General features: G+C 40.1%; 4 protein-coding genes across 10 annotated transcripts in view; 1 reads left to right on the top strand and 3 right to left on the bottom strand.

The window, feature by feature from the left end:
* Window positions 1-13,615: 13,615 nt before the first annotated feature.
* On the bottom strand, window positions 13,616-50,196 carry LOC128506304 (interferon-induced protein 44-like). Of its 7 annotated transcripts, XM_053476690.1 has the most exons (14): window positions 50,121-50,196; window positions 48,475-48,544; window positions 48,290-48,347; window positions 47,331-47,364; window positions 47,012-47,216; window positions 46,670-46,822; window positions 45,246-45,417; window positions 44,136-44,236; window positions 42,901-43,929; window positions 42,582-42,758; window positions 19,216-19,889; window positions 17,995-18,052; window positions 17,851-17,896; window positions 17,632-17,770 (listed from the first exon to the last, which is right to left on the bottom strand). In XM_053476690.1, the coding sequence occupies exons 2-9, from the start codon at window positions 48,481-48,483 to the stop codon at window positions 43,723-43,725; spliced, it is 939 nt and encodes a 312-aa protein (XP_053332665.1). In that variant the 5' UTR covers window positions 48,484-48,544; window positions 50,121-50,196; the 3' UTR covers window positions 17,632-17,770; window positions 17,851-17,896; window positions 17,995-18,052; window positions 19,216-19,889; window positions 42,582-42,758; window positions 42,901-43,722. The 7 variants fall into 7 exon arrangements, with proteins under 7 accessions (XP_053332666.1, XP_053332665.1, XP_053332663.1 ...); XM_053476688.1 differs by having other exon boundaries at window positions 17,851-18,052; XM_053476686.1 differs by having other exon boundaries at window positions 17,636-18,052; window positions 19,216-19,360; window positions 19,684-19,889.
* LOC128506385 (RING finger protein 175-like) lies at window positions 50,117-52,819 on the bottom strand. The gene is made up of 4 exons (XM_053476802.1): window positions 52,690-52,819; window positions 51,803-51,936; window positions 51,499-51,600; window positions 50,117-50,174 (listed from the first exon to the last, which is right to left on the bottom strand). The coding sequence occupies exons 1-4, from the start codon at window positions 52,789-52,791 to the stop codon at window positions 50,117-50,119; spliced, it is 396 nt and encodes a 131-aa protein (XP_053332777.1). The 5' UTR covers window positions 52,792-52,819.
* A 4,426-nt stretch (window positions 52,820-57,245) lies between these two features.
* On the top strand, window positions 57,246-64,237 carry rnf175 (ring finger protein 175). The gene is made up of 9 exons (XM_053476439.1): window positions 57,246-57,454; window positions 58,639-58,676; window positions 59,024-59,165; window positions 59,284-59,438; window positions 59,518-59,625; window positions 60,623-60,743; window positions 61,485-61,618; window positions 61,821-61,922; window positions 62,363-64,237. Exons 2-9 carry the CDS (start codon window positions 58,654-58,656, stop codon window positions 62,481-62,483), a joined length of 906 nt encoding a protein of 301 aa, XP_053332414.1. The 5' UTR covers window positions 57,246-57,454; window positions 58,639-58,653; the 3' UTR covers window positions 62,484-64,237.
* Window positions 64,238-65,041: 804 nt separating this feature from the next.
* trim2b (tripartite motif containing 2b) overlaps window positions 65,042-71,908 on the bottom strand; it is a 16,479-nt gene continuing 9,612 nt past the window's right edge. The window contains exons 5-12 of the mRNA XM_053477669.1: window positions 70,227-70,407; window positions 69,250-70,012; window positions 68,925-69,025; window positions 68,512-68,679; window positions 67,745-67,913; window positions 67,120-67,190; window positions 66,784-66,924; window positions 65,042-66,699 (exon numbers count right to left, since the gene is read on the bottom strand). Of these exons, the coding sequence (XP_053333644.1) occupies window positions 66,547-66,699; window positions 66,784-66,924; window positions 67,120-67,190; window positions 67,745-67,913; window positions 68,512-68,679; window positions 68,925-69,025; window positions 69,250-70,012; window positions 70,227-70,407 (1,747 nt within the window). The 3' untranslated portion in view covers window positions 65,042-66,546. The remainder of the gene's footprint in view (window positions 66,700-66,783; window positions 66,925-67,119; window positions 67,191-67,744; window positions 67,914-68,511; window positions 68,680-68,924; window positions 69,026-69,249; window positions 70,013-70,226; window positions 70,408-71,908) is intronic.

Below are 71,908 nucleotides of genomic sequence, written 5' to 3' on the forward strand. Positions count from 1 at the left end.
AAGACTAGTATTGAGATGCAGCCTTGGTCTGAAGCTAAACAAGTCATTTGCAATCTTAACTAGTGCAGTTTCTGTACTATGATGGGGCCTGAAACCTGACTGAAATTCTTATAGGATGTTGTTTTCCTGCAAGAATGTGCATATTTGAGCTGATACTACTTTTTCTAATATTTTTGATATGAACGGAAGGTTTGAAATCGGTCTATAATTTGTTATTTCATTCGCGTCCAAATTAGATTTTTTAAGAAGCGGCTTAATAACTGCCAGCTTCAAAGGTTTAGGGACGTGACCTAGATATAATGAAGAATTAATAATGTTTAGAAGTGGCTCTCCAACTGTAAGCATCACTTGTTTTAAAAATCTGGTTGGTATTGGGTCTAACAGGCACGTTGTTGATTTAGCTGAGGTGATAAGTTTATACAGCTCTTCCTGTCCTATACCTGTAAAGCACTGAAAATCTAAATGTGAAGCTCTAGGCTGAACTAGATCATGAGATGCTATTAGAGGTTGAACCTCTGTTATTTTCTTCCTTATGCTATCGATTTTTTCATTAAAGAAGTCCATAAAATCTTCACTACTAAAATGTTGTGGAGTACTCTCTGCAGGCATCTTAGGTTTTGTTAGGCAGGCTACTGTACTAAATAAGAACTTGGGATTGTTTTGGTTTCTTGCTATCAGTTGGCTAAGATGCTCGGTCCTAGCGGTTTTTAGAGCCCGTCTATAGCTGCACATACTGTCTTTAAACGCAATTCGAAAAACTTCTAATTTAGTTTTTCTCCATTTTCGCTCAAGGTTACGAGTTGCTCTCTTTAGGGCGCGAGTATGACTATTGTACCAAGGAGCAAGTGTTTTATCTCTGACTTTTTTGAATCTGATGGGAGCAACAGTGTCTAATGTACTGCTAAAAATAGTACCCATGCTGTTGGTCACTTCGTCTAGATCGTCTGCATTTAGGGGTCTAATAAGAATTTGGGACAGATCCGGTAGATTACTTGTGAATCTGTCTTTAGTAGTCGGATTCATATTTCTAACAAATCGATAACGTGGAGAGACACAGCTAATCTGTTCTACGGGTAGAGTATATATCAGGAGGTGATGATCTGTGATATCATCACTTTGAGTTAAAATCTCTATGTTAGTGACATCTATACCATGAGATATAATTAAATCTAGTGTATGATTACAGCGGTGAGTTGATCTATTTATATTTTGTTTAACCCCAAAGGAATTTAGTAAGTCCATAAATGCGAGGGCTAAAGTGTTCTTAGCATCATCTACATGAATGTTAAAGTCACCTACTATCAACACTTTGTCAGAGTTAACAATTAGGTCCGATAGCAGATGTCCAAATTCTTTAAGAAAATCGGCATATGGCCCTGGGGGTCTGTACACGGTGGCCAGAGTAAAATATAGCACGGGTTTATTATGTATTTCATTAAGTGCAACATTGATGACGAGCACTTCAAATGAGTTAAACCTGGGCCTTATTTTCTGAGTAACAGTGAGTACATCTTTGTAGATAGTGGCGACACCACCACCGCGACCAATTAGACGGGGCTCGTGCTTATAAAAATATCCTGACAGAGTAGACTCATTCAGACCAATATATTCATCTGGTTTAAGCCAGGTTTCAGTGAGGCAGAGTGCGTCAAGGCAATAATCTGATACCATTTCATTAACAATAAGTGCTTTAGGCTTAAGGGATCTAATGTTGAGAAGTCCAAACTTTAGAGGTGGACTTCGATTACTTATTTGGCCTTTTTCTGGTTTAATGGTTACCAGATTGTTTCGGCTGGATTTAACGAATTTATTCTTTTTTCTCACTATTCGGGGAACAGACACAGTTTCTATAGTACAAGCTATGTGTGTGCGTCTATTAGTATGGTGAGTTGTATTGTGGCTAATATCTAAAGAATCTGAGGTATGACTTACCGCAAGTCAGATGGTTCGTAATGTCCTGGAGATGTTGTCAGAGAGGACCGCTGCTCCAGCTCTGCTAGGGTGCAGGCCATCTGTGCGGTAGAGCCTAGGACGCTCCCAGAAAACATTCCAGTTATCAACAAAGGGTAATCTCTGTTGTTGACACCAAGATTGTAACCATTCATTGAAGGCAAATAATCTACTGAACCTCTCGATTCCTCTCTGAAATGTCGAAAGTGGTCCAGATACGACGATCTTTGTCGTGGGTAATGTGCTGCGGACCTTCTCGACCAGGCTCCTGAAGTCCTTCTTTAGGATCTCCGTCTGCCTCAGCCTGATGTCGTTGGTGCCAGCATGAAGAACCACAGCTCGAATGTTCTTTCTCAGGGCCGCAGGCACCTGTGCAGCAACATCAAGAACACGTGCACCAGGTAAACAGCGCGTGTACGCCTTACCTTTAGCTGTGGTAGCACGCACGTGCCGGAAAATGGAGTCTCCGATGACCAGCGCGTCGTGTGCCGTCTCACGGAGAGGAGCGAAGCGGTTTCGGGTTGAGATCTCGAAGACGGGTGGTGGCGGAGGAGGAGAGGTCCTCGCCCGGGGCTTGGCGCGCGTCTTCCGCTGCTGCAGTATCCAGGCCCCGTGGTATCCCGGCGCCGGGGTGAAGGAAAGCTGGGCGGGCTGCGTCCTCGGTGCGTTGGACCTGGGCAGAGAAGCACGCGGAGTAGAGGTTGTCGGAGAATTCTCATGCCAAGAATTTACCTGGGACAGGTAAGCGTCGGTCCGCGACGATTCCAGCGTGGCTTTCCGCTGCTGTAGTCGGGCCAGCTTCACCTGTAGGTCGCGGATCAGCTTCTCCACGGCCTCCATCTCCAAGTCCACTGAGTGCAGCTCCAATGTCTCCTCACCTGCACACAGAGGCAGAGACACAACCGACATGGTGTCTAAAAATAGAAATAACCGGTGTGAAAGAGCGTAAACAAACTTGTGATAGCCGGGCTAACGGGCTAGCGATGCTAATGAAAAGCCGGCTAGAAGCGGTGTGCTGCAAAACAATTAAAACTTATGCGAAATAAACTTATACGAAAACGATATAACACGCGTTTCTTGTGAATATATTATAAGGTAGTATGAAATACTTATCTGTTATATGTTTACTCTTCGTAAGGGGACGAAAAAGTAGAAAAATTGGTCAGTCTGGCTGAGCTCGGAAAAAAGCAGCCACTCTAAAAGAGGCAGGCTGTAGTTAGTGTTACACTTATAAATTACAGTATTCTTCAGTTTTAAATAGACTCTGATACACTCTGTTCGAACGTCACACCACCCGTAATTAAAAAAAAAAAAAAAAGCTTAAAGTGTCCGCTTAACTTCGATAAGCTTGGTTTGTTTACTAACTGTAACTTACTAACAAAATGGGTAATGGTCGTCCCAAACAGTCTTTTACTCCTAATGATTGGATGTATAATTAAGGATTTGGAATTTTATTCAACCTTTTGTGTCACCTATTCGACAGGAGTAGGTTTTAGGAATTAAAATATATTTAAAAATTTTTAAACTGCATGTTTTTACACAGGGACTTTCTTTGTTAATAATATAGACCGTAATTCTACTAAATCTTTTAAAATTTCTCTAGCAGGGACCGGACACTAACCTGCTATACAACTCATGGGAAGGATGGTTGATTCTACTGATGAATCTATTGTCATCCCATCCTACTTGTCTTCTGTACCTCCGAGGTTGTGGTCGACTCATGCTAATGAAGTGGGCACAGTTTGCACTACACCATACACAGCAAGACTTAAAACACTGACACCTGTGTATTGTAAACAATACCCTCTTTCACCAGATAAAGAGGCTGGCATTGAGAAAGTGATTATCATTAATACAACAAGGTGTCCTAGTTTCTACCCAATCTCCATACAATACACCTGTTAATCCTATACAAAAGGCAGGTGGAAAAGGATGGAGATTTACCCAAGATTTGCGCAAAATTAATGATATTGTAATTCCTGCCAGTCCTATTGTTCCAGACGTCCCATCCATCTTGACGTCAATACCTCCAAATCATTCATATTTTACAGTAGTTGATTTGTGTTCTGCCTTTTTCAGTGTCCCTGTCAGTGAGCAGACGCAGCCTATATTCGCTTTCACCTTCAAAAACCAACAACTGACCTGGACTCGTCTTCCTCAAAGGTTATAGACTCTCCAGCTGTGTTCTCCTCTGTTGTAAGAGATGCCATGGCTTCCCTGACCCTGCCTAAGAACGTCCGCCTTCTGTTATACGCGGACGACATCCTCCTCTCAGCTGAAACTGAGGACTTATGTCGCAAACATTCACTGCGCATGCTGACACATCTGGCTGATGTTGGATTCAAGGCTTCACTCACTAAGCTTCAATTTTGCTTACTGCAGGTCTCCTATCTGGGATTCACAATCGGCCAGGGACAAAGAACATTATCTGCTGATCGCATTCAATCTGTTCTCGAGATTCGTCCACCTGCCACGAAGCAAGCAATGATGAGCTTTCTTGGACTTATAAACTATTGTAGGCAGTTCATTCCTGACTGTTCCTACTATGACAAGATATTGCGACAGTCATGCTCCTCCACTCAACCAGACAAAATCACACGGACATCTGAGATGAAGGACTCTTTTTGTTACCTCAAGCAATCTCTAAGTTAAGCTCCGGCATTGGGTCTACCTGATTATGGCAAGCCATTTCACCTGTATGTCTCTGAAGGCGGGGGGGTCGCAGCGGGGGTCTTAGCCCAAGATCACAGTGGGTCTTATCGGCCAGTGGCGTACTTATCTAAAACCCTAGATCCTGTAGCATCAGGACTTCCTGCTTGTCTGCGAGCGGTGGCTGCCTCTGCTCTCATTGTCACGGATGCTAAAAAGATTGTTCTCTCGTACCCCTTAGTATTACACTCTTCTCACCAAGTTATAACGATCCCTAATACTATTCAAACACAGCACATGACAGCTCAACGTCGTTCAGGATACGAAGCTATTCTTTGTGCCACACATAATCTAACTATTAAACCAATATCAACACCCATATTTATGTTGATGGCTCTTGTTCGAGGCCTAATGATAATATGACATATTGCAGCTATTCTATCTGTGAACTGCCCAATATTGTATTAGAAGCTTATTCGTTGCCCTTTCTTTCAGCGCAAGCTGCTGAACTTACCGCTCTTACTCGTGCATGCCCCTTATTTAAAAATCAACCTGTTACTATCTTTACGGATTCACGTTATGCTTATGGTGTCGCACACGATTTCGGAAGGATTTGGGCTTCGCGAGGTTTTAAATCAGCCGATGGAAAGCCTATTTCACATGCTACTCTTGTAACTGATCTTTTACAAGCTATTTTGCTTCCCTCACAATTGGCTATAGTGAAGGTCAAAGGTCATGCATCTGGTGACTCTGAAGAGGTTTTGGGTAACTGTTTAGCTGATGAAGTTGCCAAATGGGCAGCTAAAGAAGCACCTTTGTCCACACAGGTTTGTAGGGATACAGTATTCTCTCTGACGTCCCATGTCTCCGTACCAAGTTTGTCATCTGACATTGACATAGCCTTCTTGCAAACCCATTCATCACCCGAAGATCTACATTTTTGGTCCTCCTGTAAGTGTTCACCTGGCAGCGATATGCTAATTCGGGATGAGACTGGCCGTATAGCTCTTCCAGCATCTGTCCTCCCGTTATTAGTGCGACATTTTCATGGTATTTCACGTCGCAAAACGGGGGGTAATCCGTATGATCGAGGACAGATTCTGCATTCGCAATATCAAAGAGGCTACACTTGTTCTTTTAGATTCCTGTTTGATCTGTGCTCGCGCAAATACACAAGGACAACATGTTAAACATGATGCCTTGCCAATGCCTATTGCACCATTTCAATGTTTACAAATTGACTTTACACACATGCCACCTGTCAGAAATCTTAAATACATGCTTGTAATTGTGGACAGATTTTCTAAATGGGTAGAAGCATTTCCATGCTCAAAAGAAAATGCAACAATAGTAGTTAAAATTCTGGCTAAAGAGATCATTCCTAGATATGGTATTCCAACATCTATTGACAGTGATAATGGCACGCCCTTCGTCTCCAAAGTGACACAAAAATTGTGTAAATTTTTAAGCATTGATTGGAAATTTCACATCCCCTACCATCCCCAAAGCTCTGGTGTGGTAGAAAGGATGAACAGAACAATCAAAGATAGGTTGACCAAAGCCATGATGGATACAGGTAAGAACTGGGTTGACCTGTTACCGTCTGTGCTTTGTGAAATTAGAATGACACCCAATTCTACAACCAAACTTTCACCATTTGAGATTATAATGGGACGACCATTCCCCACCCCCTGGGTAAAAGGTAACCCCGGTGTTTCCCTTACAGGTGATCTGGACGTGATTGTCTGCGATTACACGCAAGCACTCATTGAAAAACTGAACAGTGTTCATGGTAATGTCTCTGCTTCTCTCCCTCTGCCTACAGACAAGCCTACTCATTCTTTCATCCCAGGTGATACAGTGCTGGTGAAAAGTTTGAATCCCAGGAAGGTGGGGGACGCTGCCTACAGTACACCTACAACTGTAATTGCAGTGACTCGCACAGCTGTTCTCACAGATTCACAGCCACAGTGGATTCACGCCAGCCGTGTGAAGAAGGCACCGCAGACGACTCTGACTGCTTGAAATAATCGACCACTACTTCACAAGATCTCCTAGCCCACACCGAGGGGCTAGTGGAGCGACACACGTCCTGAAGACACCTCAAAAGGGGGCTCTCGTCGCTTCTCACCTTTTTCACATACACCTATAGGTTCGACTTTGTATTAGCTCTTTTTCCACATTTTATTTTATCTTGTGCCAACGCCTGATGACCTATGTACTGTTAATTTCATTTCTAATTGTGATTCTAGAAGTGATTTAATCCTGATCTTCTCTATAACTGTTCGATCTTTTCTATCTATTCTCTTTATCATCCTTCTTATCATCCTTCTTATCATCTTTGCTGACTTTACTAATTATGAATCTCTGCTTCTTCACGTTAATATCTCTTGCTATGTTAACTAATTGACATTCACAAATTCTTTTAGAATTTAAGGGGGCAACTGTTAGAATTATTTTATATATAAAGGAGTTATTTCTACTCTCTTGCTCTCTTCCTCATAGATCTGATATTAACGTGTTAAATCTTTCCTGTTGCTATCTTCCTGTCTCCTCTTGCATCTGCTCCTTAAGGTGTGAACGCTCCCACGCTCACCTTCCCATTCTCCCTTTATGTCTCTCTCCCCGTCTCTCTCTCTGCCCCTCTGTCTCCTTTCCCCTCTCCCCCTAACTCGAGCCAACATCTTGTGATCTGTCTCTGGACGGACACCTCTCTATCTTCCTCTCCTTTGATTCTTCAGGATCTCACCAGGACATTTACAGTGGTTCATGTTCTTTGTAGTAACATATGTCTATGGCACAGGCGTTTGGTCAAACATATATAAACCCCATCTTTTGCTGTTAATAAACAGAGACCTTTCTGGCAGACAACGTGTGTGTGTGTGTGTTTGACTGAGTCTCTCCTGGCGCCAGAGAAGCTTACCGAAGCACAGCGGACAGACCGAGCAACTCGCCTCTTCTACTACGTAACTTTAGAAAAACTTTACACTATTTTTAGTACTAGCTAATAAAATACAGAATAATAAGCTAAAATGGTAACCAATTTTAACTACCAAAACCTTGCTGGTGGCCCAGCATATAAATCATGCTGCTCTATGCTGGATGTTTCAGCAGGCATTCTGGTCTTCCATCAGTTATGCTGGTTGTTTAGCTAAACCAGCACCAGACCAGCTTTAACCAGCAAGACCAATGCTGGTGGTAAGGTATTATTAGTGTAGATATGCTGGTCTTCCATCAGTTGTGCTGGTTCACCAGCTAAACCAGCATCAGACCATCACTAACCAGTATTAACCAGCATAGACCAGCATATAAATAATGCCGGTCTGTGCTGGAGTTTTCAGCAGGGTACACATTCACATTTTATACAAACTTCTCGGTTTACAGTAGCACGCAGCGGCCACTCTGGAGCCAAAATGGTGCTACGTTGTTTATGTTTTGTGTGTAGCGCGTTTATTTTTCTATGTGTATGGATATCTTTGCAACTGGTGTCCGTACATACAACAGCCAGACACTTTTCAACCTAAATATCCCGGTTAATGATATCGACGATGAGCTGCGGAAAAAGCTACGCAACCTCGGCTTGCTGCGTGAACCAGGCCTCGAAGCCTTGGCATTGCCTGATGCCGGAGGCCGGAGGAAGGGTCATCGGAAGCGGTGCGCGAGGAAGCAGAAGCGCGGCAAGCGGGCGGGAGTCTGTGCTAGGCTAAAAACAAACCCTAGCCAGCCGGCTCTCCCGTCCATCATCTTATCTAACGTCTGCTCCCTGGACAATAAACTGGACTACATCCGACCACCGCAGGCTACACAGCGTGAGGTTAGAGACTGCTGTGTCTTTGTTTTCACGGAGACATGGCTCAGCGACAGAGTACCGGACGCCGCTATTCAGCTAGATGGGTTAGCCTTGTTTCGCGCCGACAGAAATGCAGCTCTGTGCGGTAAGACTCGCGATGGCGGCTTGTGTGTTTACATCAACACAAAATGGTGCAAGAACTCTGTGCTAGTTTCTAGTTATTGCTCATTGCTAGTGGAGTTTGTGATTGTTAGATGCAGACCTTTTTATTTACCACGAGAATTCACCACTGTTTTCATTATCGGAGTGTACATTCCACCTAGCGCTAATGCTAAGGAAGCGCTATGGGAACTGTATACAAAGATCAGTGAACTGCAAAATACACACCCGGATGGACTGTTTATTGTTGCTGGAGATTTCAACCATGCAAATCTCAAGTCAGTGCTTCCTAGATTCCATCAGTATGTGGACTTTGCAACGAGAGGGAAAAACACGCTGGATCTTGTTTACACAAACATCCCCGGCGCATATCGGGCAGAGCCCCGCCACCACCTCGGCTACTCAGACCACATCTCTGTTATGCTAATTCCAGCATACAGACCACTCGTCAGGCGCTCAAAACCGGTTCTGAAGCAGGTAAAAACCTGGCCAGCAGGAGCCATCTCTGCTCTTTTAGGACTGTTTCGAAAACACTGACTGGAACATGTTTAGGGAGGCTGCAACTTACGGCGACTTCACTGACTTGGAGGAGTACACGTCATCAGTGACCAGCTACATCAACAAGTACACCGATGACGTCACTGTCTCCAAGAGTATCATCTCACGACCCAAACAGAAACTGTGGATTACTGCGGAAGTGCATGCACTTCTAAGGACCAGAGACTCTGCCTTCAAAGCGGGAGACAAGGTGGCCCTCAGAACAGCAAGGGCCAAACTTTCTTGGGCCATCAGAGAGGCGAAGCGCGCACACGCCCAGAGAATGCACAATCACTTCAGGGACAGCGGCGACACACGGCGCATGTGGCAGGGCTTACAAGCCATCACAAACTACAGGACGACATCACCTGCCTGTGACAGTGACGGCTCCCTCCCAGATGCGCTGAACAACTTCTATGCTCGGTTTGACAGACAGAACGACGTGGCGGCCAGAAAGACCACCCCTTCTTCGAACAACCAGGTGCTATGTCTCACTACAGCTGAGGTGAGAAAAACTCTTCGCAGAGTCAACCCACGTAAAGCTGCTGGACCAGACAACATCCCAGGCAGAGTGCTCAGAGAATGTGCTGAACAGCTGGCAGATGTTCTCACCGACATCTTTAACATCTCTCTGAGCAGCGCCGTCGTTCCCACGTGCTTCAAGGCCACCACCATCGTCCCCGTGCCCAAGAAGTCTACTGTGTCCTGTCTCAATGACTACCGTCCCGTTGCACTCATACCCACCATCATGAAGTGCTTTGAGCGGCTCGTCATGAGACAAATCAAGACCCTGCTGCCCTCCTCACTGGACCCACTGCAATTTGCGTATGACGCCATCTCCACTACACTACATCTTGCCCTCACACACTTGGACAAGAAGGACACATATGTTCGAATGCTGTACATAGATTTCAGCTCAGCATTCAACACTATCATCCCCCAACAACTTATTGGAAAGCTAAACCTGTTGGGCCTGAACACCTCCCTCTGCAACTGGATCCTGGACTTTCTGACCGGTAGGCCTCAGTCAGTACGGATCGGAAACTGCACCTCCAGCACCACCACACTGAGCACTGGGGCCCCACAAGGCTGTGTGCTCAGTCCCCTGCTGTTCACACTGCTGACTCACGACTGTGTAGCAACACACAGTTCGAACCACATCATTAAGTTCGCTGATGACACGACCATGGTGGGTCTCATTAGCAAGAACGACGAGTCAGCGTACAGAGAGGAAGTGCAGAGGCTAACGGACTGGTGTAAAGACAACAACCTGTCTCTAAATGTTGACAAGACAAAGGAGATGGTTGTTGACTTTAGGAGGACACGAGGCGACCATTCTCCGCTTAGCATCAACGGCTCCTCTGTGGGAATCGTCGAAAGCACCAAATTCCTGGGTGTCCACCTAGAGAAGGACCTCAGCTGGTCCCTCAACACCAGCTACCTACACAAGAAAGCCCAACAGCGTCTCTTCTTTCTGAGAAGACTGAGAAAGGCCTAGCTTCCACCACCGATCCTGACCACCTTCTATAGAGGAACTATCGAGAGCATTCTGAGCGGCTGCTTCACTGTCTGGTTTGGGAATTGTGCCATATCGGACCGCAAAACCCTACAGCGGATAGTGAGAACAGCGGAGAAGATCATCGGGGTCTTTCTCCCCTCTATTGAGGACATCTACACCACACGCTGCATCCGCAAAGCCACCAGCATTGTGGCTGATCGGACACACCCCTCTCACACACACTTCACACTCCTGCCATCTGGAAAAAGGTACCGAAGCATTCGGGCACACACATCCAGACTGTACAACAGCTTTTTTCCACAAGCCATTCGTCTCCTCAACAAAAAGGGACTGGACTGATAAACACACACACACACACACACACACACACACAGACACACTAACAAAAACATTATCACACAGCTTAACTCAACTACCTCAAAATATTGGGACTGGACTGACTAATCAACACAAGTGCAGACACACTGACCTACACCACCAAACTATCGTACACACCAACCTGTAAATGCTTCACTGTTTATCTTTTGCACAATGATCATTACTGGACTAATTTTTGCACTAATTCCTCAATTCTTGCTGCTGTTTTAAGGAATGTTTATGTTTACCCACTACCTCAACACCATATTTTATGTTCTGTTATGTCGTGGTTGCGCACTGTCACTTTGTTGTTGCTCTTGTTTGCACATTTGCACGTGCACTTTATGTTGTCTGTAAAAATATTTATACTTGGCTAGTTAGTTTTAGTTAATTTATGTTGAAATTTATGTTAGGTCTCTCTGTCCTGTCTCTGCTATCCAGCTAACTAGGCCTCTTGGTTAGCTAGTTTAGTGTCTCTGTTAATTTATGTTGTAAATTTATGTTGCATGTAGCACCTTGGTCCTGGAGGAACGTTGTTTCGTTTTACTGTGTACTAACTGTATACATTAAAAAAAATGAACATGGCTACCTGTTACATGTACTAAAATGTAATATGTGTTTTGTACATAATAATTTCATGTTTCCAAGATGAACATGAATAAATCATGTTGTATTTACATGAAATTCAACAACTTAACATGTATTAGATTTAATAATAAATAGCAATAGCAAAACCGGACTTATTGCGAGAAGAAATCGCGAGAAGAGAACACAGCGTGTTGAGAAGACAAACGTTTGGCGGGCGAGTGGAAAAGGTAAGCAGGAATTAATTCCCGTCTTTCTAAATAGAAACGAAATACTGAACATAAATGTCACCTGCTGTTTAGCGATGTTTAGTCACGTTATTTTGGTTTAAGCTATTTCTTGTATTTTTAATCACACTTAAAATACCGACGGTTATATGCTCGTGCTTAATCTGCGGTTCGGTTCTGGTTTCGGTCTGTTCTCATGAGTTGTGAAGCGAGAGAAACAAAGTATAAATATTGTTCATTTGATAAATTAAGTATCATGAATTTTAATTGAATCTATCTCTGTATTTTTTCACAGGAGTTTGTGAGTGAAAGTGTCCTGTCTGCATCTGACTTCAGGAGTTTCCTGACCAACCGTCTCTAACGGTCATATTTAAAAGCCATAACGGACAGTTATAAAGTACAAAACGGTTCTGTTGGTGTTAATTTTTTTCCTATGATTAATACTTATTTGTGGTGTTTTATGTTTTGTACATCTTTTTAAATTGAGACTTCATTTGTAAGTTGCTGCTGGTGTAAAATAAAAATCTCCGTTTTATCCCGTTTGTCTTATGCTTCCTTCCTTCACAGAATTCTGTTGACCAGGGCTTGAAATTTAAATTTACTTGAGTTGGATCAACTTAATTTACAACTGAGAAATGTGTTGTACCAACGCTATTCATTTATGTTAACAGTATTAAATTATGTTGGACGCAGCTGTAGTAAATAAGTTAAATGAACCTAATAAAATTAATTTGACTGAACCTAAGAACATTAAGTTGGGCCAACAAAATTGCTTAATGCTGAAAGAAAGCCATTAAATCTATAATTTAATTATGTTCATTCGACAAGTTATTTTTTTGAGTGTATGGTTGTAATGACAATAAAGCCTACTTGAACTTGAACTCTTTTTATTGTGCAACAATGTCAATTGTTAAAAGCACTATACAAATAAAATTTAATTAAATTTAATTAATCACACCACGCACCATACTAGGTTCCCCCCGATTCTCCAGCAATGCTCGCTTGGTCTCACCATCTCTCAGGAAGGAAGTCATTCATCCAGATTGTTTTCTGTTTACCCACCAAGGTGGGGAAATGGACCTCCTCTAACAATCACCCTATAAGTAATGTCAGGTTGTTGCCCCCTCCTGTGCTTTATGTCAGTATAGTCATACTTATGTCTGAAGAACCCTTTATTGCTTTACTGTTATGATTTGGAAATTTTTTAGTTTTGACACCCTGACTCATTTGGAGACTGGGTTGGGGGCCTTGGGCATGGGGTGTGGTGGGCTGTGGTGCACTGGATGTTCTGTTACCAAATGGGCTGGCTACACACACACACAGAATTCATGCAAATTTCAATATTAAACTATATTAATTTGTTAAATCAGTTTGGATACCAAGTACCAGTTTTGAGTTTACTTATACTATAATTCTCATCACAAACTGCATCCTTTTTGCTACACTGCTATTGAGACGGTATATCCTAAGTGAAAGTGTGGTGTATTTTGAACAATGGGCTCTGGGAATAGAAACCCTTTGACACACACACACACACACACACACACACACACACACACACACTCCCAAGCTTCCTGTTTTTGGTCAGAAAGGAAAGCTCATGCTGTGGATGGTGGAGTGGCACATTGATAGATTAGAACGGCAACATTTGTTCTAGACCATCAATCTAAAAAAGTCCTCTTAGAGCTAATATGTCCTCAGCATACAGTTGTATTCTCTTAACTTATTGTCCCGCGTCTGGAAATCTGGTTGTTTTGTCCTATTCTTTATAGATGTTAGTTAGTTTATTTCAGTTGACTTAAATATAAACTTTTAACCAGCTATTAACTTCAGAGACAAAAATACACATATCTTTTTAATTTTATTCTTGTTATTTTAGTGTAGTCATCAAAATCTTTGCAATTAAATAAATTCAGTTCACCGTGATATGAAAAAAACATAAACTTATATAAAGCCAAAAATGATCATGACTCTCTTATTACATTGATTTATTGTATGTATTGAAACCAGTAGAAAATAATTGTCATTACACAGGTAAGTGTTAGAGAGAGTAACAAAAAAGAGGAGGCGGTTTGACACCATCTTTCACATGGACAGATAAATATTAATAATAAAGTGAAAAGATTAAACATATTGTTTCTCTGTACATTCCTGTTCATCCTGCGATTTCCTGACACGTTTCATGTTGTTTCTCTGCTGGAGACTAAACTGGACACACTGGGAATTTATTCAGAATGTTGGTTTACATTGTAAACCTGGTCTTCAACATAGTCATTTGCGAAATTAACGATGTTGGTCGCTGCCATGAGAATCAGAATATCTGTGTGTATGTCGTTGGTAATCTGCTCAGAGTAGTTGAGCAGAGGGAAAATGCAGTTCATCGGGACTCCCAGTCTTTGACTGCAAACTTCCATCTGAGAGCAACAGGTACAACATGACTTAATGTTAAAAGTCAAAGTTTCAAATACATTTAAAAAATGTACAAAGTTAATGTTTGACATAGGAATGCATATGTCTGATACAATGTTGATGGTGATCAACATCATAGAGTTGACCACCATCAATATCAATATCATAGAGTAGATAGGGGAGCTACAGATCAGAAGGATGTTGCTGTTATTCTTACCTTTTCTTTAATTTTTTTGCTTTCGTAGATCTTCCTCAGGGTCTTGTTAACCAGAGGGCACGCTTTATCAACCATCGGCAAAATGACAACTTGAGGAATCCCTGTAAAATCACCAGAAACTGTTTCTATTGTTTCAATAAATCTAACTGTTTCTGTGTCTATCTTATGTAGAAATCAGCTTATATTTTCATGGTAATAAATCTTAGAAAAAAAAGATTACTGCAGTGATTACTGTAAGTGATGATGTTTTTCACCTGATATTTGGATGAAAACTTACCCAAGTCACTAGCTTTTTTCCGAACATCTCTCATTTTTTGGATAGCTTCATCAGGAATGAGAGAGATTCTGTCGGCTGGTAGAACACTCACCAGACAGTGCACTCTGTCTTTCAGACCGGGGTTACTGATGTAGTTTGGGTCAGTTTCAGCAATTGGATTAAGAGGATTAAACTGACAAAGAATAAATAGGTAATCAATACATTTAATATAAATAATCACCTTAAGCATTACTATTTATACAAAATCCTATATTTACACATTTTTGTTCTGCTGGTTTGTGTATTATAAGCAATCATTCGATTTTTGAGTACCACATTTATTATTCTTACATGTGTAGAGAATATGGGACATTCTCATTTGACCTGACTGATCTGCATGGTGTGGTGGTCTACTGTACCTCTCATGGTTGCTGAATATCAGTTACAAATAACCAACTTTTATATTTCTTTCATTCTGAATTATCGATCAATATGTAGGCAATGCTAGAACTCATGATAAGGGATTCATGGCCAGCTAATTTCATCAATTGTGAAAATAATGAATTTAATAAAGAAGTCTATAGCTAACATATAACAACGTTGAACAAACACATACAGTACATACCGGGTAAAGGACAGTAAGGAAGAAAGAAAAGAACAAAAGAATGGCAGTATTTCACATCAATTAACCACAACCTAATGAGAATCATCAAAGAATCAAGGTTCACCTTTAAAGGGGCTCAAACTTATACACGCATCTAACGAGTTTTAAAGGATACTTGCATTGGTCTTTATTTCTGAAAAAGAGTCCTGATTTAGTAGACACGAGGGTGTAAATGATGGACCTCAAGGTGTGCACTGGAGGTTTTCCTCTGGTTCCTCGAGAGGGAGGAATAGTCCACAAACTATAAAAACTGTAAAACTGCCAAAGGGTAAACTCTCAAAAGAAGAGATTTTGAGCCCCGAATAGCCTGGGTTAGGGACTTTTGATAGTGCCCTGACACACCCACTGTTTGGGTGGAATGGCCAATCAAAGACATGAATTTTTATGAATTATTTTATTTTATTTTATTTTTATGAGAAACTTTCTTTGTCTTATTTTATGGCCCATTGGAATTTTTTACTGCTGGTCCAGAGGGTTGTTGCAGTTTATTTCAAAATATTGTAGAAAGTATATAATGTCTTTTGTGATCACATGGAATACATCATTGTTTGAGAAATAAGGAGTAGATCATTTTGATACCAAGAAAGGCACCTTTAGGAGATACATTCATACACTCGAATATAAGCCATTAGAGTCTAAATAAGGCAAATAAAAAGTTGTAACTAGTGTAATCGGATAAAGGAGCGTACACACAATGCCTGCATATACAGGATACCTTTATAATAGCATAATCATGGTATAAAATAGAGTTAATGTCCTTATGTGTGTGTGTGATGTGTATTGCAAGTGTGGAGCCAGACCCCTGGTCTGGTTAGACTGTTGGTGGGTGGCACAGAGGTATCCTGCTAGTGTTTGGAATGTGTTTGAAGTTTGATGTAGAGACTTGGGAATTGATCTGTTTAGCCTCCTCGTGATAAGGGTGGGGAACTCACTGGCAATAAACATCCATATAAACGTAGAACGTGGGTCCGGGTCCGTAATATATATGCAAATCTCAAAGCCTTAAAGAGTCTCTTGCGGACATAGAGTCCAAACGATCATTGGTGATCCTAAGCAGACGCTACAACATCCTTAGAAGAGTGTGTAACCCTTTGGAACTATACCCAATGTATTTACTCCCATAAATTCAGTGTGTGGGTTTTGCAGATGTGAAAGACAGCAATCCTTACTAAATGCTCTCGTGCCATGGTACCTGGGTGAACTGTTAGCATTTCTGAAGCATTTTTGGCAGTTTGTGGTAAAAAATAAGAAAAAAAACCCTCAAATATTTCTCTTCTGATAGAATACAAAATTCGCTCAATTAATTAAATGTTGGTCATGAACTTACAGTGTAGCCATCTTTAATATGTCCCTGTAATATTTTGATCATATCTTCAGTCTGCACTCCTTTTGAATCCTCTGGCTCCAGACCCATCATATCAGAAAAGACAAATGGATAGAAAGATCCAGGCTCATTTTTCTTTAGCCTGTGATTTTTAAGCTGGACACAAAATAGAGGTTTACAGAGGTTTATCCTGTGGCAGGGTTTTGTTTAAAAAAAAATTAAACAATATATTTTTTTGTTAAATGTATGTACATTTATATGCAGTGTAATACAATATTTACTGTTAATTTAATGAAAAAAATTCTCAGATACTCGATAAACCTTCAAGTTCAAGTTCAAGTTCAAGTAGGTTCAAGTCGGCTTTATTGTCATTACAACCATATACAGTTAGTACACAGTGCCTCCAGGACCAAGGTGCTACATGCAACATAAATTTACAACATAAATTAACAGAGACACTAAACTAGCTAACCAAGAGGCCTAGTTAACTGGCTAGTAGAGACAGGACAGAGAGACCTAACATAAATTACAACATAAATTAACAAAAACTAACTAGCTAAGTGTAACTATTTTAACAGACAACATAAAGTGCACGTGCAAATGTGCAAACAAGAGCAACAACAAAGTGACAGTGCGCAACCACGACATAACAGAACATAAAATATGGTGTTGAGGTAGTGGGTAAACATAAACATTCCTTAAAACAGCAGCAAGAATTGAGGAATTAGTGCAAAAAAAAAAAGAAAATTTTAAAAATGCTTTTTAAAATTAAAGGCATTACAGATGATATTCTGTTGGTTACCTTTAAAGTGAAACTCTGACTTGGACCAGCTGATGAATCTGCCAGTGCAATTGCGATGTTACGTCCTTGAAGGACAGTGTTGATGGAGTTAACAAAGGTCGATTTTCCTGCTCCAATTGGACCATGAAGCAGAATCTTCAGCTCACTCACTTCTGTAGTTCCTGGCCGGAAATTCTTCACTGTATTCAACATCTGCCTTCTGTTACCTTCACTATTTAACGGGTAAACCAAAGATTCAGGTATTTACAAGATCTACTATTATTATGCTTTGTGCCATTTACAGGATGTTACCTCCATGTCACTGTCCGCCATGGGGCATCAAATTCTGTTGTTTAAAGAAGATGAATTCCAACATTACAAGAAGTTTGCTTTGACAATCAAGTGTTTATTTCTGTAGTAACTTACCAGGATCTGGGGTTGGGACTTCAAAAGAAAATGCCTTCTGAAAAAGCTGCAGCAGCAATATTAACAGTAGCAGCAGAACATAGTAATAACAACAATAACAGCAATAATACAACAATAATAATAATAATAATAATAATTTCCTACCCAATTCATGGTCGCTGGTCTCTGTGAGCTGCACCTTAAATGTGTTGTGGCACTAATTCTATGTAGAGATGTGTACAGAATTAACTTGTTTGGTTATAAACACATACACGTATAAATCACACCTACATTTAATTCAACTCTATTCACCTTTACATTGAATATCAATCATCATAAACTTATTCTCACATCCATCAGGAACAACTTAGTGAAACACAGTGGGACACAGACAGATAGAAACTACTGCAGTTGACACAGTCAGGCTTCCTGTAAGGTGTGTGTTGTTCTTTATTTCCCTACTGTGTATGACTCTTTATCTCTGTTTTCCTGATTATATTGGTCCTTGAATTCAGGGCTAATTTGCATTACTCCACTTGCTTCACTCAATCTCTTTGGATCTGTTTTCTGGATTTGTTTATGCAGTTTTCACTGCGCCTGCCGGTCTGTCTGGCAATATTGAGATAAAGTTATAGATGTAATTGCATTACAGTGCAGGAGTGCCAACTGCAGAGCATTACACACATATTACTTTCTGAAGACTCTAATTTGGTGTTATTTAAATGTAATCATCAATTGTGGAAAAGTATAAACAATGCATTTTATAAAGTAAGGGGAAAACAGGGCAAGTGGTAATCTAATATACTGAGATTTTAAGAGGAAAAGAAATAGGGTGAATAGAGGTAAAGTGGGACAATTTCTGAAAATAGTGGTTAAATATGATGTGCCACACCCCGGAAGTGATGTCATAGCCACAGATTTTTTATTTTTTTTATCACATACTTGCTAATGATAAACTCATTGTTGATTTTTAGTAATAAAAACATATCCATGCAAAGATATAAATTATTAAGCTTAACTGTCCCACTTTACCACTATTCACCCCATATAAAATATAACCACAGACATTCACCCCAGTCAGTTATAAGATGAAAAGACAAGAAAAGGATAAATTGAAGATGACATCAGACAGTTAGCTTTATATTTCATAGATGCATTATTATTATTATTATTATTATTATTATTATTGTTGTTGTTGTTATTATCATCAATAATGTATAGTAAGAATTCAAAAAGTATAACAGGTTAAGAAGTTTCTCTTGTATATTCAAGATGTTGTTTGTCCATCGTTTTATCTTTAACTGCCTTCGACCTTTTTCTATCTTTCTACCTTTCTATCCATCTTTCTACCTTTTTCTGTTTCTATCTTTTTCATTTTCTTCTTACCTTTATTCTGCTCTGGCTGTAGAGCTGTGTGTATCGTTGCTACTCCAACTGTGTGAGACTGCGTCACAGAAAGAGGCTTTAATATAAAACTGGAACTGGGTGTGACTCAGATCTTTTCTTTCACTTTCACAACATTGCTGTAATTCTGTAAAAAAAAATTAAATAAATAAATAAACACAAAATCCAGTGTAATACAGAGATAAGGAGACAGGTTTACCTCTGACTGTCACAGACCATTGTTTATATGAATGATCTTTAATTAATAATGTAAAATCATGATATTAACTAATAATGTGGTAATACTAAACTACATTGCTTTAGCTCCTTTTTCTTTAATTACAATTTAGTCATTGTCGCAAAGCAGCTTTACACAATCAACAGAATCATTTAAGTTTGTACAGAATGTGAATGTGTATAAGTCAAAATGGTCAGATAGTTCCTGATGAGCAAGCCGAGGGCGATGGCTACCATGGAGTCTTGGTAGTTATTGGAGGCTCAGGTAGACTTGTAGGAAATTCCAGTCCTGAACTATTGACCAACTGCAGCCAAGTCAAGTCCTCAGAGAAACAGCTTTCAATATAAGTCGAGGCCAGAACCGTCTTCATGGTAGAGTGAAACCATCCCCAGACACCAGACGCATCCCAAAGAGACACAAGGCATCCATGTGACGAGATCTCCAGGAGTGGGGCACCAGGATGAGTCAGACGGGTCCAGAGGGCAGAGGAGAGGGGAGAGCAGAAGAGGAGAGATAACAGTTAGGTATGGTCACAGTCACATAATGTAAAAGGTGAAAATAAAATTTTTAAGTGTAATGTAGAGTGCAAGCAGAGACAGGACTAAGTATAACAACATAACTAAAAGGGAGAGCCAGAAGGAAATACAGACATGAGCGATCCCAGAGATGTAACAACCAGACAGTAAGTTGTTAAAATATTCCAACCTGGAGGTGATAAAAGCATAAACTAGTTTTTTTGCATTGTTTAGTGACAATATATTCCCTAACTTGGCAATATTTCTAAAGTGAAACAATGCTATTCTGGTGATATTGTCTATTTGTGCTTCAAATGAAAGACTAGAATCTATAATCACACCAAGTTCTTTTACTGTTGCACTTGATGGGAAAAAGTTACAGTGTGATCTAAAATCTTACTTCTAGCTGCATGCAGTCCTATGACTAGAACTTCTGTCTTATCAGGATTAACTAGAAGAAAGTTATTATATCCAGTCTTTTATATTATTTACGCATTGCTCAACTTTAGCAAGCTGTTTTTTTCTCATCTGGTTTTGCTAAGAAGTATAACTGTGTGTCGTCAGCATAACAGTGAAAACTAATACCATGCTTACGGATTATGTTGTCCAAAGGAAGCATGTAAAGGGAAAAAAAACAGTGGACCTAAAACTGAACCCTGTGGAACACCAAACCCCACTAAAGAACATGCAGAATAATCACCATTTAAATCTACATACTGATAACAATTGGTCAATAGGATCTGAGCCAGGAGAGGGCTGTTCTCTTAATTCCTGTCACATTTTCTAATCTTTGAAGGAGAATACTATGATCAATGGTGTCAAAAGCTGCACGAGAGTTTGAGTAACAAAAGCAGAGTGATGCAACCCTGGTCATGGGCCAATAGGATGTCATTTACTACATTAACAAGTGCTGTCTCTGTGCTGTGATGAGGCCTAAATCCTAACTGATACAGTTCATGTATGCTATTTATATTTAGATATGAGCATAGCTGCTCCGCTACTATCTTTTCCAGAATCTTAGAGATAAAGGGGAGGTTTGATATCGGCCTGTAACTGGACAGCTGACAGGGGTCAAGGTCAGGTTTCTTAATTTTCGGTTTAATTACTGCTAATTTAAAAGATTTTGGAACATACCCAATGCTGAGTGAAGAATTAATTATTCTCATCAGGGGTTCTGTTATTGCTGGTACTATCTGTTTAAGAAAATGTGTCGGTACAGGATCTAATATACAGGTTGATGAATTTGCAGAAGATATGAGTGAAATTAGTTCATTCTCTTCAAGGGGAGTAAAGTATTCTAGGTTCTGATCTGACAAGGCTAGTTTAACATCTGCATGAATTACATTGTTTGGTTTCAAAGCCTCAATTATATGCCTAAGATTTACAACTTTATTATTAAAAAAGTTCATGAAGTCCTCACTATTATACAATGTTGTTGTGGAGATTTCTGTAGTGGTCTTATTTCTAGTTAATTTGGCTACGGTATTAAATAAAAATCTAGGATTATTTTTGTTATTTTCTATAAGAGTGGAAAAATATGTTGATCTAGCTACACTAAGAGCTTTTCTATAGTTTAGGATGCTGTCCTCCAATGCTATTTGAAATACTAACAATTTAGTTTGACGCCATTTACGTTTTAATTTTAAAGATTTAAAGAGTAGGGCTGAAGGAGCGAGCCCCCCTTCAGCCCCCTTCCTCTCAGGTTGCCAAACAAACACACAAACTCTTCTCTGTCGCGACTGTTTTTAAAGGTGAGGAGCTGTTTAATTTGGTTTTTTGTTGTTGTTGTTGTTGTTTTACTTTACAGTAGTGATCCCGTTAGTATGCGCTCACGTGAGTGTGCCTAGTGATGTTCCTTGCTAATTTTTAAACGGTTTAAAAACGGTCTCTCCATTAATATGTGTGTGTGTGTGTGTGTGTGTGTGTATTCATCCAGCAGGAAAGAGGATTCCCTACAATTCCCTTGCAAGAGAGAGAAAAACCGTTGGCTCACTTGTGATGACGTGACGCTCGGTGTCAAAACAAGAAGCGCATGCGTGAAACATGATACTCGGTGTTCGTAAACTAAGACAATGCTCGTTTTTCAAGTAAAAAATTATTAAAACTCGTTGCTCGTCTTGCGGAACACTCGTAAACCGCGTTACTCGTATTCCGAGGTTCCACTGTATAACGTTTTGAGAAAATTCATTAGTTCGTTTGAAACTTCTAACCTTCTCAGATGGTTTTTTTTTTGTGTGACAGTGCTTCCTGAACTCGCTTCCGTGAAATTATCGCTAAAACAATGTAATGACCTCCCCTGAGGATATAAAGCTTTATTAAGGGGGTTTGAATAAATCAGATCTACCTCAACAGATAATAAACTATGCTATGTCATAACCAAAGCAAACACCATGATTATGCCTCGTTTCGTTCGGTGTTGCTAGGCAACGGACCACGCGCCTAATCGGGAATGTGGAAATGTGGAAGTGATGTGTGGCCACTTAATGAGAACTAAAGTAAAGATTTTGGTAACTACATGGGGTGTAACATCTGCATAGTGACACTAAAAAGCTGAACAACTTCACTTTTCCGTTATGGTAACATAAGCACCTCCAATACCTGTCGCTGCTGCTGTGGAAATATTACGCTACGGATATTAAATATAGTATTTTTATTGAAACAAAACTAATACCATAAATAAAATATAACGTATTAAAACGTTTATAACATCAAAAATGATTCGATTAATTTACAAGATGTACGGAGATATAGTATTTATTTTATTTATGGGTTTTTTACACATTACAAGCCTATATAATACTAAGGGTTTCTAAATAAAGTTAAAATGTGAATTATTGTGTCCTATTTATATGATGTCGTCCTCGATAATGATTATATTTATATATATACAGTGGTGTAAAAAACTATTTGCCCCCTTACTGATTTTTTATTCTTTTGCATGTTTGTCACACTTAAATGTTTCTGCTCATCAAAAACCGTTAACTATTAGTCAAAGATAACATAATTGAACACAAAATGCAGTTTTTAAATGAAGGTATACGTTATTTAGGAAGAAAAAAACTCCAAATCTACATGGCCCTGTGTGAAAAAGTGATTGGCTCCCTTGTTAAAAAAATTACTTAATTGTGGTTTATCACACCTGAGTTCAATTTCTGTAGTCACCCCCAGGCCTGATTACTGCCACACCTGTTTCAATCAAGAAATCACTTAAATAGGAGCTACCTGACACAGAGAAGTAGACCAAAAGCACCTCAAAAGCTAGACATCATGCCAATATCCAAAGAAATTCAGGAACAAATGAGAACAAAAGTAATTGAAATCTATCAGTCTGGTAAAGGTTATAAAGCCATTTCTAAAGCTTTGGGACTCCAGCGAACCACAGTGAGAGCCATTATCCACAAATGGCAAAAACATGGAACAGTGGTGAACCTTCCCAGGAGTGGCCGGCCGACCAAAATTACCCCAAGAGCGCAGAGACAACTCATCCGAGAGGCAACAAAAGACCCCAGGACAACATCTAAAGAACTGCAGGCCTCACTTGCCTCAATTAAGGTCAGTGTTCACGACTCCACCATAAGAAAGAGACTGGGCAAAAACAGCCTGCATGGCAGATTTCCAAGGCGCAAACCACTTTTAAGCAAAAAGAACATTAAGGCTCATCTCAATTTTGCTAAAAAAACATCTCAATGATTGCCAAGACTTTTGGGAAAATACCTTGTGGACCGACGAGACAAAAGTTGAACTTTTTGGAAGGTGCGTGTCCCGTTACATCTGGCGTAAAAGTAACACAGCATTTCAGTAAAAGAACATCATACCAACAGTAAAATATGGTGGTGGTAGTGTGATGGTCTGGGGTTGTTTTGCTGCTTCAGGACCTGGAAGGCTTGCTGTGATAGATGGAACCATGAATTCTACTGTCTACCAAAAAATCCTGAAGGAGAATGTCCGGCCATCTGTTCGTCAACTCAAGCTGAAGCGATCTTGGGTGCTGCAGCAGGACAATGACCCAAAACACACCAGCCAATCCACCTCTGAATGGCTGAAGAAAAACAAAGTGAAGACTTTGGAGTGGCCTAGTCAAAGTCCTGACCTGAATCCTATTGAGACCTTAAAAAGGCGGTTCATGCTAGAAAACCCTCAAATAAAGCTGAATTACAACAATTTTGCAAAGATGAGTGGGCCAAAATTCCTCCAGAGCGCTGTAAAAGACTCGTTGCAAGTTATCGCAAACGCTTGATTGCAGTTCTTGCTGCTAAGGGTGACCCAACCAGTTATTAGGTTCAGGGGGCAATTACTTTTTCACACAGGGACATGTAGGTTTGGATTTTTTTTCTCCCTAAATAATAAAAACCATCATTTAAAAACTGCATTTTGTGTTTACTTGTGTTATCTTTGACTAATATTTAAATGTGTTTGATGAACAGAAACATTTTGTGTGACCACCATGCAAAAGAATAAGATATCAGGAAGGGGGCAAATAGTTTTTCACACCACTGTGTGTATATATATATATGTGTGTGTGTGTTTCATATATGTGTATGCAAGTGTTTCATGTGTGTGTGCATGAGTGAAGTTTGATTTAAGCGCTATACAGCGCCTCATAGAGTTTCAGGTAAATTTCAGGTAAAAAAAGATCTTTTAAGAGGAGTGTGTATGCACTTTTAATATACAGTAAATAATAAACACTGCCCTTTGCAAAGTGAAAGTGAGTGTTGTTGATCAAAAGGCTGATAAACACCCGCTGTCTGGCGTTTCAACCTTGAACTTGACAGAAACGTGCCTGTCTATGACAGGCCTTACCCCCGACACTGGGAATTTTTTTAATGCGTATTGGTAGTATTCGTACAGGAGGACGCCATCTAAAATAAAAAAAAAGATAAATTCCATCAATGTTTCGTAAATGGCAAGTTTTAGGTTTCAATTACTATGAATAAAATGTATTTCTTATATCACTTCTAGTTTTATTGGATTGTAAAAAAGTTCCCGTTTTTTTGTGTCACTCTGTATATATTCTATTTGCTGAATACAACGCGACCCGAGGTGAAACCCCACAGAACCCCCAGTTACTGTAGTGCCTCTTCTCACCTTTCATTCACGATAGGTGTGAAGTTATTAAACCAGTTTCGCTGGTTTCGATGGGGTTATTGGCTGTATTGGGGGTTTTAAAACAAAAAACAAGACCGAGCTGACATCTCTGCCTAAAATGTATTTCGCCAGCAAAACATAAAATAAATAGAAATTAAAATGTTAGATGGTACCGATTAAATCAGGCTTCATAGTTGGATTGGATACTTTGAGTATAATTCATACATTTACTGAATATATTCAGATTTTGTAAAATAACGAAAACTGATGTCTCCGTTTCCTTCCTCCTTCCATTTGTCCGCATTACCATTCTTTCCTCATTTTAATCTGCGTATTTAAGTAAAATATAGTTTGCATAAAGGTCTAAATATTTCTTTTTATTTATGGACAGGTGTATTATGTTTGATCTGCATTATTGCATTATGTTTCAAGACATGCTTCATTTACCTTAGTTAAATTTACACATTTACACCTTACAGCGTGGACACACTGAAATCTAATGCCACAAAAAGAAAACAAATCATCTGATCAATAAAATATAAAAGCTTAGAGATGACCATTTTCTCATATTTTTGTGTTCATTGGATTAAATTAAAACATACGTATTTTTATTTCTGATTCAACAGGACAATGAGGTCTGCTGGAAGTGCAAGTTGGGGTGGGGGTGGGGGAGCGCACTGCCGTTTCACGCAGTACATGGCCAATTTTACGCATGGCCAATAAGTTTGGTATCAAGTTCTGGGTGACCGCTGATGTTGAAACAAAATACATGTTGAATGCAATTCCCTATCTAGGGAAAGACGACAGTAGGGCGGCTGGTCAGCGGTTATCAGACATTGTTGTAATGTTTATTGTGGAGCCTTTCCTGGGGAAAGGAAGAAATATAACGCTCACGATTTACCGGGCAAAACGAAAGAAAAATGTATGCGTTCTGAGCACAATGCATCAGGCAGTTTCAACTGATAATGGCGAAAAGAAACAATTCCCTACTACAGCAGCACTTAAGTTGGCATTGATGTTATGGATCAAATGGCGAGGCTGTATTCAGTAAAGGGAAGCCCCCGGCGCTGGCCTGTGGCTGTGTTTTACAACCTCCTAGACCTGGCGGCAATTAATGCACATATTCTATATAAACAGAGCATGAATGTGACCATAAGCAGGAGGAGATTTATTCTGGAGTTGGTAAAGGAGCTATGTGCGCACCAGAAAACGGCAAAGGCAGCAGGGGCACAGTATAGTAACCTGTTTATAAAGCAGACACTGTTTTTTTTTTTTTCATTTTGTAATCTTTCTCGTGTTTACCTTGTACTGTACAATGTTTTATGAATTACTGTAAATAAACTACATACCTATGAGATGCGCGCACATACATACAAAAACTCTATGTACACACTACTGCACAGAGTAGCGAACTGTAGCGCTGTAGGGAACTAGTAAACAACGGATCTAAATAAAATAAATACTATATCTCCGTACATCTTGTAAATTAATCGAATCATTTTTGATAACTTATAAACGTTTCAATACGTTATATTTTTTAAATGGTATTAGTTTTTGTTTAAATAAATATTCTATATTTAATATCCGTAGCGTAATATTTCCACAGCAGCAGCGACAGGTATCGGAGGTGCTTATGTTACCATAACAGAAAAGTGAAGTTGTTCAGCTGTTTAGTGTCACTATGCAGATGTTACACCCCATGTAGTTACCGAAATCTTTGCTTTAGTTCTCATTGGGTGGCCACACATCACTTCCACATTTCCACATTCTCGATTAGATGCGTAGTCCGTTGCCTAGCAACACCGAACGAAACGAAGCATAATCATGGTATTTGCTTCGGTTATGACATAGCATAGTTTATTGTCTGCTGTGGCAGATCTGATTCATTTAAAGCCAATAATAAAGCTTTTTATCCTCAGGAGGGGTCATTACATTGTTTTAGCATAGATCTGCTCCATCTAAAGCACTGTCACACAAAAAAAACATCCGACAGTTCAGAAGCTTCAAATAGGATGAACGCATTAATGAATTTTCTCAAAACGTTATAAAATTAAGTAGAGCTAAATCCCTAAATCTCTGTATAAAATATCACAGATTATCAATGCGGGAATGAATGGCGTATTGTCGATATTTCACAGAAGCATATATATATATATAAACTGCATATATGGAATGAAACCTGAGACAGTTACATATACACACTGAATGACGCATAGATAGTATGCACGATCCCTTGAGCAATCTGCTGAGAGAAATGAGAATCGCTGGTTGGAAAAAGCAGAAAACGGCATGACCGGCGCGCAGCTGTCAGCAATTTCACGGAAATAAGAGCAAAATAGCTTTATACTGGCTTTTACTGGTGCAATTTTAAAAAATGTAAGCGTACAGGGTGATTAAGCTCACAGAACTAGGAGAAGTTATGAAAGGAGGGCCCTGGAATTTGATCGAGTGTGAAGTATTATTTTTTACCCATAGCGGTCAAATGACCGCTGCTCGGCGCTTCTAGTGTTAAATATGCTTATACTGTAGATACATAGGTTACATTTTAAAAGTACAATTGCAAATAAATTACAAACTGCATGTAATGTTGTAAAATATGAATAAAACAGTATTAGACACAAATATATAATATGGTAGTATATTGTAAGAGACCACATACTATTACTAAAACAGTAACTAGCCGTTAGCAGATTGAAAGGGTAAGGACCACCAGAGATATTAATTATACCTTTAAATGTGTATTTACATTTGTTATTGTGCTGTACATTACACCATTCAGTCTTTGCCCCGCATATCACATTCACATTGTCCATTACTTTGTTGAATACAAATCCATGTTTACAAAATGACAAAACCAGAGAACGTCCCCAGTGAAGCACAACACATTTATTTAAATTCTCGAATGTTGCTTGTGGGATTTCGCGGCACAGGCAAGACGTATTGCGGCATTTCGCGGGCAAAAACATGCATTTTGTACTCACGGTTTGGGAACAGCATCATATAGGACAGACAAGCTCTACAGAGGGTGGAGCGATCAGCTAAGTGCATCAACCGCACCAAGCCCCTTGACCTGCACTCAATCTACAGCAAGCGGTGCTGGACCAAGGTCAGGAAGATTGTGAAGGACCTCAGCCACTCCAGTAATGGACTGTTCTCTCTGTTGCTTCTGTGAAGGCCAACACAGCTCCTTCCTGCAGGCTATACAGACTCTTAATCATGATACCATATAGGACTTAACACTCTGATCTGCTTTCTCACACAATAACAGTCTCACTGCTCATCATATTGCACATTATACATTACATTTTGATGCACATTTGCACATTTTTCACACCCTGACACCCTTGAACTTTACACATTATTCTGTGCATTGTCTTTATGCACATTTATATCCTAGTTCCATTTTAATAAAATTTTATTTCATTTTATTATGTGTACATATTGTACATTTTTACACCGAAAAAAATTCCTAAAATATTTTATATTTTATATTCTATTTGAAAACTCAATATATATATATATTTTTTAAGGTCATTAGTGTTTCACTTTGTATCATACTGTGCGTGACTGTGTATGTGTCAAATACAATTTTTATTAGAATTTAAATAAAAATATGACAAAATCTTTTTAAACGCATTCACACATGATATTATGGAAACTTACATGGCTTTACTTACACAGCTCTTTACATTCTCTATAGCTGGCACAGGAGGCCTGGAGCCTATTCCAGGGGACATGGAACCAATTTATCACAGGGTACAAGCACACGTAATGAGCAATTTTGGAAATGCCAGTAGCATATTCCAAGGAAACCCATGAAGCACAGGGAGAGCTCTACACACACAGATCCAAAGCAGGACTCAAACCCTTGACCCTGCAGGTGCAAGACTACAGTGATAAAGACTGTGCCGGAAGCCACTACGCCAGCGTCCTGTTCATGATGTTATAAAATAACTCACCAGGATTTGGGCTTGAGGCAGGTCCCTGAGAATGATCTTTTAAACATATCGCTTTTAAATCAATTTAAAATAAGCACACACACACACACACACACACACACACACATATATATATATATATATATATATATATATATATATATATATATTTTTTTTTTTTTTTTTACTTAAAATTTTAATATAGAACACTATAGTATTGTCTCTGTGCTCTGATGGAATTAAAATGTGTAATTTTGGTAGTGAAATGTTAAAAGCTTAGCTTAACTCACTGTTTGTATTTATTAAGTGTAATTGTTTCTATTAGCAGTAAATTTTCTTACCCATTGCACGACACTGGCTTTAGTGACCTATGAACTCCACCTCGGATGTGTTGCTGCTTTAATTCTATGTACAAATGTATCTATCAGTAAACTTACTTAATAACCTGACTGCAAAACATATATGGTGAATCAGAATTTTTATATTAGCTTGACCTAGACAATGCTAAGCAACAATCAATATTTAGTGTGTAGTTCTTTATTCTTTAGGACCTGCTGAATCTGGCTGGGCATGTCACAAAGACGTCTGAAGTACACTGGTGTCACTTGCTTAATCCATACTTGCTTGATCACTTTCTGAAGATCATTTAGAGACGATGGTTACTTGACTGCTGCTGCCAACTTTTATTTTTATTTTACAAAAGTTTTTTGTTGTGTTAAGGTCTGGACATGATCTAGGCCATGGTTTCCATTAGCACAACTCTTTATCCACATTGGCAGGAACTACTGTGATTATGTAAGGGTCCACCACCAGAGGTCGCTGTTTTTTATTTGTAGTTTTTGTTGGCTAACTCAGTTTCCCAGCAGGCACCTCGTCAGGTGATGTGAGTGCACACCTGAGCCAAGGTAGCCATTAATCCATCTATAAATAGCTGTTTAGACTGGGAAACTGGGTCAAGGTTTACTCTCGTGAGTGAGGAGAGCGTGAGAGGAGAGAACACACCTGTGAGTTTTGTTTGAGTTTACCCATCGTTGAAAGACAAACATCGTTTAGATCGGATAATAAGCGTTAGAAAGTTGGGGGTGAGTCGATTGGGGAGTGGTGTAGGAGGCATCGGCCGACGGCCTGTATAGGTCCGGTAGCGGTGTTTCCCCGCAACTCTTACGTCGGACACTTCATATCAACTTTATTAAAATGGCAGGAAAGAGAATGGATGGTATGGAATATAGTGAGCAAGAGGGGACTGGTAGTGATAAGAGGAGACTGACTGGGAAGAAATAAGGAGAGGAAATTCAGCAAGGAAAGGTACAAGTCGTAAGAGAAAGAAAAAAGGAGAGGCTAGCACAACTGGAACGGAAAGTGAAGGTAGAGATGAAGAGGGAGAGTGTCATAAAGGAAAATTGGTTAATATAGTGGTACGATTTGATGGAGAAGGAGGAGTTAAGAGCATGGACCCACTTAAATTAACAAAAATAATAAGAGGACAAATAGGAGAAGTAAAATATGCAAGAATCTTGGGAGATTCCCTTGGGAAATTTACTTATAGGCTGTAATAGTGTGGAGCAGATGGAAAAGGCAATGAAGATGAGTTGTATGGGAAAAATTAAAATAGTCAAAGTAGTAAAAGTAGGAGAAAGAAGAATGGGTGGTAGTAAGGGAGTGATATATGGAATTCCTCTTACTGTAAATATAAAAGGGCTAATTGAGGATATGAAAGTACAAAACAAGTCAGTTAAAAGTGCTGTAAGGCTGACAAGGGGAGTAGGAAAAGTAGAAACAGAATCTGTTTTGGTAGAGTTTGAATTAAAGGAAGTGCCGAAAGAGGTATATTATGGATTTATGAGATTTATAGAGTGAGAGAATATACACCTAAGCCAATGAGATGCTATAATTGCCAAGAATTTGGGCATATAGCTAAGGTTTGCAGGGGAAAAAGAAGATGTGCCAGGTGCAGCGGAGATCTCGATTATGGGAAATGTGGGGAAGAAGTGAAGCCGAAGTGTTGTAGCTGTGGAGGTAGTCACAGTGTTGCATTCTGGGGATGTGAAATGATGAAAAAGCAAGTGATAATCCAGCAAATAAGAGTAAAGGAAAACCTGTCCTATTCTGAGGCTGTTAAAAGGTCAGAGAAAGAAAATAAAAGTCGTAAAAGGGAATATATGGAGAGAGCGACGAGAGAAGTCCAACAAGAACGTAAAGACCAGTGGGAGGAGAAGAAGAGAATGGTGACATTTATAGCAGGAGTAATAAATGCTACAGCAGAAATCTGATCTAAAACAGAAAGAATCCAGGTTATAGTAAAAGCAGCAATACATCACCTACTGTAGATATGTCAGGTTTGAAATGGGAAGAGGTGAGGGATGAACTAAGTGTACAGTCTAGTCAAGAGATAACATGTGTGGGTTAATTATTGTGTTAATGTTACTCCTTCAATAGAATTCAAGGAGCCTGATTTCAAACGGGCAAGAGTTCAAACAGATTATTGCTAACTGGAAAGAAAAACCAGACATTATATGTATTCAGGAATCCTGGCTAAAACCACATTTGGATTTTGTCATATATGGGTATGTATCAATCAGACAGGATAGGGTAAATGGTAGTGGAGGGGTGTGTGTTACTTTTGTGAAGCAAGGAGTGCAGCACAGGGTACTGGGTTTAGGGAGTGAATATGAGTATGTAGCAGTGGAGGTATGGGGTGTGGGGAAGAAATTTGTAGTTATAAATTTTTATAACCCATGTAGAAGACTACAATTAAATCAGCTTGAGGAAATAGAGGGACAAGATAGTAGTAATGTTATATGGTGTGGGGACTTCAATGCACATAATACATTGTGGGGAAGTGAAAAAGTGGATATTAATGGGCAAGTGATAGAAGAGTTATTAGAGGAAAAAAAATTAGTATGTTTAAATGATGGAACTAAAACAAGAATAGAGGTTAGTACCGGAAGGAAGTCTGCTCTAGATCTTACATTGGTGTCTAACAGTGTGGCAGCAATATGTAATTGGAAGGTGTATAAGGAAGGAACAGTAGGAAGTGATCACTATCCAGTTTTGTGTAAAATCAATATAAATGTGTCACAAGTTATAGAAGGGAGAGGAGGAAGATGGGTATTTGAAAAAGCTGACTTGGATAAATTTCAGAAAGAAAGTGACAAATATTTAAATCAGATTAAATATGATGACGATATAGAAATGCTTGAAAATAAAGTAAGGCAGGGTATAATAACAGCAGCGCTAGAATCAGTCCCAAAAAGTCGAGGTAAAGTAAAAAGAAAGGAAGTGCCATGGTGGAATGAGGAATGTAAAAAAGCAGTCCAAAACAGAAATAAAGCATTTAAAGTAATGAAAAGATCACACAATTTCACGCATATGATACAGTATAAATGTGCACAAGCAATAGTAAGGAAAACAGTAAGACCAGCAAAAAGAGTATGTTGGAGGAATTACTGCAGTTCAATTGGGGACACTACACAAATAGGAGAAGTGTGGGCAATGATTAAAAAGATGGGTGGAGAAAGGAGAGATTGGAGCTACCCGGTGTTGAGCAATGAGAAGGAAGTTGCAGTCACAAATAAAGAAAAGGCTGAAATGTTGGTAAATACGTTTGCCCAAGTTCACAGCTCAAATAATTTATCTGAAGAAGGGAAGAGGGGTAGAGAGAAAACTAGCACTGAAAATCTGGAGGCACTGAAGGCAATGGAAAGTGATGAAGGTGAACAAAATGTTCCATTTAGTATAGATGAGGTAAACAAAGCACTGGCAAAAACTGGGGAGACTGCACCAGGGAAAGATGAAGTTTGTTATATAATGATAAAGCATTTGACTGATGAGGGGAAGAAGAAGTTACTGTTATTATACAATAAAGTATGGGAAGAAGGAAGGTTACCAAAAAGTTGGAAAGAAGCCATTATTATACCAATAAGAAAACCTGGGAAAGAGCCTAGTAAATCATCAAGCTATAGACCCATTGCCCTGACCTCTCATGTCTGTAAGCTAATGGAAAGAATGATAAATGAGAGACTAATGTATGTAATGGAAAAACAAGGTATGGTGACTGAAAATCAAAGTGGATTTAGGAGAGGGAGGGGTACTCAGGATGCAGGGTTATGCTTGGAAGATGAGATACGGAAAGCTCAAATAAATAAAGAGACAGTTGTAGCTGTATTTTTCGATGTGGAAAAAGCATATGACATGCTATGGAGAGAGGGGTTGATGATTAAATTATATAAAATGGGAATTAAAGGAAGAATTTTTAAATGGATTAGGGATTTTCTGAAAGGCAGAACAATACAGGTTAGGATAGGAGAAGTGATGTCTAGCAAACATGTGGCAGAGAATGGAACCCCCCAAGGGCGTGTAATAAGTCCCACGTTATTTTCAATTATGATAAATGATATATATGAAAATGTACAAGGGGACATGGGGAGATCTTTGTTTGCGGATGATGGGGCAATATGGAAAAGAGGAAGAAATGTGGAGTATATAGTTAAGAAAATGCAAGAAGGTATCCAGCAGGTTGAGAGGTGGGGAATAAAATGGGGCTTTAAATTCTCTGTTGAAAAAACTAAAGTAATGTTTTTTACTAGGGAGAAAATTTATGAGGGGATTAATTTAAAATTATATGGAAATAGTCTGGAGAAGGTTAATAAATTTTGCTTTCTGGGAGTACATTTTGATCCAAGGCTAACCTGGGCGGAACACATAAGGAAGGTGGAGGATAAATGCAAAAAAGTAATAAACACAATGAGGTGTTTAACAGGACTGGAATGGGGTGCAGACTATCAATCACTAAAATATATATATATGTAAGTTTAATAAGATCAGGAATTGACTATGGGAGTATGGTGTGCGGATTAGCAGCCAAAACTGTACTCACAAGGCTTGATAAAATACAGGCTAGAGATTATGTTTAGGTGCAGTAAAAACATCTCCAGTATGTGCGCTTCAGGTGGAAGTGGGAGAAATGCCATTAAACATTCGACGTAAGCAACTGCTGGTAAATTATTGGATTAATTTAAAGGGACATAGAGAAAATCACCCCACTAAGAAAGTATTACGAACTTGTTGGGAAAAAGGAAAAAGTACAAAAGAATAGTTTTGGGTGGGTAGGAGATGAGTCAGCTAGAGATTTGGGGGTGAGTGAAGAAGAGTTCTGTCCAACTGTGATATGGCCCGACTATCCAGTGTGGAAAATGGAAACCATGAAAGTTGATTTTAAATTGCGTCAAATCAAGTCAATAAATAACAATATAGACCTAGTAGATGAATTTTATAGATACGTGGAACACAAGTATAGAGATCATATTCAGATTTACACAGACGGATCAAAAGAACCTGAAACTGGAAGGACTGGATCTGCAATTGTTATAAGTAACCAGGGAAATGAAGAAAGCAAACGAACATCGAATAATCTGAGTGTGTATACAGTCGAACTGTATGCCATCATGATGGCATTAGAATGGATTGGAAAGGAGGAAAAAATAAGTAAATTCTTAATTGGAAGTGATTCATTGTCTGCACTAATCATTCTCAGATCAGGGAGGTCCAATAGCCATCAGGATCTGGTGTATGCGATATTGATAACATATATGAGAATAAAAGCAAAAGGTAAAGAGATTCAGCTTATTTGGACGCCAGCCCACATAGATATATCGGGAAACGAGAGGGTTAAATTAAAAATTTCAAAGGCTGAAAGGTAAAGTATAGTTTGGAAAAAAGCTGTGAGAGAATGGCAACAGCAGTGGGAGAGGGGAATTAAAGGGAGACATTTATATGGCATTCAAAATAAAGTTGGAACTGAGAGAAACTGGGGAGGGACTGGAAGAGAGGACACAGTAATGACAAGATTAAGAATTGGACACAGCAACCTGAATAATACATTATACATTATAGGGAAGCATCCCACAGGTTTTTGTGTGGTTTGTCAGACTTTTGAAACCATAGAACATGTACTTATAAATTGCAGAAGATATGAAGAACAAAGGAGGAAAATGATGGAAGAACTAAGAAGAGGTGGATTGGCTGGGACAGAGATAAAAGATGTGTTGGAAAGTGGGATGATTGGGCGAGGAAAGAAAAACATCTGTAACTTCATAGTTGCAACTGGTTTGATGGATAGAATATAAAAGATGAAAGAAATAATTTGGAAATAGAGGAAAATTACAGGAATTACATCACAGGAAAATTAACCAGAAGGTAGCGGAGAAAAAAGAAGAAGAAGAAGAAGAAGAAACTGGGTCAAGCATTTTTGGTTTAACTACTGTCTGTCGTGTGGGCGTTCTGTTCTGTTCTGTTTTGTTCGGTTCTGTTCTTTGTTAAGTTTATGGTTTGATTTAAGTTGTGTTGACTTTGGCTCTTATATTGTCAATGTTTCTCCGTAGATGTTCTGTGTGTGTGTGTGTGTGTGTGTGTGTGTGTGTGTGTGTGTGTGTGTGTGTGTGTGTGTGGAGCTGATTCCGTCATGTCATCTGTGTATGTATGTACTGTGGTTCTTGTCTCCTTGTTTTCATGTGTGTTTAGCTAGAACAGGTAAGTATATGGGTGTGTGTTTGGCTAGAAGTGTGGGTAGCTAAAATCTAGGTTTAGCTAACTAGCATGCTCCTAGTCATAGCCCCTTTGTGTCTCTAGCTATCCTGTGTTTCCTGTCTCCCTAGTGTCCCAGTGAGCTTGGCCTTTAAATATCTCCTAGCCTAGAGACTGGGTATCCCTTGTCTCTGTGTTTCTGTGCCCCATTCCCTAGTGTGTGTTGAGCTATTGGGTAAGTGTAGCTTAGTGCATGTTGGAGCTGAAGACATGTTTAGCTAGGTGTATGTGTAGCTAACTGCCATGGTTAAGAGCAATCTTAACCATGTTTAGCTGAAAGCCATGCCTAGCTGACTGCCATGTCTTTAGCCCTAGTCCCGTCGCTCTCCTGTCCCTAGTCCCGTCTCTCTCCTGTCCCTAGTCCCGTCTCTCTCCTGTCCCTAGTCCCGTCTCTCTCCTGTCCCTAGTCCCGTCTCTCTCCTGTCCCTAGTCCCGTCTCTCTCCTGTCCCTAGTGTCCAGTTTCAGCTCCACGCATAGTTTGTGTGTCCTGTTATGTGTTTGTCCTCCCTCTGCCTGTGTCTCGCCAGAGAGCCCCTGTTAGCGCAAAGTTATTGAGTTTGATTGTTTATTTTGTTTGAGTTTTTACTTGTACTTTTGTGTTTAATGTTCATTAAAGACTCTTTTTTTTTTTTTTTTGATTACACAACCCCTCTGTGCCTGCTCTCACTGCCCACGGCGATCAACACCTGCCACTACACCCAGATCATGACAGATTAATGTTATTATCTGAAGCTGTTATTGTCATCTGTGTTTGCAAAAGAGGTGGTTTGTCTAATAAACTGATCTGTTGTTCTATGAAATAAACATCGTCTTAATACTGCTAAGGAAGGAGGAACAAAATATTTTACATAAACTGAGATATAATAATGCACAAGTAAGTTAAAAAATAAGCAGCTGTCACACATTCCAGTGGCAAGGGCAGACGAATTCCAGCTTGGACCAAGTTTCTGCTTATATCACAACATGTTTAGTGTTGGGTTTCGATGATGGTCTAATATTGTCAAAATAATTATGGTCAAATACAGTACAGGCCAAAAGTTTGGACACACCTTCACTCATTCAATGTGTTTTCTTTATTTTCTTGACAATTTAAATTGGTAGATTCGAGGGGCACTGATGGCTCAGTGGTAGGTGTTTCACCTGCCATGCGGAAGGCCTGGGTTTGATTCCCAGCCAGAGCCCAAACCCCAGCCACTGGATGCAGTGCCGGTCCCAAGCCCGGATAAAATGTAAGGGTTGTGTCAGGCGTAAAACCTGTGCCAAGTTGTAGTGCGGACTGGGTATTCAGCTGTGATGACCCCCTTGCCGGGAGCAGCTGAAATAGCAACAACTTTTACATTGGTAGATTCTCACTAAAGGCATCAAAACTATGAATGAACACACGTGGAGTTATGTGCATAACAAAAAAAGTTGAAATAACTGAAAACATGTTTTATATTCTAGTTTCTTCAGAATAGCCACCCTTTGCTCTGCTTTGCACACTCTTGGCATTCTCTCGATGAGCTTCAAGAGATAGTCACCTGAAATAGTTTTCCAACAGTCTTGAAGTTCCCAGAGGTGTTTAGCACTTGTTGGCCCCTTTGCCTTCACTCTGCGGTCCAGCTCACCCCAAACCATCTTGATTGGGTTCAGGTCCGGTGACTGTGGAGACCTTTTTTGTTAAGTACAGAACTCCACATGTGTTCATTCATAGTTTTGATGCCTTCAGTGAGAATCTAATAATGTAAATGGTCATGAAAATAAAGAAAACACACTGACGGATAGATGAGAAGATGTGTCCAAACTTTTGGTCTGTACTATATTCAAATCAATATTCAAATATTCAGGCATGACGAGTTTCTATTTGCCTTGAATTTGCATTATTTATATGCTATCCTCTGCCTCCAACCTTGTTTATATTCTCTGACCAGCTTTTCGATTTTGTAAACTATTGTAAGTAAGCTTTTCATATTTTCTTTCTGTTTCTGGATTATAATATATTAAGTAATAAAAAGCAGGCTCCAGTACAATCATTTGGTAATTGTAGACTTATATAATGTCTCCTTTTCCAGTGGGTTTAATCTTATTCTGGGAAACTGGAAGAACCTGACTGCCAAATACTACTATATTTATTAAATAAATGCTCGGTGCTACAGAATAAAGTCTTCCTTTCACTCACTGTTTATTCTGCTCCAGCTGTAGAGCTGTACAGAAGTGGCAAAAATATACAAACAAGTAAAAGTACCAGTTGTTTTGTGTTTGTCCTCTTTAAGTGGGATATAGCTCAGTCACGATATGTGTGAATGACAGTGTAAGTTAAGATTAGAAAATCAATGCACTTTCTGTCATCAGCAAGTGATGATGTATCTAATTAATAAGTCTCTAATCAAAATGTAGTTAATAAAAGTAAACAGTTTCACAAAGTATAGGACAGAAACAAGGAGAAGGGATAGCTCAGTGGTTAAGGCGTTAGACTGCAAAGCCCTTAACACTTTATGGCTCAGATGTGCATTGAGATAAAATAAAAGTCACTCTGGATAAGGGTGCCTGACAAATGGCACAAATTTAAGTGATACACAAAAAAATCCCTAAGTACAGTAATTAAAATGTGTGATTAAACACTTGCCTGCCACTTCTGGAGCTCTACCTGTGTGCTGCTTCTCTGGGTTTATTTTATTGCTTACCATTCAAACTGCTCTACAGATGACGCTATCTCTCATCTCCTCCATACATCTCTCACTCAACTGGACACTAGAAGGGGGAATTATATTAAAATGCTCTTCATCGACTACAGTTCAGCATTTAATACCATAATTCCCTCCACACTCACCACCAAGCTGGAGCACCTGGGACTTAGCTCATCTCTGTGTCAGTGGATCTCCAATTTCCTGACTGGCAGACCACAGGCAGTAAGGATGGGCGGACATGTCCCAGCCTCCCTCACTCTTAGCACTGGAGCCCCCCAGGGTTGTGTTCTGAGCCCCCTGCTATACTCAATGTACACACACGACCGCGTAGCCTTTACCAACTCCACCACCATCATCAAGTTTGCTGACGACACCGTCATGGTGGGCCTGATCACTGACAACGATGAGACGGCCTACCTGGAGGAGATTTGGAATCTGGAGAACTGGTGCCAGAGGAACAATCTCCTTCTAAACATCAGCAAAACAAAGGAGTTGATAGTGGACTTTAGTACAAAGCAGGAGAGGAACTACCAGACCCCCGTCATCAACAAGAGCCCAGTGGAGAGACATGACAAACAAACGGTATCTTTCTGAAGCCAAAAAGGGAAGTGGAGAAAAGCAGAGGAAAAAAAGCTAAGGCATGTTCTGCTGTACATAATACATTACTTATTGCTATAGTATTATCGTAATTAGTCACAAATTTACCAATAAGTCACAAATTTGATTTGTTTCATGTATATACTTTTTTAAGCACATGTACATATTTTTTAAGCACATGTACATATTTTTGCATTATGGAAGCTTCCATAAAGAGACGTGGAGGTTCTTGTTGCCCTTAAAGCTCAGAGAATTTTAGCCATTATTTGTTTTGCTGTTTTGTTTTTTTTATTTTTTTTTTATAAACATATATAGGCTCAGGATTGTGCAGTATAAAATTAAATATTTTTTTTCAGCACAAAATGAGCAATATAATGAACTGAATTTTTGTTCATTTCAACCAACAAAAAATTTGAAATTGGGTCACGAAGGCAAAGAAATAGCACAAATATTCACAATCACGTGTTTCTATGGTTTCTATAGACTCAGATTACAGATGCATTGTTCCAGAGATTCCTCCACCCCCTCCCCGAAACAGAACAAGATTCCAAGGAAGAGCTTACAACACACCCCAACTGGCTTCTTGGCTTCAACCTTGGCTATCCTGGCCCATCAATTGATATCAGTTGCCTACTGCTTGGTGCACGTAGCTCTCCTTTACTACCTACCTCACTGATTGATTCTACACATCCCCTTTTCCTGAACTTTGTGTAAATAAAGCCTATCTGACTCTTCAATGCTGTTCTCCTTGTGTCTTTAATCTGGCCTACCCCATCACAATGCTTTATAAATATTAATGAAAGAGGTGCCTAAAACTTCTCAAGTGAATTGTAAACTTCTGTGGCAAATTTTGTTCCATGATCTTCAGTAAACACAGCAGGCAGGGATTAACTGAATGACACCAGAGTATGTCAGATGTCTTTCTTACTCTATGCCCAACCAATTACTGTACAGCATGTTTTGAAGAATAAAGGAATTCATACTAAATATTGTCATCTGCACTGTATAAAATAACAAATTGTTTCTATTATTTTGTTTGTCATTATTTAAAAAAATAATTAAGTTCACTGTTATTCCAATAATTTTGGTCACTACTGTAAAATCTAAGTGGCAAACTATTTATCCAGTAGGGAGAGACTTGTATTCAGCCGTAGTGATATGTTAGCCTGTTTGTTTGAAGAAACTTTGTTTGAAGAATTGATGATGATGAGGGTTCTGGGATGAATGACGGGGGGCCCCCCAAGGTGACGATAGGGTAGAGCAATCGCTCACAGATAAACACCTGCCTCCACCCCTCGACGCTGAAGATGACCAACGCCTGATTTCCATGGTGCTAGCAACCCGCCTAAGTCAGCTAGACGGCTCTGCAGGCACTGGAAGACAAACTCACCCAGCGAATGGATGAGTGATCAGATCAAGTGGGTGAGCTGCAACAAAACCACAATGCTGATGTATCAATAAACCAGGACAAACTGAAAAGTGTCCAGGCAGAGATGCAACAACTGTGTCAGACCATGAATAAGCGCTGTGAGGATCAGTTGAATGAGTCCACTCTCTGATGGTGAGATACAGTACTTACCACGCACCCCTATGTACTCTCCCACACTGCAAAAGACTGGTGGACAGGAGAAAAACACAGTGTGAGAGGCTGGTTGTCATTTAAATCTGCACTGCTGAAGGCATTCCTTACCGAGGACCATAATGTCAAGGCTGAAAAGCATCTGAGGGAGCGGCTCTAGCATCCTGACGAGAGCATAAGGGACTTTGCCTTTCAATTTCGTGCTCTGTGCCTAAGGTGGAAACCAGGGATAACGGTGCGAGAGAGCAAGCAACACTGAGGAACTGTAATCCTTGTATTTCCAGCCTGCTGCAGAGCACAGTAACCACCATAAGTGAGCTGGTGAGAATTGGAACACTGATGGAGAGGGATTTCAATGCAGCCAAAGTGTTCAGGCAAAAGCAAAATCTTGTTCCAACACCAAAACAGATAAAGGAGAGTAAAAGACTACCACCAGCATTAGTATTGCTCAGGGTAGCCTTTCTCTGTTGATGGTACAACTCACCCTAAACCATGTTCCCTGTATAGCTGTCATCGACATGGGCAGCACCTGAAACCCTGTGAAAGAGGATAAAAAGACCGACCGAAAAAATGGGAGTCGGCAAGAGGACAGTCATTCTCATTAGCCAATGGCGTAGTACAAGCTGGAATAGGTAAACTGCATGCCTAAGTTCCTTACAGAGAGTAGTGTCTGAGGTTTGCCTGTTCATCATGAGAGATTGTGATCTTGCATTCCCCTGTGTGCTAGGGTTAGATTTTTTAACAGAGGCTGGCGTACAGATAAATTTTAGCCAGCGCTCCTTTAGCTACTTCTTTCAGGCCTCTACATATGGCCAAGTCTCCCTTTATATTGCAAATCCATTTCCCCAAGTATCAGACACCACCAACTCAATATTCTCCAACCTGGTAAGCAGCGCCATTCTGTCAGAAGAGAACAAATATCAGTTACAGGAGCTGTTGTTAGAGTGGCCAACAGTATGCACGGACCGAATTGGCCGCACCGAGGTAATAACTCCACCGATACTCCACCATATTTACACCACAGATGAAAGACCAATTAGCAAAAAAGCATACCCTGTTCCTGTCTACAAGCAGCAAATTGTGGAGGAAGAGGTCACCAAGATGCTGGAAGCAGGGATCCTGAATAGCAAAACGCCGCTGGATGGCTTCCCTATGCCCCAGGTCCATGAGATCTTAGAGGCACTCTACGGGGCTACTGTGTTTAGCTTATTAGACCTGTGTAGTGGATATTGGCAGATGAAAATGCATCCAGACCGCATCCCAAAAACAGCTTTCGTTACAAAAAACAATTAATACGAATTTCTTTGTCTTTCATTTGGCCTGAAAAATGCAGGAGCGACTTTTCAGGGAATTATGACCTCCGTTATGGCAGAAGCCATCGGGAAGTATTGTTTTGTTTATATATTTCTTTTGTTTTGTATATTTCTGCGTTTGTCTGCTGTTCCCCTTGATATAAACACGTCATTGGCTGTGTTTGGGGTGTGCACGTGGGCCCAAATCCTCTGCATCCACCTCGCCGCCATCAAAGGGATGCCTGCGCTTGGAGGTTGTCAGGACGTGACACTCGCTGTGTTATTTATTAATTTATGGACTAAGTAAAGCAAAGACACTGAACATTTGGATAAAATAACAGATTGTGTGAATGTGGTATGCGAAGCGAGGACTAAATGGTGTAATGAACGGCACATTAATAAATGTAAATGCACGTTTAATTGTATAATTGATATCTCTGGTGGTCCTTACCCCTTTACTGCTAACGGCTAGTTTTTGTTTTATAACAAAGGGTAGTTTGTTACACGTTGAAGGGTCCTATGACACAGAAGTTTTGGCTTTCTCACAGACGGCATAATGTTATCTTCAAGGATACTTGATTGAATCCATCTTGCCCTCTACAGGCTTTAGGTTTTTTTTTGGATAACGCTTTTAACAATTGACATTGTCACAAAGCAGCTTTACACAACCGAAGTAATTATTTAAGTTTCTATGAAATGTGAATATGTATGAATCAAAATGATAAGGCTGTCCCTGAGCAAGCAGAGGACAATAGCAACAGTGGCAAAGAAAAACTTTTATATGGTTTTTAGCGTAATGCAGCCAACTTTTCTTGTTTTAGAATCAGAAAAGTGGTACACCTTGAGGTAACCTTCAGTGTTTGATATGCGCCGTACTGTATAGTGCAGAGTGAAACTTCAGTGCTGCTGCCACCAAATCTTTATGTAGGTCCTTTGTAGTCAATCAGGGGTTTTTCAGCACTTGCCTCCTCAGGAATCCGGTAGCAGCAGGTAATATGTTCCTCTTTCTGCCATGTCGATGTGGAGAAGCGATCGTTCCTTTAACTTTGTTCTCTAAGCTTAGAAAATAGGTTTCCAACTGAATTTCTAGGAACATTTAGTACATTTGCTAGTTTTTACTATCTGTCCCCTTAACTAACATAGTAATGGGAATTTAAATTGTAGTCAGCCACTAGAGGGCCTCAGATATACTCACTCATTCATCGTCTATACGGCTTTATCCTGTATGCAGGGTCGCGGGGGGGTCTGGAGCCTATCCCAAGAGACAAGTCAAGGTTGCCAATCCATCGCAGAGCAGACACATAAGCTCATCCACACATTTAGGGCAATTTGGATACACCAATTAGCCCTCACCTGCATGTCTTTGAACTGTGGGAGGAAAGAGCACCCCGAGAAAATCCACCAAACACAGGAAGAACATGCAAACTCCATGCACAGAGACGGGAATTGAACCCAGACCCTGGAGGTGCAAGGCAACAGTGCTAACCACTACAACACCGTGCTGCCAAGCATCAGATATGTTGGCCTTACTTTACCAATACAATATATTGATATTTGACTTTATTTATTAGCATTTCCAAATGCAGTATGAAAAGTTGCTGTGATGTTTATTATGAGCCCAGAAGCACCATCAAAAATCCACCTTACATGAAATTATTAAATTTTTTTGTACATGTACACGTATTGCATTCTACCAAAAGCTACAGTATAAAGATGATAATAGAGATTTTTCAAGATTATTGTCTTTCATCACTGATCTTAATGTATTCTTTATTAAACCAATATTATAAATATGAAACAGAATAGCAAAAGAGATAAATGGCAAGTACAGATGTAATTAAACTTATTACAGTATTTAAATTAAAGATATAAATACTTTATCCTTTGTATCTAAAAACGTCTAAAGGTTAAAGATGCTGTTTAAATGAGTGCCAACACATCCCTCTCCCTATTGTGCATACTTAAAAGTATCACACCATTTCTCTGTTGAGAATTAAATAAGACAGGTAAGGGGAAATTATTCATTGTAAACAGGGTTTTCAGCATACTCATTGGCGTTGTACGCCTGGTCTTCCACATAGTCATTAGCAAATCTAACAATGTTGGTCACTGCCAAGAGAATCAGAATATCCATGTGCAAGACATTGGTAACCTGTTCGTAGTAGTTTTCCAGAGGAAAGATGCAGTTCATGGGGACTCCCAGCCTATTACTGCACTCTTCCATCTTAGAGAAACAGATATAACACAATTTATATGTGGTTAGGAAATCAGGTTAGGTTAAATCCATGTAGTCTCACTTGTATTTCAAACATCCACACGGTTAGGGCTTAACAGAAAAAATGCATAGAAGCTATTAGAACATATCATGAAGGAAAACGGGAGAAATACAAGCAGTAAATAAAAGAAGAATGACTCCACTGTTGTTCTCACCTTCTCTTTAATTTTTCTGCTGGTGTAGATCTTATTTGTGGTCTCCTTAACTAGCGGGCATGCTCTGTCAACATGCGACATGATGACGACTTGAGGAATTCCTGATAAATTACCGGAAACACAAAGTGTTTATCATCAACAAAATCTTTCATGATAAAGTTAAGATTATGTCAAGTTTTCAAGAGCTCAGAAGAAGATTGGTGACAACCCAAGCCAACGATAGGAAACAATCAACAAGGTTAATCCATTTACAGAGCTGTGAAAACCCTTCAATATGACTGAATTCTGCAAAGTAGAGTGGGCAAAACGTCCACCACAGTGATGTGGAAAACTCTATTGTCAGTTATTACAAACGATTGAATGGATGGCAAAATCAGTAATAATTTTTTTCATATGAGGCCAGGTAGGTTTGGACAGCTTTTCCCTTTAAAAACTGAAATTCTTATTTAAAAATGGCATTCTGTATTTTCGTGTGATATTAAAATGTATTCCATGATCACAATCATTTTAATTCCTAACAAACATTCTTCTTCTTCGTTCTTCATCTATACCACTTTATACTGTATACTGGAGACTTAGCATGTCTTTGGAAGCAAACTCACCTTCCTTTGTTATTGTTAGTTGAACCATTTAGAAAATGACATACACTCTTAAATACGGCATTCCAAACTCGACCATTGGCCAACCAGAACCTATTAAATGTCATTACATCATTTTGTAGCATTCTGGAATTTTCACCTGGGTGTATTAAGCAGTTGTCTATGCAATACATTGTTTTTGTAAACCCAATGAAATTTTGATAAAGTAAAGTAAAGCTAAAGATTAACTAACTCTATCTAACCAACTGCTTTAAATGTTACCCCTGATATAAGTAAAGTAGATACCTAAATCAACTTACCAGAAAAATATATAATACATGGAATATATGAAATGTGTGTATTCATGGAAAACTGAGATTGGCCAAAGCCCAGGTGTGTGTAAAGTAAACTGCACTCCCATTCACTTCCTATTCAGCTCCAGCTCGTTAAACTAGGATGGAGTACTCATACATTTTCAACACAGTGTCCATGACCCTATTGCTGTGCATAAATACTGTATGTACACACTCACCTAAGCCACGTGCTTGTTCCCGGACAGCTCTCATTTTCTGGATAACTTCATCAGTAATGATGGAGATTTTGTCAGCTGGCAGAACACTCACCAGACAGTGCACTCTGTCTTTCAGGCTGGTGTTTTCAATGTACTTTGGGTCGCCTTTATTAATGGGTTTTAAAGGATTGAACTGAAAGAAAAACAATATTCATGATATGTAATGTTTAGGGGTGGGAAGGCCAATTCTGATTATGAAACTAAATATTACTGATCAAAGTGCATACTAAGGGAATTTGAGATTGTTTTTAATTAAATTTCTTTTTAATCAACAAACCTATTAAAGGCCAGGTATATTATAAAACTATTGTTCTTAGAGCATTAATAGAACAAAACACAGAATTGTATTATTTAATGACTGCCATGAAAACTAGAAGAAGATATTGTAAACTCCCCAATGTTCATTTAATCAATTGGGTCTTGTGAGGGTCAGAACCGTAAAAAAAAAAGAAACATTGCCACATGTTACCACATGACAGCGCCATAAGTGCAATCAGCGCAAATGTGCTGCTCCTGTTAGCATCCCTAAATACAAAGACAAAGTGCCAGTGTTTTTGAGAGAAAAAGATAACAACTCATTAAGCATGTGCTCTCACTCTGAAGTAAATTAAGTAATTTGATTTTCTCCCTAATTTAGTCGTATCCAATTCCTCCCCGTCACTAGGGGGCTCCCACATTAAGGCTACTACTAAGACTCAGTCGGGAGGGCTGAGGACTATCGCGTGTTTCCTCCGAACCACATGATGCCAGCCGACCGCATCTTTTCAAACTGCTCACTCACGCGCTGTTGACCAATCAGTTCTCTCTAGACTTCAGGCTGTGAGAGTTTACAGCATCACCCGGGAATCAAACCAGCGATCTCCGGATGATGGGGCGAGCACTTTACCACTGCGTGCACATGAATCAGATATAAACCCTCAGAGAGGGTTCACTCATCCAAAGAGGGTTAGAGTTTAGTTTTAGAGCCACGTTTGGTCTCAAAGAAATGGTGGAGCTCTGCTTATTTTGTGCTTTCAGTTTTCTTTTGTTTCCTTTTTAGTTCGCAAATTAATAATCCCATGCTATCTCCAAACGGGAATATCATAAGCACTCGCACAGCCTCCTATTTCATTAACCCCCCTGCGTATGGGCTCTTTTGGATATTATTGCATTCTGTAGTGCGGCTCTCTAACCTGCACCAAGTAACAACATATTTATGACAGGTCCATTAAAAAAAGATTCAATTAAGATGACTTGAAGCTTTGTTGTGCAGTAAACTCCAGCAGTGATGTTACTCGCTCTCACCTCCATAACCTTGTACTGATAATATATGAATCATTTATCGTTTGAATAATTTATTCTGATTTATAGATTTATCAAAAAAAATACATAAATAATGAACTTACAGAGTAGCCGCTTTTCACATGACCCTGTAATATTTTGATTATATCATCAGTGTGCACTCCGTTTAAATCCTCTGGTTCTAGACCCATGATGTCAGTAAAGATAAATGGATAGAAAGAACCAGGCCTATCTTTCTTCAGCTTGTGGTATTTAAACTGAAACAAATATACAGGAGCATGACTCAAACAGTGCTTTTTTAAGTGAAGCCATGACTAACTAAATACAACAATCATATCTTAGATAAGATCAAAAAACAATGGAGCAATTCACAATGATTTAGAAAGGTGTGTTTTAGACTTTAGACTCCAGACTAACTATGATTTTGTTCATTGTTTAGTTATTACCTCGATGGTGAAGCTTTTACCAGCTGCTGAGTTTGCCAGAGCGGCGGTAGTGTTGTATCCTTGGAGGACGGTGTTGACTGAGTTTATAAAACTCGACTTTCCAGCTCCAACTGGGCCATGAAGGAGAATCTTCAGCTCACGGACTTTCGGAGCACCTGGCTGGAAATTCTTCAGTTCTCTCAACATCTCACTTTTGTTATTCTCACTGTTTAATAAGGACAGTCACTGTTTTTTGTTGTTGTTTTTTTACAGTGAACAATGACTAGTGATTTATTAATTTAGAATACATCATGCAAGGATTTTTAGTAATTGTTCTCACCTCCATGTGACTGGTCGCCATGGATCTTCAAATTCTGTAAAGAAAGCTACAATCAATTAAATATTTACTGATTCACTTACTTACTCACTCATTTATCGTCTATACCCAGGAGACTAAGGGCATGAGGTGGAGTAGGACCTCAACTAATCCCTCACAGGGCACACACACACACACACACACACACACACATATACATACTCTCACACCCTCATTCATACACTGTAGGCAATTTAGGAATGGCAATTAGCCTAACTTGCATGTCTTTGGATTGTGTTAGGAAACTGGAGAACCCAGACCCTGGACGTGCAAGGCAAAAGTGCTTACCACTAAGACACCATGCTGGCAATTAAATATTTAATCAAAATGAAAAATATATACATCATTTTAGTGATATACAGCACCAGTTGCATATGACCATAAGCCCAAATCATCATGAGTCACTCTCTTTTGGTCTTTATTCATTGTCACCCTTATGTCTATGACTTATGTTAATATTGTTTTCTAGCCTTGTTATTTTTATTATATACCCGTTATATACAGTACATGTGGACTATAAAAAAGGGAGTGAATAAGTGAAAAAATGCAGCAATTAAGGTCTAAATCAATCACATTGAAAAAGCTTTGTGAGGCAATAAAAAATGTACCTATTGAAGGTGGATGAAGTTTGCAGTTAGGATGTAAAGCACCATTACAGTGTGAAACTCTTGAGAGGGAAGGTTTATACTGCACTTTCTAACATTAGTTAACATTGGGTATTCTAACAGTTTTATGTTATGTGATAAAGAACTAAACAGTCTGAAAAGAAAATCCAGAAAATACATCTTCCGGTTCCTTATGCTTGACTAATAGCTGAAGTTATACATCTAGTCAGCTTCCCTCAGGAATGATCAAGTTTGTCACTTCCTTGTACCTAAATAACATAGACCATTATCATAGGCTTATCCTGTACAGGGTCTCACCAGGATTTGGGCCTGAGGCAGGTACCTGAGGATCTCTCAAACCCATGGCTCTACGTAACTGAAGAAAAGACAAAATCATTATGTAATGCATTCGTATGTGTATCAGTATGTCAGTATATAATGAAATATTTGCTCATTTTAAATTAAATAAAAGACACTAATCTATTAGCAGTAAATTTTCTTACCCGATGCATGTCACTGCCTTCTGCAAACTGTGACCTATGAACTGCAAATCAGATGTGCTGCTGCTCTAAACTGATTGCAAAACACATAGAGGAAACCAGACTTTGTAAATGTTCTCGACCATGACACTTGCAGTGGGGGCCAAACGTATTGAGAAAAAATGTGAAATTCAGTGTTTTAATGGCGACCAAGATAATAAGAATAACTTGTTAATTGAAGTGAAAGTGATCTACAACAATCAATATTTAGTGTGAAGATGAATCCTTCATGACCTGCTGGATCCGGCTGGATATAGAGTCAGAATGTCTGCAGTATTCTGGTGTCACTCCATCAATCCATGCCTGATTGATCTCTTCCTGAAGATCATGTACAGAGGACGGTTTCTTGACTTCTCCTGTCTTCTTCACCACTGTCCAATAGAATTCTGTTGTGTTTAGGTCCGGAGATAAACCAGGCCATAGCTCCAGGAGCTCGCAAGAGCATTAGTGTTTCAGTTACTTAGCACAAATCTTTGGCCACATAGGTTTCAGCTTATTAGTTTTATCTCCTGTTTTATAAACAGGGAGAAATATAATACACAGAATGCTGTACTGTATGTTGTATCAATACGTTTACCCACCACTTATTGACAGCTATAGTCAATTATCATAAAGAGATGCAAGAAATCAGAAAACAGTGCAGTGTGTACTAAATAAAGCTGAAATCAACACCTCCAGTTGTGCAGCATGAAGTCCTTTCTAAATATTTGCAGAAAACATGAAAAACCTGATTTTCTTGGTGGCTCTTACGTTGAAGCTATGTTTTTAAAAAAGGTGGTGCATCTACAAACTGCTCTGTTGTTCTGTAAAATAAAGACCTGAATATGACAGCACATCACCTGCACGTCAACTGCTGAGGGAGGAGTATTGCACATAAAGAGAAAGTAGAAGTGCAAAAACACACAATGAGTACAAAAACGCACAATGAGTACAAAAACGCACAATCCCAGTGGCAAGAGGAGTTTCGGTTTATGTTAGCTTTTTTGCAGAAAGAGTGGTATAAAGTTACCCAACAGCAATGTAAAAAAACTGGTGCAGAGCCAAAACACATAAAAGCTGTAATTACAAATCGGGGTTATTCCACCAAATACTGATTTTTTATGTTATTTGTTTACAAATGATTTGCATTCAGTTTTGTTTGGGTTATTAAAGCTCTGCAAATATACTGCATGATCTTGGGTTATTTTGATGTGTTGTGATGATGTAATTTCCTCTAAATATACACTCCAAATAACAATAGTTATATTTTAAATTTAGGAGAAATATTGTCAGCAGTTTAAAAAAAATAATAATAATAAACTGGTGGATCTCACCAACACATGCACCTGTAAGATGATCATTGGATTCTACAATATTCAGTAAGTAGGAATATTTAGGACTAAGAAATATTAAGTGAAACCTTGGTTAGATTAGAGAATGAATGCCCTTTTGTGTAATCGTCATTATAAAGGTAAATAATCTCCATTTAAACTGAAGTAAAACTAGAGTTTGTTTATGTAATAATGTAATGAGTAGATATAAAAAGTATCACATTTGGGGAAAACCCAAGTAAAATACAAATACGTGAAAAATTATTTAAATAAATGAAGTATTTGTACTTCATTACTCACATGCCAAAAGTGGAGATGAACCTGAACGCTGCCTCTCTGTGTGAGTCCGTGTGCCTGAAGAAGTGCGGAATATAAAACTCAAACTGGGCGTAACTGAGGGATATTGAATTTCACTTTCTGTTTCTCAATGTTGGAGAAATTATTCAATTTATAATCCTAAATTGTTGCTACAATTTAAGAATTGTATAGAAACAGTTAAAAACATGAAAAATGCTATATATAGTATGCATAGAAAAGAATCACCTGATTTAAAATAATAATATTATGTTGCTTTGCAGCCTGAAATAAAGACAATGTTTTTTATTTATCTTTAACTTATAGCATCCAAGTGAAAGATATATACATAACATAAGATATTTTATATTACATGAGATATTTTTATATGTTAGGTATAAGTTCAGAGTGTAATGCCGCTGCACCTTATGGCCACTTACATACAAGGGTTCTCCGAGAGGCTCAAGGATGAACTAGCAATACACGATCCTCCACAGTATTTGGACGAATTACAAAGGCAAACCATCTGAGTGGATAACCGCCTTGTGAACATCAGGCCAAACATGTTCTCCACCCCACAGACATTGCTCTGAACATCTACTACTAGGTTGCTCCCCTTGTCTATAGGCGTGAAGCCTCACCTCTGCCCATGAAAACAGAGGCTTTATGTCCAGCCCCTAAAACAGAACCTAAGAGGGAGCTGGAAGAAGACATGGGAGAGGCCATGCAATTAGGTGTTGCCAGGCTTGCCCCTCAAAGTAGCGACCCATGGGGCCCCCAGAAGGCAAGTGACACTGATGGCAAGGCAAGCCACCGACAGGGTCACCCCTTGAAGGGGAGTCAGACTCAACCCATAAGTTAAGTACCCGTTATGCAGGGCTCTTCCTGTTAGCTCTGCCCCCAAAAGGGCCAAAATCCAGAGAGCCCGAGTGGAGGCGCTCATCGATTCGGGGGTCACAGAAAATTTGATTGACAGGAGGCTAGCACAGCACTGGGCATTCTAGTTGGCCCACTTTATTCCAGAATCCCATTGGTCTCCTTGAGGAGTCAGCCAATTAAGTAGGGGGACCGGCCCAAGTCACATGCGAGGGGCAGAGACGCAGAAAACATCCTATACTGTTCTGAACAGGCAGAGCCATGGCCATGTAGATGCATGGTTGCAAGGAGACAGCACTTTAAGCTCAATCAGTGCAAATGCACTGCACCTGTCAGTGCATCAATTTAAGGTCCACGTTGTGCGATCATTAGGTAGCAGCGGTAAGGTGTCAGGGCCAAAGACAAAGAACAAATACAATGAACAAAGCCAGGTATGCAAGTCTTCAAAAGCCCCCAGTGTGTGTGTGTGTGTGTGTGTGTGAGGGAACGCAGTGAGAGTGAAGGATACGGGTTGTTCATCATTCTCTTCAGGTCGACTTTCTCATTGCAGTACGGACACGTCTGCTTCTTACCCACAATGCACCAGCCGCGAATGCAGAACTCATGAAATCTGTCAGGCGACAACGTTAAGGCGACTCAGAAATCTTTATAGTGGAGAAATATTTGCATTTAACATAAACAAAACACCTGCTTCGTTTGGTTCAGTATCGACCCTTTAATGAGTTTTTCATTAACTGTGCAGTGTGACCCCTCCCCCAACAGCTACCCCAGACCAGCCCCCTGCCGCGCCCCCGAGCAGGTTCGGAGCGTACATGTGATTGCAGGAGAGCTGGTACGTGTCCTCGATCACGCCCTCCTCGTCAACGTCCACTAGCGTCTTCTGTCCGCACACGGCGCAGACGTCATGGCATAGACTGCGAGACGGCATCCCGCCCGTGTTATAGTACTGAAACACACACAGAGCGGGAGAGGGCGGGGACACGGGCGCGGGGTTAGGACGACGTGGTGCTGAGGACATAACACACAAACAGGACGGAAGGAAACACTTGAGGTCGTGCTGTTACAGGCAAATAATCTACAGCAGCGTAGATGTTCTGTGAATTATTCAATATTCTTTATGTACCAGGATTCTGAATCTACAGATTTATTTGTGTCTAATGTTAGATTCTGATTTAATTATGTATCTATGCATTTAATGACTAAAGTTAAGGATAAAGTCAAAAAGATCGAGTGACGGCGATTACAAACTATTTTTTGAAACACTTTTGAGTCTATCAAGTTATTTCTCTGATCTACAGTAAGTAACTTTTCTTTAATACCTTCTTGCAGTTATTCTTCTGCAGGTTCGTTCATAATTTTAAACGAGGCTGGATTTCTAAAGAACGAGCAGGAAATGTGTGTAAGACCAGGAAGTTTAGAAACTTGGAGTGGAGAGATGGAGCAGAGCAGCTCATATTTTTTGTCACCACCAAGGTGATTGTTTTCCTCCTGACACCACATCATCATGTGTTTTAATCCTCTTACGCCACAGCAACAGCCTCCTGAAAATCTGTAAGTTGCTCATATAACACTCGTAAACAATCATGTGAACCTATTAATGACTAAATGGTAAAAAAAATGCTTATTGTTAAATTTTTTAAAATTAATAAACATCTAAGCAGCAGACGCGTGATTATGGTCACGTTTAAAGAGTTTTTACCCCGATGGTGGACGCCATGTAATCAGAGCAGATTTCAGCAAAGTCGCGTCCCATCACTCCGTAGTACAGACCGTAGAACAGCATGACCACGCCCACATCCATCGAGTCCTCCGCTCTGATACTGTCAATTTATGCACACATAGTATACACACACACACATGGTATATACACACACACACACATAGTATACACACACACACACACACATAGTATACACACACACAGAGTATTCATACACACACACACATAGTATACACACACACACACAGAGTATTCATACACACACATTGTATACACACAATTACTGAAAGACTAGTTCTTAATAAAAAGATAACCTTGGTGATTGTGTAAGTTCACCCATATTACTACTTTTAGAAAATTCAAAACGTCAGATTATCTGTTTCCTCATGAAGAGTTCCATCGAACACATTATGAAATTATTTGCTCTATCTCGCCCCCTTGTGAGATGTTTTATTTAATTACAGGTAGTCCCTGACTTTGGAATATGGATTTGCGCAGATACGAACAGTTCACGGTTCTACTATAATGTATTGTACAAAAATAGACACTGCAGTGCACCAGATACCAATAATTACAATTATATTCAATATTTTTAGAGTGTAAGGAAATGTATAAGATGTCTAAAGTCTGGTATATTGTATGTGCGTGTGTGAATAATCCTAATTTTAGAAAATCAACAAAACAAAGTTTACAGTCCAATACAGTGGAAAAACAGCTCTGAGACTAAACAGTGTCCAGGTTTCCCCTCGCAATTCAAAATCGCAGAGACAACACTGTTACATTTCACTGTGAGATTCATTTCCGTAGGCGCGGTTAGGCCACATGATGGCAGTGTGGAGAAAGATCAGATTTAGTCAAGTGGATTGTTGTGCTTTATACTGTTTATTCGTGTCATGTCCTTTAAGACTCATATTGTCAGACTGATATATCTGAGGTGCTCCTCGTAAACAAACTCACACTGATCATATCTCAGGAACTGGACATAACATGACAATAAGGTGCTGACAATATGCAGAAATCAAATCACCCAAAATGTGACCTAATCCCTGGTTGGATGAGATGGTCCTGCTGGAAAAAAAGCAGCATAGACCAGCATAGCTGGTGACCAGCATACATTCTGCAGGTCCTCAGCATACCAGCACCAAAACACAACATATGCTGGTATCATTGCTGGTCAAGCTGGTCTATGCTTTTTTGTCCATCAGCATCAGCAGTGTGACCAGCAAACCAGCACCAAAACACAACAGCTATTTTTTTCCACCAGCTCTAGCATCACAGCAGTAAAACACGACATATGCAGCCCATGCATCCCAGCATACCAACATTTGATGGTAGGCTGTTCACCCCTCAAAAGTTGGTATGGTATAAAAGTCAGAATACATGCAAATAATACAATCCTTCTTTTGCTTCAGGTAGGCTAGTAACTCCCTAATGGTCCGTCTGTATCTCATCTGCTTGTTTGCATTTGGTCTCTATAAAACATGTGGCTGATCATTTTCACGGCCACAACTGTTTATAAAAAAGGACAAAAAACACATAAGCATGATAATAATAAAACTACTGTATATTATCATCAATAACTATTGACCATGGATAAAGACAACAAAAGCTTTTGTATGTTATACAATGATTTATACTTTTTGCATTATGATTTACATTTACCCCTTAATATTACAAACACCTGTAAAATACATAAGTATTTAAGGCACCGGAAGCTGAAGTGTTTGTGCTAAATAACATTATAGATAGCAGTGTCCTAAGCTAACCAAAAACTGAACCAAATATCTAGCATAATCTTCCACACGCGCACGAATACCTATCGTATCTACTGTGTGTGTGTGTGTGTGTGTGTGTGTGTGTGTGTGTGTGTGTGTGTGTGTGTGTGTGTGTGTGCGTGCGTGCATGCGTGTGTGTGTGTGTGTGTGTGTGTGTGAGTCGGGGGCGAAATTACCCCCAATAACAGGGATAGCCCCAAATAACAAAAATTGACAATGTCAGTAGCGTGTGTTTCCACCATTTGCCGCAGTGACGGCTTGACAGAGACGTCTCATGCTCCTCACTAGCCTCATGTTGTGGCAATACATTCCACTCTTCCACAAGTGGTACACACAGTTCTGCCAGGTCACGTGGGGGGTGGGGTACGATCATCCTCTCTCTGCTTCAACTGGTCCCAGACGTGCTCTATGGGGTTCAGGTCAGGGGACATTGATGGCCAGACCATATGAGACACTCCAACTTTCTGAAGTCGAGCTGTGACTTTTCTGCCACCATGTGGTGGAGCATCATCATCCATGAACAGAAAGTTGGGGGCGTGATGGCGGAATTGGGGGATGATGATGGGTTCTATGATGTCTCTAAGGTAAGAACGTGCAGTGACTGAGCCATGTACAATAACCAAATCTGTTTTGCGGTGACTGGTGATGCCTGACCAGACTGTTGTACCTCCTCCACCAAAGCAAACCCTGGGGACCATGTTGATCTCCAGCGTATTGCTCACCTCATCATTTCTGTGCAAGGTGACCCGACACTCATCAGTGCACAGGACGGTAGACCACTGCTGCATTGTCCAGGTCACATGGTCTTGTGCCCACTGCAGACGTTCATGGCGGTGTCTTGGTGTCAGTGGAGTCACCTGCAACAGTTGTCTGGTATTCAAGCCAAAGCGGTGAAGTCGTTTGTGAATGGTTTGTCTGGAAACCCTAGTACCCCTCGCATCTCGTGGTGCACGGGCCTGCAGCTGTGTGGCAGTTACATAACGATGTCTGAGTGCATACACTAGATCCTTAGGTACTGGACATCGTTGCAGTCTGTCACTCGTGGGGCTCCACTTCTGACACACCAAGTTCACGAGCGACATCTGACCGCCTGAAGCCGCGCCATGGCCAGGTGGCGCCGCTCGTCCGTTAAGTGACGTCGTGTGTTCATGGCTGTTTAAATGATGAACTTGGAATGACTTACTGACAATATCAGCTTTTTATACCCACAGAATGTTAAAATTAATGCCACATTAAAAAAGCTTGTCTTTTTAGATTGGCCCCAATATAAGGCACACCTGTACACACTGAGACCATTACATGGAAAACACTAAATGAGGTGTGTCTATCACCCCAATACAATCGCCTCCCTGCCCCAAAAATGTCTAAAGTGAAACAAACACTGTATGTATGACATCCACTAAATCTCTCACAACATCCCCAACTTATTGTGAGTAGTGTAGATATATATATATACTGGGGAGACTAAGATGGCAGAAAGCGCACCCTGTTTATTTTCTTTATTTTGCACAAAGTTTTATTGATATGTGAGTGTACATTAACAAATAAAAACCCTTTACAGATTCAAATGATGTTTTAAACGTATGTGTATGATTAAACATGATGGAACATTTTAAGTTATTTTCACTGTTACCATAAAAAATGCAAGTGGCAGCCGCTGGATGCAGTGCCGGTCCCACGGCCGGAAAAATGGGAGGGTTGTGTCAGAAAGAGCATCCGCCGTAAAACCTGTGCCAAGTTGTTGTGCGGACTGGATATTCCGCTGTGGCGACCCCTCGCCGGGAGCAGCCGAAAGACCAACAACAACCATAAAAAATGCAAGTGGTCCCATTTCCGGACCAGCTGACCCCATGGTGCTGGTGCTGGTATGATGGACATTAATTACTTTTTAAAAATGCATTTATTGCCAATGCATTTATTTAAAGTGTTCTAGACGACCCAGCAGATATTTAATAAATGTAAAATAATGTGTTTACATGTTTTGGGGGTAAATGGATTATTTTTGTTTTTTTTTTATATATAAAAGCATTTAAAGATAACACTAACCGGTCCATGTATTTACATCACACACTACTTTTAGTACTAGCTATTAAAATATAAGTTAATAAGCTAAAATGATAAGAAATTTTAACTCCCAGTTCCTTGCTGGTGGCCCAGTATATAAATCATGCTGGCCTATGCTGGATGTTTCAGCAGGGGGTCTCACTTTTTACAGAAACCTAAAAAAAAGGCTAAAAAACAATAATTGAGTACAGATAAGAGAATGATTTTGAAGATGTGAGTAGAATTCTATATACAATATATACCATTTTAATATGTTTTACTTGGAATAGGTCGACTTTAAACTAAATGTTTTATTTTTAAGTCCTAAAGCTAAATCAGTTCCAGGAAACTAGTTTAAGGTTGAGACAGGGCCAGTGTTATGTGCTTAAATGCCTCCATGCCACGGATTTCCCCCTCTAAATAATCTATATAAAATATTTTATTTGAATGTACTGTACAGTATATCTGTGACAGGGGGGCGTTTTAGCGCGTAACACTAGCGGTGATGTCACGCCCTCTGGTGGCTGTCCAGCAGAGAGTGATATACGTAAATCGATGTGCGACTTTTATTTTGAAATCCGCGGTAAAGCCGGAGCCTCATATCCGCCTTACGTAGCAGTACGTAAAATCTCCGCCCACTTTGTATGATCTTTGTCTTATATTCCGATCCTCATGGCAGTGATTATTATCTGTAGATCGGCGGTGTGATGAGTCTGATCAGATTCATCCGACTCAGGATCAGATGACGGACTATGGCTGATCTTCAGGCGCAGGTAGCATTAGCCTCTCCGCCCTGAGTTACCCCTGTCACCCCCCGGGGCAGAACGCGCCGCGGGTTTAATCTGATGCATGATGTTACTGATCTCCGGCTGATAACCTGCTTTTAACGGGAACCGGATATCCGGTTGTGTGCGGCTCTAATCCGCGTAAGCATGGCTTTATTATTATTATTATTATTATTATTATTATTATTGTTGTTGTTGTTGCGTTTGTAACTTTACCATGCAGCTCTTTAATGAATGTGTATCTGTTTATAAATTGTTCACGCTGCAGCACTGACACGCCCCCCAGCCGCCACCGTCACACAGCGCCCTCTAGTGTCAGAACTTATCATTAGTTATTATTATTACCACCAACATTTTAAAGATTAAATCAGGATCATTTTAAAAAGGTTTGAAAAGGTTCAGCTCCTGCACTCTGTGACGTCACAGCAGCAATCATCAGTGCAGTGATAATACACTGATTACCGTGTGTAAGGAGTCTCCAGTGTGAGTGTGTAACACTGAGGTGGAATAAAGAGCGTCTGCGGAGGGAACGGGTGTTTAAAGCTGCTATAATATCAGACACAACAGGGCGTCTCTCCTCCGTCTCCCACAACGTTAAACGGAGCTATGAACTCATAAATTATAAATCAGGGGGTAAAAGTGGAAGAAAGCGGTAACGCGGGATACCTCAGAGTTTAATCTGCCCCGCAGGAGAGTTCTTAATGTGAAATGTCGTATTGTGAAACACATTGTTCCATAGGAAATAATGTAAATACAGATAATCCGTTCCAGTCACCAAAAATATGACCAATATTACAATTTCCAACACTATAATCATGATCTTTACATATAAAAACAATCCAAACATTTATAAAAGACGTGTAAATAAAGGAAAATATGAAATAAACAGACATTAAACCTTACTTAACCTTAATTTATGATTCCTCTCATTACCGGCTTCTTTAAAAAACAAACTGAAAGCAGCTCCTTTTCTTCTTGATACCGTTCTTGATAAGATTCACGTGACCCGCGGTGCTACGTCTTTTGAATGCCTCCAGGACGTACGCGTAACTTAGCCGGTGCTCGGTTTGGTCATTGGTATGATGAAGACATATTGCATGCTCAGGCAGTTTTATTGCAAAGTTTCAGTTCTTGAGGTGAAAATGTGAGACGAGGTACCGCTGTAAATTATTCGTAGGCATGGACAGTAACCGGACGATAATCAGTAACAGGGTGGAGTCACAGACCTGCTGCTGGAGAAAAGACTCATTATAAACCTCCTATTAACTTATAAATGATTATCTGTTTGTTTGTTTGTTTGTTTGTTGGTTTGTTTGTTTATGCAGGAAGATCTTGAGGAAATGTCGTACAGAGAAAACTGGAAGTAAGTCTGTTCTTTTCTACACTTTGTGGTGTATTTGTGTATCGGTGTGAGAGCAGGACTCACGTGTCCAGTCTGTGTCCTGTGACGTGAGAAACGTGCACTGTTCCTAATGATCTGGCCTCAGAGAGAGGTTTAAACTCTGACTGATGAGACCTTGCTCTGATCAGAATTGCTCTGATTGTTTTTCCAACCCTGAGCCAGTTCTCTGAAAATTAAATGTGTGTATATAGGAGAGTTCTCATGTGCTTGAGTGTGTGTGTGTGTGTGTGTGTGTGTCAGGACAAGTCTTCGGCTCTGTAGGTTATATATGAGTGTGTGTGTGACGTGTCCCGCACGTGTCTCTGCAGAGTCCAGCATGAGAAGCTGCACGTGAAGCACCGCGGCCATGAGGCGATGCACGCGGAGATGGTGCTGATCCTGATGGCCACGCTGGTGGTGGCGCAGATCGTCCTGGTGCAGTGGAAGCAGAGACACTGCAGGTCCTACACCGTGAGTCACAGCGAGCGAGCACGCCGTCATGGATAATACATCTGCAGTGTGTGTCACAGATCAGAGACGGATTTCTGTGTTTGTGTGTGTGTGTGTGTGTGTGTGTGTGTGTGTGTAGTTAGTGACCCTCCTGCAGATGTGGGTGGTGCCCCTGTACTTTACCCTGAAGCTGTACTGGTGGCGTTTCCTCTCCACATGGGGCATGTTCTCCGTCATCACCAGCTACGTCATCTTCAGAGCCACACGCAAACCGCTCTCCGGGAAAACGCCCAGGTACGGGGGAACGCCATCACACCGGGCACCAGCGCACATGGCTTTTATAACAGTGTGTGTGTGTGTGTGTGCTTTACAGGATGGTGTATAAATGGTTTCTGCTCATCTATAAGCTGAGTTACGCTGTAGGAGTCCTCGGCTACCTCGCCATCATGTTCACTCTCTTTGGGTTCAACGTGTTCTTCAGGTAGGTGTCTTCGGCCTCGGGTTCGACTTCAGCCACCTGAAACTGTTCGTCTAAATCTGAGGCCTCAGACGAGCGCCTCACGGGTCTGACCCAGCCTGATAAAGGTTTTAATTCGACTCTGTTCAAGTCTAAAATGATTACAGTGTGTGTACACTACAGTACGTCCCCAACTTACAAATGAGTTCTGTTCCTGGAGCACTCATGTAAGTCTGATTTGTTCTTAAGTCTGACAATATGAGTCTTAAAGGACATGACACGAATAAACAGTATAAAGCACAACAATCCACTTGACTAAATCTGATCTTTCTCCACACTGCCATCATGTGGCCTAACCGCGCCTACGGAAATGAATCTCACAGTGAAATGTAACAGTGTTGTCTCTGCGATTTTGAATTGCGAGGGGAAACCTGGACACTGTTTAGTCTCAGAGCTGTTTTTCCACTGTATTGGACTGTAAACTTTGTTTTGTTGATTTTCTAAAATTAGGATTATTCACACACGCACATACAATATACCAGACTTTAGACATCTTATACATTTCCTTACACTCTAAAAATATTGAATATAATTGTAATTATTGGTATCTGGTGCACTGCAGTGTCTATTTTTGTACAATACATTATAGTAGAACCGTGAACTGTTCGTATCTGCGCAAATCCATATCCCAAAGTCAGGGACTACCTGTAATTAAATAAAACATCTCACAAGGGGGCGAGATAGAGCAAATAATTTCATAATGTGTTCGATGGAACTCTTCATGAGGAAACAGATAATCTGACGTTTTGAATTTTCTAAAAGTAGTAATATGGGTGAACTTACACAATCACCAAGGTTATCTTTTTATTTAGAACTAGTCTTTCAGTAATTGTGTGTATACTATGTGTGTGTATGAATACTCTGTGTGTGTGTGTATACTATGTGTGTGTGTGTGTGTGTATACTATGTGTGTGTATATACCATGTGTGTGTGTGTATACTATGTGTGCATAAATTGACAGTATCAGAGCGGAGGACTCGATGGATGTGGGCGTGGTCATGCTGTTCTACGGTCTGTACTACGGAGTGATGGGACGCGACTTTGCTGAAATCTGCTCTGATTACATGGCGTCCACCATCGGGGTAAAAACTCTTTAAACGTGACCATAATCACACGTCTGCTGCTTAGATGTTTATTAATTTAAAAAAATTTAACAATAAGCATTTTTTTTACCATTTAGTCATTAATAGGTTCACGTGATTGTTTACGAGTGTTATATGAGCGACTTACAGATTTTCAGGAGGCTGTTGCTGTGGCGTAAGAGGATTAAAACACATGATGATGTGGTGTCAGGAGGAAAACAATCACCTTGGTGGTGACAAAAAATATGAGCTGCTCTGCTCCATCTCTCCACTCCAAGTTTCTAAAATTCCTGGTCTTACACACATTTCCTGCTCGTTCTTTAGAAATTCAGCCTCGTTTAAAATTATGAACGAACCTGCAGAAGAATAACTGCAAGAAGGTATTAAAGAAAAGTTACTTACTGTAGATCAGAGAAATAACTTGATCGACTCAAAAGTGTTTCAAAAAATAGTTTGTAATCGCCGTCACTCGATCTTTTTGACTTTATCCTTAACTTTAGTCATTAAATGCATAGATACATAATTAAATCAGAATCTAACATTAAAGACAAATAAATCTGTAGATTCAGAATCCTGGTACATAAAGAATATTGAATAATTCACAGAACATCTACGCTGCTGGAGATTATTTGCCTGTAACAGCACGACCTCAAGTGTTTCCTTCTGTCCTGTTCGTATGTCCTCAGCACCACGTCGTCCTAACCCGTGTCCCCGCCCTCTCCCGCTCTGTGTGTGTTTCAGTACTATAACACGGGCGGGATGCCGTCTCGCAGTCTATGCCATGACGTCTGCGCCGTGTGCGGACAGAAGACGCTAGTGGACGTGGACGAGGAGGGCGTGATCGAGGACACGTACCAGCTCTCCTGCAATCACATGTACGCTCCGAACCTGCTCAGGGGTGCGGCAGGGGGCTGGTCTGGGGTAGCTGTTGGGGGAGGGGTCACACTGCACAGTTAATGAAAAACTCATTAAAGGGTCGATACTGAACCAAACGAAGCAGGTGTTTTGTTTATGTTAAATGCAAATATTTCTCCACTATGAAGATTTCTGAGACGCCTTAACGTTGTCGCCTGACAGATTTCATGAGTTCTGCATTCGCGGCTGGTGCATTGTGGGTAAGAAGCAGACGTGTCCGTACTGCAACGAGAAAGTCGATCTGAAGAGAATGATGAACAACCCGTATCCTTCACTCTCACTGCGTTCTCTCACACACACACACACACACACACCGAGGTGTATACAGTATAGTTAACAGGGACAGGAGTCACCAGGCTCCGCCCGATACCATATTACCACCGTACACACGTCCCGATTCCATCTCTAATGCGATTCTGTAAATTTGGTACTGTTTATACTGGTTTATAAAATATAATTTGATGTTAATTCTCAGCTCGTACCACACAGGATGCTGTTTCACTTGGTAAAGTCTAAATAGTTTAGGATTATAGAGGAACTGCAGCATTTCACCACCTCAAATGCAAACACAAATCAATTCAATTATAATAATGTTAAAAATCAAGTTTGCAGTCAGAGTGGCTGAATCAAGACTTTGTTCACCCTCTGTAGTATTAAATGTTTCTACCTGAAGCTTGTTTTTGCTCCTTCACCCTGAGCTCCAGCTGGGAGAGGACACACGTGCTGTACGGACAGCTCCTGGACTGGCTCAGGTACCTGGTCGCCTGGCAGCCCGTCATCATTGGCGTTGTGCACGGGATTAACTTCTCACTCGGCCTGGAGTGAAGTCTGCTTTCAGCTTCTCTAGAAGCCGTGCAGCTGTTTATTAGGAAATTATTTATTCATTAATGATGACTCATTTAGGAAATGTTTTTTGTAGCATTTATTTATTTTATAATATCCTGGCAGCCTTCAGATAGCCTCGGACTCTCACACACACACACACACACACCTCATACGTGGCCTTTATCGCTCCTGTTGAAGCTTGTTGTTCATTGCACATTCTTAATCCACAGTGTTGTAGAGATCTGCAAATTAATTGTAATTGTTGTAATTTGCTGTAACGTAAGAGGATTGAAACACCGACATGCTGTGACGGCTCTGTATCACACTGCTGCTTCGCTGATTCAGCTTTAGGTCTGATGTTCCTTAGTTTCAGCTGCTTGTATACACTATATTGCCAAAAGTTTTCGCTCTCCTGCCTTCACATGCATATAAACGTGAGTTAAATCCAATTCTTATCCCATAGGGTTTAATATGATGTTGGCCCCGTCCCCTTTGCAGATATAACAGCTTCAGCTTTTCTGTGAAGGCTTTCCACAAGGTTTAGGACTGTGTTATGGGAATTTTTGACCATTCTTCCAGAAGACGAGAAGGCGTGGCTCACAGACTCCGCCCTAATCCATCCCAAATGTGTTCTATCGGGTTGAGATCAGGACTGTGCAGGACAGTCGAGTTCTTCCACACCAAACTCACTCATCCATGTCTTTATGGACCGCACTTTGTGAAGTGTCCGTCCCCAAACTGTCCCCAAAGTTGGGAGCATGAAATTGTCCAAAATGACTCAGTGTGCTGAAGCATTAGATGTTCCAGTTCAACATGACAGCGCACCAGTGCACAAAGCAAGGTGCAAAGGGGGCGGGGCCAACATCATATTAAACCCTCTGGATTAGGACTTGGATGTCATTTAAATTCATATACATGTGAAGGCAGGAGAGCAAATACTTTTGGTAATATAGAATAAAAAAGATTGACCTTTTGAGATTTTCTTGCATGTTAACGTAGTAACAAACACATCTGTTGTTAACTCGTCTGTCTTTACACACATCCTGATCCATCAGCTCCTGTTACAATAATGTCTTTTGATGTTGTTTGAATCTTAATCAGTGCACCGTGAGAATGAGGTCACACTCCAGCTGTGGGTCACCTGACCCGGGGTGTGAGCGCTGCAGCTGTGGAGACGCCACAGAGCTCCTCGGAGTGTGTTAGTGCTTAGTGTTACATAAGTGTGTGTTTAGTGCAGTTTGTGTTATATATGTGTGTGTTTATTGTCACGTGGAGGACTACGTGGAGGTTCACACACTTCAGTCAGCTCTGTGTTCCTATAGCGCTGCTAGGAAAGCGCTGTCTACCCTCTTCTACACACACCATCACGATTGGCTCGTGTCCCTCTGATTGACGGAGAGAGGAAGAGAGAAAGCTCCACCCATCCCAACATCACAGGCAGTTTACTCGCTTGACTCCGGGCCAGGGACACACACACACACACACACACATAGCTGTGTTAGTCAGGCTTCTTCATTTGTAAAGTGTTTTTGGCTTCTGGTTTGGGAATAAAAAAGACTTAGTGCTCTCACACACTCCAGAGTGTAACACTCACAGGATGTCAGGTAAAAAATCTATTAAATGGAAAACAGTTGAACTGCGCTGATGTAATTCGGTGATGTCAGACTGACGGATGAGTCGGTGTCATTTGTGTTATTTGTGTATTTGGTGTCTTTTATGTAATTATTCACAAATTTGAATGAAATGCATTTAACATTCAGTTTGGAATAAAAAATTATAGATAGACTTTTCAGGTTTCTATCTCGTGTTTTTTTTTTACTTTTTTAAAGATGGCACATGATTATGGATTATATAAAAGTTTGTTACAGTCTTTATGTAATTTACGTAGTCTTTAGAGTAATTTGTCAAAAACAGTCAAATGTTTGGACACACTTCCTCTAATCCAGTGATGTTTTTAGTGATTTATTTTCTAAATTCTAGACCAATACAAGATTTTTTTTTTCTAAACTATGAATATGGCATTGAATAATTAAGTAACAGTCGGTTGTTTATTATAAGACATGAAGGTCGGCTGTTCTGGATCAGGTCTCACAAGAACAGTATTGTGTCGAGTGTGTTTGTAAAACCCATCAAGCTCCATGATGATGAAACTGTCTCTCATGAAGACCAAACCTGAGCTCTGCTGCAGAGGAGAAGTTCATTTAGAGTCACCAGCCTCAGAAATCACCAATTAACAACCAGCAGCTCAGATTAGAGCCGTTATGAAGCTTTACAGAGCAGAAGGAGCAGATAAACATCTCAATATCAACTGTTCAGAGGAGATTATTGTGTGTTTGGGATAATAAACGCCTTCAGTATTGTTTTACAGTGTAGAGAGAAATAAACATCAGGAACGAGTGTGTGTACATGAAGGGATGTACAAAGGGGGTTGACTGGTAGTGTGTGTGTGTGTGTGTGTTGATCAGTTTTCTTAGTGACAGAAACTCAGAGTGAAAATGTAATAAATAAACGTTGTTAATAATTCTAATATAAAAAGATGCACAAACGTTTCTGCAGTTATTAATAATATTTTAATGTTATTCAGCATCATGACTACATCCACACCGACATTATAAATCAAAGCTTTAAACTGTAAACAAGCAAACCTCAATGAAGCGGCTGAAAGAGAAATTAATTTGGTTTGTGGTAAAAATAACGTTAAAGCTTTTTGTCTTTTTTTTACAGAACATGAACATTCAATTTAAATTTTAAAAATCATCCAGTAAATATAACATTCCTAGATTTATTTATTCAGTACAAATAAAACTGTAGAACATTCAGTCAATCTGAACAAAATAAAAACGCAGGATTTAAACATAACAAAAGATAACAGAAAATAAAATGATGTCAGCGCTATCGCCATGGAGACGTGTTGAGAAGCTGCGCTTCTGTTATTACGAGTTTGTTAAAACATGCCGTTTATACAGATGGATGTAGAGCAGAAATATTGACCAAATTACACAGCTTTATTACGCCACCTACTGGCCAAAGAGAGAACTATTGATTTACATCCTGCAACAAACTGGAAAACAAAACTGACCACATTTCCACTTTTCTTTGAAATCTTAATCAAGATAAATACATAAATATAGACTTTTTTTCTTTTAAATATTTTTTAAATAAAAATAGACGCCTGATATTTGCTAGTAAAGTCCTATAAGAAGGCGAGACGAGAGCGTGTGGTGGTGTTACGGATCTACTTTTAGAGCTCTTTAACTTCTGTGGTCTAATAACAGAAATCAAACTCCATGAACTAATAAATTCTCTACATCATTTTATTCACTAAGTGCACTGAAATCACTGCGCGATGGACCACATGACCATCAGGGATACGCTTTAACGTGCAGCACGAATTAAACACGTGAAGTTCTTTATGCAGAAATCTTTAAATATTGTGGTTAAATCAGTCGTAGAGAACGGTGATGGAGAAGTTTGCTGAGATTCTGTGTAAAGTTGTTCACATGCACGAAGCAGAACTCAGGTTCACTCGAGCGGAAGCGAGCAAATGGACTTTTCAGGTTCAAATCCCAAACACATGCGCGTCAGGTCTCAGAAAACTCGACCACAGAGCAGCAAATATCCGGCTTTGGGCGGCTGATGAGTGAAAGTGCGTCATGTTGTAACCTCAGAGACGCAAAGGGTTTACGGTTGGGGCTGACCTGTAGAATAACGCTGGAGTACACTGATTAAGGGTTTATGCTCAAAAATACACCTTCACCTCCACAGAGCAGTAGATGAACCACATGTTTTTGGGGTCTGAAAGGACTCTGACAGTCAAACAGTGAGGTCAAAGTTCACCTCACCTAAACTAAAAGAAATAAAAACAATACACTGATGTAAACTGAACCAAATCTGGAAGCTAAACGTGACCACACGTTACCTGCATGAGCCTCAGCTCTCCCAAACGTTCACAGACAGCACTGACAATAAATATTCAAGACGCACCGATCCATTCCACCCAGGACGCAGCCGTAATTAGCAGAGGAGAGTAAGCGTGATGATCTGCAGGAGATGAAGCGCTGGATCACTGAAGGTAACGGTACACCTTAAAGCAGTGGTTGCCCGAGTCAGCCACGACCACATGGCCGTCGGAGGTCAGGGCGAGACCCTGCGGCCCGTAGAGGGGATCCGCTGCCGTGTTGATGTAGGACAGAAAAGACCCGCTTCCATCAAACACCTGTCAGGGCACGGGGTTTATTTATTACACTCACATGGTACTCACAGGTACGCTCTGTGTTTAATCACACCTTAAGTAGAATACCTGTATGCGACTGTTTCCCCAGTCCGCTACGATGATGTTCCCGTTAACGTCCACCGCCACGCCCGTGGGAGCGTTAAACTGACCGTTACCTTCACCGTTTGAGCCGAATTTGAGCAGGAACTCGCCTTCAGCACTGAACACCTGGAAATGAGAACAGAACCAATCTAATGAAGGTGAGGACAAGTCAGTGCATTAGACCATAAGACTCTGGAGTCTGAATTAAAACACCAGCCTAAAGTTAAATCACAGGTTCAATATTAAGGCACAGTTTTTGATTTACAGTATCACCTTTGATTTTAAGAGAGATGAAAAAAACGTTGCTTGTTTGTAGCTTACCTTAACAGAGTGGTTGTGAAAGTCAGTGACAATTATTTCATTATTATTGTTGACTGCAGCAAAATGGGGTCCTGGAAAGACAAGGAGTGTGGTGTCAGCTGCAAAATTATTGGCACCCTCATTGACCTATTGACTCCAAGGCCTTTTTCAGACCGAAATCAGATTTTTGACATAGTCAGTTTGGAATCACATTGCTTTCATGTAGGCTGAGCATCTGAACCACATCCAGAGGTGGTTTGAAATCAACTTCAGATCTACCTGCTCAAATCAGATCTGATCAAACAGTCCATTAAGTCACCCGCAACTTGAGGCAGAAGTTAAATTCTGCACAATCATGTGGTAGGCACATGGTTGAAAAAGAAGGAGGTGGACAATGGAAGAAGTGCTTAAAGTAAAGTGCTTACTGAAGATGAATATGTGACATTCCCTTTAGTATTTTTTTTACCTTCAGGTGCCAATAATTCAGTTTAGTATTATTTATGCCATTAGACATTGTAAAAAGACATTGTCAAAATGTCAGCTATATGGAAATATGATGGAACTGTTGGAAAAAAACAAAAGGAACGTCTCCTTGTCTGTGTGAGTGGGCCATGAGATTATAAATGAGTGTTGTATAATACACTACCTGCAAATTGTTTGTCACCGTTTCCTCTGCTGCCAAACTTTGTCACAAGTTTCCCACTGGGCTGGAAGATGAACACCATGCAGGCCTTGTTGTCCACCACAATCACGTGACCGTTCTGATCCACAGAGACGCCCTTCGGACCCATCAGCCTGCCAGACCCCAGCTTTGCCTGCAGAACACAAGATCTTTTAATCAATGTCATCAAAGTCTATTTTTTCTCTTCCTTCACCTTTAGACAAAATATAACACAACGGACCTGATCGAGCTTCCAGGTCTCACATTCTCCTCATGACCGATATCCTTACACTCCATTCTGAACTTACTGCTGAGAATCATGGCCATGATTTCCTTCTCAGAGCATCACATGACATTAGAGCATCTGTGGAGTTCTTGTTCACACATAGTCTTTCTCTAACTACAGAACCTCCTCAAAGTCATAACAAGCTCCAGCCAAAACTACTTGCAATGGTTTAACAGTTACAGCTCGGGAGCAGGAACATGATCTGAACCCCCACGGATTCCATTAGCTGTACCTCTGACAGGTTCCTCACCCTGATGCTGGAGAACCCTGTTCTGTCTTATCATCTGTTTACTGTTTTAGCATTCCTGACTCATCTGACTTCACTAATAATTTATGTTACCATCTTTCCTGAGGTAGCTCAGGTGTGTCGGAGCAGATAAACACAACAACGTCCAAGATAGAGGATTCTCCAGGACTCCTACTGGGAACCTATTTTGCATTATTACAGTAACACAAGCACACTCACCTTGTATTTGCCATCACTGGAGAAGATGCTAACCCACTTGTTATCATAGTCAGCAATGATGATGTCACCATTTGGATGCACAGCGACACCAGTGGGCCTCTGCAGCTGCCCTGGGGAACGACCACGAACTCCAAACCTGCTCTGAAACTCACCCTCATTGGAGAAGATCTGGTCAATTAAACAGAAAGTCCTGTAACTACAGCAAGCATCGCTCAGTGTGGAACATTACAGTAAAACCACTTTATTCATGGTCAGTTTAATTTCTCTAGACTTAAGCACATAATTGAAGCTGGAACTGAACTAAGGCTACACAGAAGGTGGTGGTAACTCTCATAAAGCTCCTGATATCAGACCTGTCGAGCTTTACATGATTTTTGTTGGAGCGCTGCATTTAAACACAGGAGTTTAATCACCTGCACACACTGATTATTACTGTCTGCAATCAGGATACTTCCTGCTGAGGCGGCTACACCCTGGAGGTTGGTAAATTCACCTTTATTTCTTCCTTTAGTTCCTGTGAAATAAAAAGACCAGACTGGAGATTAAACACTGCCCTGCAAAAAGAAGGATATGGTTTTATGATCAAAGATCTTAATGTCCTTATAAAAAGGCAAACACAAGCAAGGATTAAGAAATAAAACCCTGTTGATGCAGTACAAAGTCTTATTTGCCATGTGCTCATTACTAACAATCATGCCTGTGGTATTAACAGGAGATAGATTCAGGCATTGTGCTTACCGACTCTGAAGATAAGATCATCTTCAATGGGATTTACTTTCTTTTTGGGTGTGCTGAACAAGCTCCCGCCTCTCCGCATCCCTTTCTGACGGCTCCTGCTCCCTGGAGACTTGGCACTCCGTCGCCTTGCACCACCATCGCTGGAGCCTGTGGAGGCGGCGTTGGCTCCAGATGTAGTGGTGGGAGAATCGTCTGGAGAACCGGTGACCCTCAACTGGAAGGGGCTTCCCTTAATGTGCTGATCATAGAGCCTCAGCGCCAGACTAAAGTCTCCCTCCTTGTACACTGTGTACAGGAACTCATAGGTGCCATTCTTATGGTCCAAAATCTCTCCATCCATGACACTACCATCAGGTGTGAAAACTTCTCCTGAGATGAGAGCATTGCCCGATTTACACAGGCCCCCTGACTTGTCTCTGGTTGTTATGAGGATGGACGTTGGCTGACCAACAATGCATTGCTCTAAACCATCTCCTGAAGCCTCGGTCTGGCTGGCCACCGCATTGGTGGTGATGACGGTGCCCAGGTTGTGGATGGATTTACGAAGACCTTCCACTTCCATAATGAGCTCCAGCTGATCGTTCTCCTCAGGTTGGAGAGGAAGGCCCTGACTGGCCAGCTCGCTCAAATGCTCTCCAAAGTCTTTATGAGTCTGCAGAACAGCAGCTTCACTTGCCCCCTCCAACGCCTCTCCAGTCTGACTACAGCTTCTACTGATATCAGCCTCGTCTTTAAGCAGAGTGTCCAACTGATTCTGCAGAACCTAAAACCATACAAAAAGACAAAAGCTTCTGCTTCAGTCCATCTGAACAACTACAGTAAATAAAAATAAACTCTATAATTTATTTGTAAATATCCTGTAACATAGAAACAATTGACTTATTGCTGCACAATGTGCTTCTGGACGTATGAATGAAATGTGTGCACGTATTCACACACACACACACACACACAGACACACACACACACACACAAACCTTCTGCTTTAATCCACAGGTCACCTCTAACTCCATGAGCAGGACGCTCTTACGTGTGTCCAGGGTCTTGTGGAGCTCGTTAAAGGAGGAGTGGATGTCCTCCTCGATAGAGTTCTTCTGAGTGCTTAGCTGCTGCAAGAGGTCCTTTAGGTTCTGTACCGTGTCTCTGATCTGGGGAAGCCTGGATGATAATCAGCCAGATCTGTTAAAAAAACACCTATCCAACATTTCCAACAGCTAGTAAACATCAGATTTTATTTACTTATATTTTGGATGATATATATACTGTACAGTGGAACCTTGGATTACGAGCATAATTCCTTCCACACTCTTAACCCGGATTTTGTCTAAACTAAAAAATGTAAGCAGTCATTACGTATTCTTTATTGTTTTTTTTAAAAAAGTTGTCACTGCTAAAAAGTATTAGTTGTTTGCACTATTTAGACAAATAATTGACTACACTAATCAAGTTAAGAAGACATCACTCAGTATGTTAAGTTTTTGAAAAGGGGGAGGGGCTTTTTGAAGCAGGTCGCTTGAGCAGAGAGCTGCAGCTGCCTCAAGAGAAGGGTTGACGAGCCAACGGTTAATTTTTGAAAACAACGTGAATCGGTAAGTTTATAAAGAGTATTATCTGCAGATATCTTTCTGAAAAAAAGGGCTAACCCAAAATATGGACCGATGTTGAACTCTAAAAAGATGACAAAGTGTTAATGTGCAGATAGACGCTTTTTTCCCCTGTCGGTTTAGATATAACGTTAACTTTTAATTCAGCCATTTTTGTCATTTCATATATTGTAACATTATCCGGAGTGTTTGTATGCTCATAGTTTAGCTGCAACGTGTTTATTTCGTTAACTTTGTTATTTTTTTCTTCTGGTTCGCACTCATGCATGTAACGTTAAGAGTCCATGCATGTAACTTACATGTGCTTTCCATGTGGTTAATGCTAGCAAGTGTATTTTTTGCTACTTCAAGTTTTGCATTAGTGATTTTTTTATATAGCTGTTAACTTATCGAAAATTGGAATAATGTTGTGTTATTTTTACTAACCCTTTTAATGAAGAGTTGAAAAAGCAGTCATAACCAATTCATACATTAGTTTGCATGTGTCAGACTATTTGTTTAACATAATTAATAGCTATTTAATGACTAATGTCTTGAATGTGTTCTGTTAGGACTCTGCTGATGATCATGTGTTCCAAGACCTTGACCTTGGAATCCTTCTTGTTGAGCTCCATCCTCTCTGCATCTCAATCCAGCCTCATTTAAGATTGTCATCGAGAGAGAAGTTGTGATGGAAAGCATTAAAGACTTGCCAAAGGCTATCTAGTTTTAATGCATGTTTAGTCATTCAGAGGGATATGGCATATTGTTGAATACTATGTGTTCATGTTACTATAAGCAATTTGTACAGTTGTTGACTAGCAAACAAGAATTGCATGTCAAAAAATGTTACTTGTCTTTTGTATGACAAGTTCATACATGGATGAATACACTGTACTGCCTGTTTTTATAAGCAATAAAAACATTAGAATGTGGTAAGTTTATTTCTTTAACTAGTATTTCTTAATTATAAGGCATTATGTAATATGACATCAATACTTAGAATTAATATTCAATAAGATTTTTTTTATATAAATTGTACACCAAAAAAAATAGTGTGAACTAATAGTTTTTAG

This window comes from Clarias gariepinus, chromosome 18, assembly GCF_024256425.1.
Source record: "Clarias gariepinus isolate MV-2021 ecotype Netherlands chromosome 18, CGAR_prim_01v2, whole genome shotgun sequence".
NCBI classification, from domain to species: Eukaryota; Metazoa; Chordata; class Actinopteri; order Siluriformes; family Clariidae; genus Clarias; species Clarias gariepinus.

What these genes read in the sequence shown, in the direction of transcription:
- LOC128506304 (XM_053476690.1), bottom strand. An exon ending in TGCCTCAGGCCCAAATCCTG is followed by an intron (nt 47,365 to 48,289) that starts GTGAGACCCTGT and finishes CTTTCTTTACAG; the next exon opens with AATTTGAAGATCCATGGCGA. An exon ending in TGGCGACCAGTCACATGGAG is followed by an intron (nt 47,217 to 47,330) that starts GTGAGAACAATT and finishes CTTATTAAACAG; the next exon opens with TGAGAATAACAAAAGTGAGA.
- rnf175 (XM_053476439.1), top strand. Translation starts at nt 58,654, where the DNA reads ATGTCGTACAGAGAAAACTGGAA. An exon ending in GGGTTCAACGTGTTCTTCAG is followed by an intron (nt 59,626 to 60,622) that starts GTAGGTGTCTTC and finishes ATAAATTGACAG; the next exon opens with TATCAGAGCGGAGGACTCGA. An exon ending in ACATGGCGTCCACCATCGGG is followed by an intron (nt 60,744 to 61,484) that starts GTAAAAACTCTT and finishes TGTGTGTTTCAG; the next exon opens with TACTATAACACGGGCGGGAT.
- LOC128506385 (XM_053476802.1), bottom strand. Translation starts at nt 52,791, where the DNA reads ATGGATGTGGGCGTGGTCATGCTGTTCTACGGTCTGTACTACGGAGTG. An exon ending in ACATGGCGTCCACCATCGGG is followed by an intron (nt 51,937 to 52,689) that starts GTAAAAACTCTT and finishes TGTGTGTTTCAG; the next exon opens with TACTATAACACGGGCGGGAT. An exon ending in CAGCTCTCCTGCAATCACAT is followed by an intron (nt 51,601 to 51,802) that starts GTACGCTCCGAA and finishes GTCGCCTGACAG; the next exon opens with ATTTCATGAGTTCTGCATTC.